General features: G+C 39.3%; 1 protein-coding gene across 3 annotated transcripts; it reads left to right on the plus strand.

The window, feature by feature from the left end:
* Positions 1 to 1,808: 1,808 nt before the first annotated feature.
* On the plus strand, positions 1,809 to 60,473 carry slc4a4a (solute carrier family 4 member 4a). 3 transcript variants are annotated; one of them, XM_069682841.1, is made up of 27 exons: positions 1,809 to 1,894; positions 2,639 to 2,736; positions 7,648 to 7,721; positions 12,881 to 13,054; positions 23,204 to 23,339; positions 25,168 to 25,328; positions 27,271 to 27,450; positions 30,916 to 30,992; positions 36,961 to 37,118; positions 38,363 to 38,450; positions 39,678 to 39,832; positions 41,086 to 41,196; positions 41,716 to 41,890; positions 41,978 to 42,111; positions 42,575 to 42,849; positions 43,465 to 43,535; positions 44,103 to 44,288; positions 44,387 to 44,500; positions 45,334 to 45,495; positions 46,199 to 46,377; positions 47,780 to 47,852; positions 48,843 to 48,911; positions 48,988 to 49,161; positions 50,615 to 50,776; positions 52,217 to 52,310; positions 53,264 to 53,343; positions 57,322 to 57,408. In XM_069682841.1, the coding sequence occupies exons 2-26, from the start codon at positions 2,720 to 2,722 to the stop codon at positions 53,305 to 53,307; spliced, it is 3,243 nt and encodes a 1,080-aa protein (XP_069538942.1). In that variant the 5' UTR covers positions 1,809 to 1,894; positions 2,639 to 2,719; the 3' UTR covers positions 53,308 to 53,343; positions 57,322 to 57,408. The 3 variants fall into 3 exon arrangements, with proteins under 3 accessions (XP_069538942.1, XP_069538943.1, XP_069538944.1); XM_069682842.1 differs by having other exon boundaries at positions 27,271 to 27,423; XM_069682843.1 differs by lacking the exon at positions 52,217 to 52,310 and having other exon boundaries at positions 57,322 to 60,473.
* Positions 60,474 to 72,089: the final 11,616 nt, after the last annotated feature.

Consider the following 72,089-nt stretch of genomic DNA (forward strand, 5'->3'; position numbering starts at 1 on the left):
CGTTATTTTATTCCTGTAGAGTTGGTCAATGCTGTCGGGAAAGCTGCTCAACTTATTAAAACGGAAGGTGCTAGCTTAAGTTAGTTGTAGCATTGCTAACTTGCTAACTCCAGCAGATGGTTAGCTATTTAACGGTCAATAAATGCATTGAAGAATGCTTGGCATCTTCAACAACATATAAACAGGGCTATGGTTATATTCGAAATTACATTAGCAACTCTTATATTGTGGAAGATAACAGGTACGTTTTAAAAATGATTTTGCTTTCATTATAAAAATGATTGCAGACTTATTCAAGTTTTTTCCCGCAGAAATGTATAGTGGGCCTGGCTTGAAGCATAAAACATTTACCTAGGTAAGTTACCGGTAAGTCATGTGGGTTCCACTAGCAAAGCTGAGAGGGCTGAATGGACTGTTAAACCCGTGATAATCTGAAAGGATCATTTAGAAAATATTTGGCTTTCTTACTTTTGCCCTGGCAGAATGTGCAGCTGAAGTGTAAAGTTCAAAATCAAAATGTGAACTTCATAACAAAAAGCAAATGTCCAAGGGTGCACCTTGACCCTTAGATGTCTCACACCAAAATAGCAAATAAACGTTTAGATGAATTATTAGAGTCACAGACGTTTTTTTTTTTTAAATTAAAACAAATCCTTATAATAGAGAGTCTTAAAGCTTTGGCAAGATTGAGGCTACAGCTAAGGAAATTCCTACACCCTTTGTGAACCTGTAAAGAAGAAATATTTTAGCTTTTCTTACAAGCATGTAAATATATTTGGGATAAGGTTATCTCAATTGAGCTGTGTGTTTTTTATATTAAAATCCCCTAGTTAATAATGAACGCTAGATGACAATGCACAAGACACAATGTGGGTGGGGAAAAAAACTTTGTCCTAGTTTTATTTTAATTATATCCACTTTTGCTTGTATACAAATTAAAGAATCATATACATATTTTATTGTCCTCTTTTTGCTCTTGCTTCTGACTGATATACAAAGCTGCTGTTGGGTACATAGTGTGTGGTATGAATGACAGCTTATCATGCCATATTGCATCCAACAGATGGCGCTGTAGATTCAGTCGGCATCATTCCAAGGTGAAATAAACAATCCCATCAAGTGTCTCTTATGATACTGTATTAAATTAAGTCTGCTAAACTTTGAAGAGAGATGCTGGTTAAAAGTATCCATGAGGAAACATATCTCTTAAGTAGCATTGCACGAGTGCTTAATGTGTATAATCTGGGATTTAAAAAAAACGGTAATATATCAATAAACACGCCAAATCTATACGCATAAAATATATGCAAATATTTTCGGGGGGTAAATAACATCAGAAATACAAAATCAAGAAGTTATTCAACATTAGTTAACTTCCACAAGTCATCCAAGACGCTTTTGTCTGCGCTACTTATTTAATTTAAAGCAATTTTATGTATATTTCATTTTTTAATATCAATCTACTATCTTCCACTAAAATATTTTAACTTAAAAATTAACACCCTTTTGTCTGCGTTTGTTAATCACGTATAAAGATTGCTGAGGTTTTGAGGTTTTGCTTGTTGAACTGTGCGTGTTCAAGCTTTGACCCTGCCTGCATACCTGTACATTGGTTTGTTTCAATTAGGTGGGTGTGGAGAGGGAGGGGGTTTGGGGGGCGACCCTATAGGGGCATGATGGCGCAGTAGTGGAGCAGTTTGACCTCCCACCGGAGGAGTGGCGTTGACAGAAGGATGGTCCAGCAGATAGAGGCGGCAGCATGCTGAGCGCAGTCGCTGCACAATGCCACATAGAAACTTCCCCGAGCAGTGGAAGTAGACTCCTTCACCTTCATGCCGTTGCAGGGGTGACAACACGAGCCAAACACACAGAGCCAAAGATCAAGAGTACAGCGGTGAGTACTTTATTCTTCAAGATGTTGTCAACTCATGTATTCAGGCCCTGTGTGCATGCGTGGAGACGCGTCTTGAGCAAAGATCATAATATTCCTGTCAATTTTCCTTGAGCGTGTCCCTGGTGCTTTGAAGACTTTAGCGACTTTATCTTTCTTTACGTTACTTTAAATGTATTTCCAGTCATGCTATCTGCACACTCCTTCGTTTTATTGAAACCCTTAATAATTTATCGCGCGAGTAAATGGTGGCTTGTGCGTAAAGTCACAGCTGGAGTTTGTTTTGTTTTGGTGAAGCGCTTCGATGGGCCAGTTAGCATGATTTATGATGCTGTGTCAAACTACTCTGCTGTTTACTTTCCCATTTTGAAGAGTTAGCAGCTGCACTGTAGCATAAAGCCTTGAGCTGTTTAGCAAAGTGTCCAGAAATTGATCACAGGATTACTAATTTCAAAGGCAGAGATCATATTTGGCGTATTTTTCAAGTGTGAAAAAGAATTCACTAAATATTTCTCCTGTCATCATATTTTGCAGAATTGTGTCTCTAAATCAAATCAGTCATTAATTTTTGGACCATAAACAAGCCAATAATAAGTCTTCTTGTGATCCTTGTGCTTAATAATAAGTTTTTTACGGTGTTGTTCTAGCTTCAGTGATCTCTCCAGGTAAAACACTTTGGTCATGCATGTGCATTAAGTGAGTCCACAGAGAGCAGAGAAATGACCATCCTATGTTTTACTTTGTCAGGTCAAACATCAGCAGCCGCTCTGGTGATCCGCTCTGCTCAGCACCTTCTGTAAGGAGATTTATCACACGCAATCTGAAGAGATGAGCAGCAACAAGAAGTAAGTGACTTCAACAAGCTTTGCAGGAGCACTTTTTATTCTACGCTGAGCTACTTGACCTTTTTATAGATTCAATAAGGCACAACTGATAGTGAAAAAGCCTTCTTAATGGTGCTAAATATAAATGACGAATGAATTCTTATTGATCAGCTGCACCAAAGAAACAAGTGTGTGAAGAATGATGCCGATAAGTTACAGCATTTATATTTATATTTAAGGGGACACTGCTGGCAGGCGACGTGGGCTAAAGCTGTATTCCAAATGCATATAAAAGTGAAATCATATCTGATGTTAATGTGGGCTACTGTATGTACTTGCCTCACAAACTCCCTCTGTATAGGAAAATTACATATAGCGTGGCGTTGACAACCTCCTTAAAAGTTGTTTAAAATTTGACAAGAGTTTAAGCGTCAAGACAGGATAGGTGATGTAGTTGCTTATACCGTGAATGCACCATCTTTGTTTCTCTAATGATGCACAATCAAGGCTGTAATTGAGACATTAGTATGTGTAACATTTGTTAAGGAAAACAGGCACTGTTTAATATCCAAACTCTCTCCAATTATTAATTTGAGGGGAATCAGGAGAACTGGTGACACTGCATCATCGTGACTTTTTTTGATTTATGCCAGAAAGAAATCCCTGAATTCTCCCCTGTGCTTAAGCTAAAGAAAAACATGAATGTTTTTGCACCAGAGTTTGAATCATCTGGATATTAGATTTCAGAGGAGATTATTCAAATTTCAGCCAGAAAAGCATCAAATGTGTGATTTAAAGAAAATGCAAGTTGTCATGATGAATCCCAGGATGTTAAATCCCAGTTGAATCCTGCTCTGTCTCCCATGTGACCCCCATTCATTTTGAGTAACAGTGGACACTTTTGGTGTGGTTTGTGTGACAATTACCAAGAAACAAAGCTTTGAATATCAACCTCATGCACAGTGAAAACTACTGTCAAAGGAAAGCCCAGTGTGGGTATCATGTGACAATAACTGTAGGAGCTCTTTTTGTGTGTGGAGAGATTCAGGGAAATCTGATATCTGATGACATTCTGCCTTCATTGCATGACGGATAAGACTTTACAAACATGGAGCACAGGATACTAGATACATGACCTGGACACATTATCCATATCTCCTGCGATGACTACAGCAGATACTGTATACAACAACATAGTCCAGATGCCTTCAGGCTGTTTAATGTTTCCATGGTTTGGACACAGTCAACAGTTGCATCAGCGCGGGTACAGAGAACACACTCTCCTCCAAACAGATAGTGACTGCAGTCTACATGCAGATTACAGTACAGCCTACAAGGACAGAGAGGCTGATACCTTATCTATGGAGTTTTAGACAGATAGCAGCTAATGTACAATCAAGAGAGCAAAGTAACAGCTTGTGAAGATTTGATTGCTTTGCACACCTTTTTGTAAGGTCGTTTGAAGGCTTAGCTATTGATCACCAATACATGCATCACTTAAATTACTGAAAAAAGGAAAAATCCTCCTTCAAATACTTTAGTGTGTTAAAAGATCAGATGTTGGAAGCTTTACTCACATTCCCCTTTTTTGTCCACTTTCCTCCTATGGAAAACGTCATGGCGTCATAAAATATAGGTTTCAGTAAAAATGTCAATTTTTCCTTCGCAGCGTTAAATGATTTTCATCGGTGGGACCAAAAGTGTTTCTGCAGCACATTTGCTAAATCATAAGCAACAAAATCAGTACAGAACTTTGATCAAGTCAAGGTCAGTTAAAAGTCCTGAACTTTGGCATGAAATCCTAAAAAAACAATATTGTGCTGTCGATGTTTGAGTCACATCGCTTATAAGAAAATGCGCAATTGCTGTGGAAGTACATTTTGTATTGATACCTTAATAAAGTATTTATATGTGATTTTAAACCCTCACTGTCTTTGTATTCCTGATGCTAAGCCTGCTGGTCTTCTGGTAATGCCAATGAGGGCATAGATTTATAAAACATGCTGTTTAATAATCAATGAATATATCTGTAAAGAACAGGAGCTAAATTTGAAAATGTTGCAAAAGAAATAAAATAACAATAAGGATCAGAGACACGAGATCTGGTTCCCTTAAAAGAGCTACAATTCCCATCTCTAGATTACAATATAATCCTTAAAGCCAAAGGTTATCAATTTGGTAGCATATCAAAACCACAAAAACCTGAAACTCTGCCAAGTCATTTAGATTAATCTTGTATGTCTGCTACCGTAAAGGCTCCCCAGACTTCCTCTGTCAGGTTTTATTTTGGCTGTTAGTTGATGGTTTTGCCTCAAACAATTCTGGGAATAATTCTGGGAAAAGCAGAGTTTAACTCTGCAAGTAAGAGCAATTTTAAAAAGATTTGTCAAATAGAAACTTTCTCAAATAGAAACAGACAACACAGGACATTTAGTCACAAAAGAATGAAGTGCTCAATCATTTTGATATGCAACAATTACAGTGGATTTATACGTTTGGTCTCACACCACATCAAAATCGAAACATTCTTTTCTTGCTCAATAATTTCAGTGAAGTATGGGTACGCAGACTTTTAGGGTAGAAATACAGACATAGTTGGGGTGCAGACATGTGTGGGTGTCTGCTCAGACTGAGGGGCGCTGGGCCTGTTATGTCCATGATTGTTCCATAGGTGGCAATGGAGGAAGTAAGAAGGCCGTATTAGCAGGACAGCTGACACCTCAGCTTTCCACTGATGCTGAATCGTAGTCTTGTTTTTACCACATTGATTCCAAAGCTTGAGAAGTTGGTCCCTTGTTAAGATGGTTTTGAGTATTTAATCAGTATATCTGTAGTGTAGGTTAAATTGTTTCACTCACCCAGATACTGAAAATATTAACATTTAAGAAAAAAAGAAAACTCCTTCTAGAAATAGTGTTGACTTGTTCTCAAAATTGCAAAAAACAAGATCAAAACCAGCTTCATGTTTCCTCTTAATCGCAGGAAGTGTTCCAGTGTAATTTTCTAAATCAAAAGTGTTGATTGGGGAGTTGTTTGTCCACAGCTGATATGATCACAGGGTGGTTGGTCAAAAGTATCCTTGTTAAAGCCACTCTTTACCAGTATTCCCATGCAAACAGTTATTTTAACACATGATTTTACAGTGGTAGGAATGCTGCAGATTCACTTTTCTTCCCGTTTGCATTTTTCAACACAAGAAACTGATGAACTTATTCTGTAAGTATATTGGTTTATAACTGAAACTATTAGCAGTGAGCAGACAATGTTTTCTGATGCTAATACATCCTGCAGTAGGACCCTGAATCCAACCAGCTGGTAGTGTATTCTTCCACAGCTGACCTTTGACCCCTGACACTGTTGTTTTTAGGGTACTTAGGGACTAAGTAGGTGGAGAACATTGCTCAAAGTATGAATTACATTAATCACAAATGTATCTTCTCAATACTGGACGCAGTTACAGCATAAGACGACTGATAATTCATTTGTTTATATGTGAATGGACAAACAACTCTACAATTAATACTTAAAGTAATCTCAGTACTCCTGCCAGTCATCCTCCTCCTCTCCTTCTAGTGTAACACAGTTATTATTAATTATTATTTTGCTAATATAATTCATGAATAAGCTGTGAATTTCTGAGGCCAAATCTGACTCTGAAACACTATTGCTTTGATTTGATTTAAAATTGAAGAGAATGACAAACTGTTGAACTTTAGTGTTAAAAACGTTAAAATTGTTGTTGCAATTGTTACTGAGAACAAACCACTTTGTCTGTGATCCCATTAGGATAAACCCAAGGCTTAAGTATTCCAGTATTACTTGCAACATGGCATGCGTGGGTTGTGTCATGTAAGTGGTAAAATGGGAGGGTGGGGGGGGGGGCATTTTCACTCTTTGGTTGGCGGTAGATAGCACTGCTGACACCTTTTATCCTGACAAAGTTTCTGATATAAAGATGTTTTAATGTAAATAATAACAATTGGTATTGATTTTTTTCATCTATTCTTGTGGCAGCCCCTCACTCAGCTTTAAAGTAGCTGACTCGAACAAACAAAACAAAAAACAAACATACAAAAGGTCTCAGCTTCTGACATGAAACATGTTTTGATCCTTTTTCTTGTGATGTTTGTCGGGAAACACCAAGGTGTTTTCGAGGTGAGGATGAACGGGAGCGGAGTTGTCTTGTAGAGCAGCGGAGGCTCCGATGAGCCGACCCGTCACGGGCCTGTGTGTGTCTTGTCACTTAAGTAAAGCCGGCGTAATCCTGTAAGGGCGGATGAGTAGACAGACATGTGATGCCCCACTTGTTTCTTCGGTGGAGGGTGGTGGAGAGGGGGGCTGGCAGGCATTACTGACCAGATGGAGAGGCTTTGTAGTGTGTGTGGGCGTGGGTGTGATTAGACACAACACTGACTGATACTATTTTAGATGGTTTTTTTTGTCCTGTTATAAAACACAACATCTTAATTCAGTATGTAATAGGTAAAGTGGACACTATGCCAGATAAGGATTCTGAAAGGTCTCAGTCAGTCAGTCAGTCAGGTGTTTTTCTTGCGCATGAGCAGCACTAGTCAATCCGGCCATCACACTCAATTAGCAGAGACTTCCTGTCCTCTTCCTCACCCCCCCTCCGCCAGATTAAATCCATTGCATCGTACCTAAGGACTGCGCTCTTGGCCCTCCTCAAGGACGACACACATTTTCACACTTGAGTGTAGTTTACTCACTAAAAAGCAGGTCTTGAGGTGCTGTCTCAGAGCTCAGAGGTAGTCTGTCAATGAGTCTTTAATGGGTGGAGATGAGCGCCACCAGCAGCACCAGACTGAGCCCCAGTCCGAACTTACTGCAGGTGAACGAGCCCAAGCGCTATGGCTCTACGTTGTCGCTGGAAGAGAAATGTGAGCAGTCTTTCTTCCTCTTTTACTACTACAGGATGGAGGACGAGGCGGTGCTGGACCGGGGGGCGTCCTTACTCAAGCACATGTGTGACGAGGAGGAGGTAGAAGGTAAGTTTACCTGTTCCTGAACATTTTAATTTCCCTGCATGTGGTCAAAAAAGTACAATGTACCTTTCCTCTGAAGCTCTCATTTTAATTGTAATTTGTAAAAAACTGTTACTTATAACCAAACAGTAATATATTTCTTTTAGATTTTGTTTTTTTTTACAATTTCTAAACAACCCACTTGTTCTTTATTGTTATTTAAGTTCAAATAAGGCCACTCATTGAGAGAAACAGGAAGGGCGTCATTAAGCCTTTTAGAGGCTGCCAAATTTCGCTCACTTCCTGCACGTACACTGTGACGGGTAACCTGTTTTCGCGAGCTGGCACGAGAAAGATGTAGAACACGGAGCATGTGATCTTGTGTTTACCTCACTAATCCGCACACAGACCTACAGGACAACAAAGAGAAAGGAAAACAACCCAACAATATGCTCACACGTCTTTAACAAGTGTCTTCTGATAAACTGTGAAGGGTGAAACTTTTATCGGAATTTTCTGATTTCGATTTTTCTTTTGATATTTTTCGTTGTTGCTTTTCTATTTTTCTATTTTCCACACTATTGTTGTAGAGAACCCAGCTTTTATTGCAAATGGTCCAATATATACTACATTAATCTCATTTCAGATCCAGCTAATGCAAATTGATTTAGTGCTTTATTTACATGTTTTCAGGCTGATACTCTGCACTACTTATAATACTTTCTGTTGCTGAGGAACGAGATTAGGTTTGGTGATGACATCAGCTCGCACTACACATCACAAGTTTCTCGGTTCAAGTCCAGCAGATTAAAGGGGCAGGCGTCCGGCCAGTTTTACCATCCAAGAACCTCATGTACTGTTTTGTTTTTTGGCAGATGTGCTCAAAGTGGATCCAGCATTAGCCTTTTTTTTTTATTGGTTATTACAGGTCTTCTTTTTTTTGGACTAGAAAAAACCCAGATTCATTCTCTGTAATTGACTTAACCTAGAAAGCTGAAATTGAACCGGGAAAAGTGTGTGTTCACAAATTCAATATTTAACGTTGCTTCATTAAAGGTCTGTTCTTCTCCTTTCACAAATTTGAACTGCTTTACTACAAATCATGTATTTAAGTAATATGTACAAACACAGGGTGTAAAGCTTCTTTTAGTTCAGTATTTTATTTGTAGTTTCTATACTCATCACAAGCAACCAATTCCATTCATTTCCTGATGGTAAGAATGAGAATGAGTTACTTAATCGCACATGTGTATTAGGTGTATTAAAAAAAAGTAAATGATCAAAAATGAAAAACGAATTAATTTAGTTGTATGCATGATTAGAGTAACGGAGCCAATACTGGAATTTGTACAGCAGTGTCCCTCATGCTGGAGAGGTCAACATTTTGTCAGGTGTCACCCCAGCTTGAACCCTGCTTCAATCTCTCTTAACTTCCTGTGCACAACCAGCGTCTCAGCTGTGTCTGCGTGTGTCCTCGTCTGCTCGCTAAATCTCTTTTTTTGAGTCCTCACTGAGGTCACGCTCCTCCCCGCTGCTCGCTCACCGCCGACAGCCTGATATAACGACACACTGACTGATAAAAAGAACAAAAAGAGATGAAGTGGCTTGACTTTTCTCTCAATGTACAAGATAAAAGTCTGTAAGAGGATCCGTAGTCCACTGGCTGATTTATCTTTATCTGACACTGATTTGTCTGTGGCTTTCTTACTCAAACGAAACATTTGGTATCTGAACTCTTTGTCACAGACCGTGTAATGCCAAGATAGACGATTCAGTGACATATGTAAGTTTGAATTCCTTTAAAGTTTAAGATATCGCCTCTTAGTGTGGAAACAGAGGAAAAGCAATTATTTCTTCTGACAAAAAGCCCAATTACCAAACCCCCTCGGTTTCTATTTAACTGTACATTTTATAGCAGTTTTCTATTAGCATGCTGTCAGTGCTCTGTGGCGTGTTGCCACCCTCCCCACTGCTCTGGGCAGGTCCCAGCGGCCGCAGTTACTGGGGAAACTGGCGGTGGCGTTGCCTCTCCTCAGAAATCTAGCGAACTAAACAAACCTCCCAGCAAACACAAGGATTGCATTTCATTCAGTGTGTGCTTGCGGGCAGCTCCAAAAGAAGTTCTTCTTCCACACAAAAAAAGAAGAGGAAGTCGTTGCACAATGCTGCTCTGGCAGTGTGCAAATCTTCTCTTCTAGCACCTTGACTTGACTATTTTTTATCCCGTCTCCTTCGTCACTCTCCTCTTATTCTCTTGCCTCCTTTCTTGTTGTTGTTCAGCCTGAGCAAACGTCTTCACGCTTAGCTTTATTGCTCATCTATCACCTCTAATAGCACCGTGCTCTTTATTTCTCTCTGTCTGTTCTCATTTGTTGTTGCTGTCCAGCCATCTGCTTCTGGGCCTTGTTATGCCCACATGCTGTACAGCAAACCTTATTGCTTCTTCTGTCGACTCATCTGATAAATGAACAAAGTTTAAGTTGGTTTGTTGCTCTTGCTGCTGTGTAGCCTAACTATTATTACCTAACAATTATTGAAATTGATCCAGTATTCAGGGAGGGAGCACCGGCCGGCAGCTGCCAAATGAGATACAATGTAACTAAACGGGGCACCGGGCATACGCCAATATACAGCCACTAAAAGCGCTTGTTTTTGCTCCTGACATGCTCAGATCGTTACAATAGGTGTCTGACAACACTGTGGCAGCCATGCTGCTTTACCTTATGCTCTCTGTTGTTGTCTGTAACCAAGTCTCGCTCATGGAGAAGTCTCGCGCGAGACCGTAGTTGTTGCAGGAAGAAGGAGAGAGGAGTGAGAGAAGACCAGGACGATGAGGGAGAAGTGCCGTTTGTTGTGTTGCAGTACAGAAAGCAAAAAAAAGGCTTCATTTTAAAAATCAGTGTCTCTCCCTCGCTTTTTAGCAAGTTGGCGTGACATAAATATGCTGTTCCTGCTCATCAAGCTAGTGCCGTACAAAAATCTACTAAGGAAACAAACATTTTATTTTTTAATTTAGATGCATATACACTTTCTTTTCCCCCACCACTATATTGATTTACACTGTTCTCACAAATTAAATGGTTTAGCTGCTTAGGCATAAATACTAAGGCTGTTGTGAATGTTGATGTAATACATTCGCTCCAGGAACAGCATGACTCCCAAGCCTCAATCTCAGCAGAAGTGTCATCAGTAAGAATTAGTGAGCAAGACTGTGTGTTTGTGCAGGGCCTTAAAAATTGTAGTGTTTCTATTAAGTATAGATGATGAGGGGAGTTCTGCCATAACAAGCTACAAAGAATTCCTTCAATGATATCTTCTTTTTCTAGTATATTTTGTGAGTTTAGGCTCAGGTGCTGTAGTAAATGTTTAAGAGGCTTTTTCTGTTGTTTAGTTTCTTCGAGTAGATAAATTCTGTTTTGTTTGTTTGGCTGGCGATGTAGGCAGGGTTTTAGTTGTGTCGATTGATCTTGTGTTTTTATGTTATACCATAAACATGGAACATGTACCTTCTTTGTTGAACCAAAAGCTTTATGGGCAGCAGTGCTGCTGTGGGTGATGTGGGTCTGTCTCCGACTGTCTGTCTGTTGTCTTCTGGAGAGTTTCTCCTCATATGAAAGTTCCTGTGTAATATGAGGGGGAGAGTTATCACAACAGACTAATGGACTAAAGGAATAAAGATAATAGCATTCCAAAATCTTACTTGATATAAAGATATTATGTTTCCATTTAAAACCATTGTTTTTCTGTTGTTTTAATATCCAGTATTGAACAGACTATAATGTAATGTAAGTTTAACTTCATTCTGTAACAAGGCATCTGAAAATGGAATGGAAAAATTGACAAAGGACAGAGGAGCCGAAACTGCAACCAAGTAGAATATGCTCTGATTTATAGCTTCCCTTCTGATGCTCAGCGTTAGCTTGGTATGCTGAACCGTCGGTGTCAGTGAATTTAGATGAACCCTTAAAAAACAAGGCATTGTGGTACAAGTGAATAATGAACGCTGTTGTGCTTCAAGAGAGATCATTGTTTGTTGTGTTGAGGGGTTCAGCCACTTCCTGGTTGGGTCATGTGCAGTGCTTGGCTCAGCGTTACCCGACGTCTTTCCAAAGGAGACGTTTGACACTGAGTGCATAGAGCCTTTTGTTTCTGGAGGACTTTTGATGTTTACTGTGAAAGGTTGCAGTTTTTGGTCTTCCTCTGCTCAGGAAGGAGAAAGTTGTGCTGCCAGAAAACGGGGCACATGGACATGTAATCTTAAAAGACAAGTAGGCAGGTGTAAGAGAAAAATGAATACAGTTTGATATTACTAACACTAAACCATGTAACTGAGGAGAAAACTTAAGCCAGCTTGAAAGGTTTTCATGATATTGACCACAGTGGCCATTAGCATTTAAAGTGACAAGCCCCCAAAGTCAGTCATTTGAATATCAAACACTTACTTATAGACTAGTTGCAAGTGTATTAGGTACACCACAAAAGTAGTGCAGATTAGTAGCCCATTTCAACTCTGGGAACTTTTCCCAGGCCCAGGAACCATTCATGAAACTTGGGAACACTAATTATGTCTCTAGGAACCAGGATCTCAATTTAGTGTCTTTCAACAGTGGTTCATGATGCTAAGGGAGTCCGTGCTGTAGGGTTGGTAGTTTCTGATGGTCCAGGAACAAATACAAGTTATTAGGGATGGGAATTTACAGTAATATTTTTATTGGCATGAAGTCCATCTCCATCTGAATGGCATGTTTTTAGCAAACAGTCTGGTCTGCTTGTCATTAATGACCCTAAACTGTCCAGCTACATGTAAAACTGCACGTCCTGTTGGTATCGTGCCAACATGCATAAAAGGGATATATAGTCATGCGAGCGGTCAAGGCTTCCTCTCTGCTATGTCCCACTTCTTTTTCTGACCACATATTTGTTTTGACAGTGTACTGCAACGTCTATAATTCTGCTCTGTTATGCTGTCTTGAGAAAGCAAGAACTTTCCATGTTATATTTGATTTACCAGGGCTCAAGGTTGGGTTATTATGAGGATAACTGTTAAGCTTTAATTTTGCACGGGGAGTTTGGTTCCATTTTGCCATTTTTTGGAAGTCTTCTGAATCATTTGCATTAAAACAATCTGAGCTTGTCAAGATGTTTGGTGTCAGATAGTTCATCTGCTGTTATTGCTTTCACAGGTCACCACACCATTTATATCGGTGTGCATGTTCCCAAGAGCTATCGACGTCGGAGGCGTCACCGTCGGAGAACCAGCCACAAGGACAGAAAGGAGAAGTTGACGGAGAACGCCTCTGACAAGTCGGACACGGAAAACAACGACGAGGCCAGCAACAGCATCCTGAAACCTCTCAGTAAGTTCTGATGGACTCCACGTCAAGGCTGATTAGCGCTCACGTCTGTCTTTGCTGATGGCTGCTCTCTTTTCCAGAAAAAAGCCCCTGTTACTCCCTGTGACCCCAAAGAATTGCTGAGTCCACTTAGTGGCCAGAAATAGCCGTGCATGTCCTGCTGAGTGACAAGTTTGTTTGGACAGAGTAGGATGAATTTTCATTGGAAGTAATGGCTGCTCAGATATTATTGTGCTGGTGCTCATGTAAGTCTCTTGGGTACAGTGTGTAAGTGCATGCCTCCTGTGCTTTTGTCCTTGGTTGTAGACATAAATGTATCTGTCTTTGTGTGCATGCAAGTGTGTTAGCGTAAATGTGTGTTCTGTTGTTTTTTGTTAGCTGGAGCTTTTTCTGGGCCATACAGTGTAAAGTACCATTTGCCCCCAGGCCCTGCCGCTGCGATCTGCGGAGCTCGGACAAAGAGCTCAGGCCATTTCAGGGGAAACTTAAGAGATGGAGGAAGGATAGGTTACATTGGGTGACTGATACTTTGGATGTGATTAAAGAAGAGGCCTCAAAATAAACCTCAAAGGCTTGCAAAATAATCAACAATTGAAAAAAGTTAAAGAAGAAGCATGTTGTTTGATAAATTACGGAGAGATTTACATTTCAAGGCTATAAAAACTATCAATATGAGATGGTAAACAGGGATGGGTGCTAATGTATTCAGGCCTCACGGGACACCCACTAATTTGGTGGCAAAATTACATTTATTGGGCCTCAAATGTGATCTGTAAAACAATACACAAACACATTAACAGAATTCAAATGGGTTTATTTTTGATTTTCTTTCTTCAGGACATAGATTCAATCAGAGAATAGATTACTGCCAGCCCATCTGCTTGTTGCTGCTGACTGTGATGACTGACTGTGATCGTGTTTTTACTCTCCACAGTCTGAAGAACTGAGCTTCTGTGTGGTTATACTAATCTGTAATAAGCTTCCCGGGTGGCTGATGAAGCGATGTTAGGCCAGTGTTTCTGATGTCATCTTCATGGCTGGAATGGGAAGAACAGTGCAATCTCTGTTACTATCTGTATTGAACCAACTACAGTCAGGTTTAGTCTTATCCTCCCATGACCCTTTGTCAGAGGCTGATCAGGTCCCTGAGCCGTCAGCTGTCTAACCAGAGTGATGTTCGATTCATACATTGTTTATGTTGGTTTTTAGAGGCCTGAAGGTAAAGCTAAATTAGTTTAAATTGTTTTATTAATCTTAAAACCTTTTCAGACCTATCTTGATTTTGTTGTGTTGGTTCTCTGCATCCAGTTGTTGTAGACTGGTTGTTGTCTTGAAGTAAAAGATAACCAAAGTGTCTGCTTATCGAGCATTTAGACTGACCTCTTGAAGGCTGTGTTTCAGGTGGGATAAATATTCCAACTTGTTTGTGTGTAAACAGCGTTGTAGTGAGTCTTTGGTCTCCCAGGTTAATTTGCTCGCACGTGCATCAGCAAGAATTGTATTTTTTGGAATCTGCTGCCTGTGGGCACCCTGTTAGGTCACCTGGTAAAGCATGTACCACTTAATGTATGGCTGAGTAAAAAAAAAAACCTAGGATCCCTGTTTTTTTTCCAGATTGATTAATATCAATATTAGTCCCAATACATTTAAGCAATATCACATGAGAGGGAGTGATGTACTGAATATCATCACGGCTGTGATTCGGCTGTAGGCACCAGGACACAGGCCTGTCTGTATTTGGAGATAAGAAGGGTCACAGCCTAGACAGCGTCTGGGTGTTGTTCTTTTTATTGTGCTTGTAAAGTCTGATCTTTCTGTTGGGGTCTTATTTCCAAACTGCATCTATTCAGGTTGATGTATGAAAGTGCATGATTTAAAATCATATTCACAATCAGCCAGTCTGTCTTGGCTACATTAAGTCTGTACAATGCCTTTTGAGGAAACATTACACAACTCAATTGTTTACAGCAACATTGCACATTCTCAATTCATGGAACATGCAACTGTGTTGGCTGGAGTATCCGAGCACTGACGTTTTGTTTACAGTCAACACTTTGGTACCCTGCCGGGTCATATGGGTGAGATAGCGTAAGTGTTGTTGATGTCTGTAAAATCTGTCATGGAATTGGCAATTGGCAATGTCATAACAAAGACATCACACAGTACAATTGGTATTGTTGTACAGTCATTCACTTTATTTTATGTCAACAGAGTCTGGTACATTTTATATGCCATTTGATGAGAGCCATTTAGTGCTGTTGTCACCAGTCCCATATTCAGGCTGATTACTTATGATTAGGTTATGAGTAAGTGTTTGTTCCTACTATTAGACTCGAGCTTTAGCTTATTGGGGGAACTATCAATAAAATCCCGCTAGCAGAGTTTCTCAAAGTAATCAAAAAATGTCAGCTTTTGGTATACACTGAACAAGATTCCTGGCACAGTTTAATTAGCAGAGAAAAGAGAATGATGCAAATACAATTCACATAAAAAACAATAAAATACAGTAAAATGTCTGAGCAGCACAACCTCAGCAGCAGGAATATTCTTTTATTCCTTTGAAGTGCTTGAAAATTAAAAACATACATTTTATATCAGCACCGTAAACCACCGCAACCATATCAGTGTTGTTAAACAATCAACAAGCTACTTTTAAAGATAAGTTAAAGAAAGTTAAAATAGTGGTTTAATTACATGTTGTTCACTTCTCCCCAATGGCCCAGTTGAGGGGGTATAACATGACCAAGCATTATAAATTCACTACACAAGGACAGCTTCAACTTCAGGTGTGTCCCCCGACCCCCCGTGCACGTTTGTTTTCTGTCTCCATCACTAGCAGCCATCATGGTTTCTCTTTGTTTGAGTAGAAAACACAAGGTACTTTAGAGAAGTTATGTTGCTGCATCTCGTTGGCTTGTTTTTGTCACTATTAACTTGGAGGAGATTTGTTCCTGTCATGATTTCAGTGTGTACGCAGCAACAGCCTCGAGTAGCAGACAGGAAGCAGTTGGGTTACTGGGAGTAAAGTAAAAAAAAGAAAAAGGAATATCATAGTTTTTAAAATGTTTTTCCATATGTTGTCATGTATACACTGCAAGTAGACCACTACATAACTATACGTTTAACATTTCTAAGATAAGAATAGAAATGATTTCCTCCCAAGCTTGTGATCAGATTTAGAATCAGAATCAGAAATACTTTATTAATCCCTGGGGGGAAATTCTGATCAATATAAGTGGTTGATCACTTTAACAGTGATCACTGTAAGCGGTTTCCGCTGCTGTGTCTTTTTAGAACAGCTCTGTCTTTGAGAGATGAAACTTAAATCTGCAGGCATCTGTCAGGCACGCAAAAACTGACAGGCATGCAGTATACCTAATGTCCTGCTGTTATTCACTGCCCTTCTCTGTGCTACTCTCTCTGGGAGACATGGCCGCCCCCAGGGGAAGGCCCATGTCTGTTGTCTGACTGAAATCCTCTTGTTTGGTCAGATGGACTCTGCAGGGATGGCGAGTCCATCCTCCTGGCTACATGTGTGTTTACTGCAGGGCCATTTGACCTCGGCTCATTTTGATGAGCGTGTTTTTTTTCCAAAGCAATCCCTGTCCACTTTTTAGTAGGATCAAATGTTCTCCTAAAGTGGATTACAAAGATTACTTAGAAACTTGGTTCACATACAAATGGGTTTAATTTCCCCAAATCAGAGAGGGTAAGCCAAGACTGCTGTCGTGTTTGTTTGTTTTTTTTGTATTAACATCTCCAATTTAATGTCCTTTCTTCACACAATGATAGAATTGAAAATACAATCCTGAGATGTAAGAAGACTTTCCACATCGATTAGATAATGCAAAGGTCAAGGTAGAAACCTGTTTGGTTCTGCTTCCTGAACATTTGACATGCTGCAGATATCCAGCTTTCACATGGAAACATTAATACATGTTAATCATTACAGCCAGTTCATTTTATTTATAAGAAAGAGCACATGCATCTGACACCCCTCACTGATACGTTAAGTATATTTGGCTGATTATACTTTTACTTCAGCAAGGCTTTGAAAACAGTGTTGTATGGACTCTTGTAGTAAAGTAAAGGCTCTGAATACCACTGCTGTACAGAGCAGTAGGCTGTGATATTCTTCAGTGTCATAGAAAATAAAAAAGCTATGTCAGTAGAAAAGGTCTCTATTGATTTGATAACCTACTTAAAGCCTGAAAAAATCATTTTTTAAAAGTGTGTCTTTCTGGACATGAGTTATACTTATGATGAATTCATTTACATTGACTGACACACATCCCTCAGTTTTTGTGCATGTGTTCAAGTCTTCAAGTTTTATTTTCTGCCACAAACAATTATTATTTAGAAACATTATATGGGCTTTACGACTGAGAGGATCAATTACATTTCTCATTCCATACATTGCATTAGATGAAATAGCTTTTTTAGGCGGCCCATTCTTTACCATAATGTTTTTCATACTTTCTGTGCACCTGCATCGTCTGATTTAGTTCAGTAAAGTATAACTTAAAGTCAGACCTTAGTCTGACTGTGGACATGAGTGGACATGAGTTTGCTGCCATCATCGCACCAGTGCACAACGTACAGCGTGTTTGAGACTGTGGCTATTCCCTTTACTCAGGGTCTCGTGACAACTTTTCATTCTGCACGTTAACTCTAATGTTTACAGAGAAAGTGAAGTATTTGCTGTCCTGTCATGGATTCTGGCCTTGTATGATTGTTGTCATTGGTGGAGAAAAGGGTTAAATCTTAAGCTATAAAACACTTTCAGGGTTTCTAGCCTTAACGAAGTACCTCGTCTTCTTATCAATATTTTTGCCCCCTTCAGATAGTATGCAATCAGACATAGTTGATACTGACCTTCTAGACTCACTTCACTTTGTTGATGGTTTGACGCCTTCTCTGTTTAGGCCCTGAAGATCTCTATTGATTCTGACAAACCTGAAGTACATCTTATTCATCCTCCAACCTGAAGTCTTTTATCCCCACTTGGCAGATTTTCAAATTTCTAATTTAAACGTGTGAATGCATTCTTATCTAATCTGTTTATCACTACATACACCTTTTTCTCTTTCCTGATGTAATTCATTCCATATTCCTGCAAATCAAATAATAGCCTCCCTGATTATAAGGTTGTTGTCCCCCTCAGTTCAGAACATGCTGTATTCGGTCTTTTCGGGTCTGATCTTCGGCTGGTCGTATACCTAGCATTCACTTGAAAAACTTTAGAAATATCTGTCACCCCCTCACATCTCAAGACAAAAAATTACAAACGTTGGGGTATGAATATGAGGAGGAAGAGTGCATGTATTCCTTTTAAAGACAAATTCACACTTAAACTTGTCCTGCTGTGATGGGGCCTGTGGCTGTATATCCAGTATACCTGCAGACTGCATAGCTTTACTTTCATTTCATGTTCGGTCCCCCCAGCTGGTATTTGTTAGATTCCCATCAGAACCTGCCCACCTCGGCCATCACAACAAAATACCAGAGCTAGATGCTCTGGGTATAAACACTGCACTTTCAATGAATCCCCCTCTGGGTGTTACTCTGCATTCAGCCCGATCCCTGCTCTCTGCCCGTGTGCTCGCTGCCCTGCATACTGAATGTCAGACTTAGTGGCATGGAAAACATTTCCTGTATTCCCAGTGATCCTGTCTTCAGTTTGAATGAGGTGACGGGGAGCTGCGTTATCACTGCATGTACAGTCAAACACAGTGAACGTGCTATTAGATCCCATGTAGCCTTTTACTGTGCTGGGTTCTTCAGAAAGGTCAGCAGAGAGGGAAGGTATTTGTGTAGGATGCATGTCAAGAGTGGGACTAAACAGGCCTTTAGTGGCAGCCACACTAAGCTTTCTGCCGGGCAGTGGGCATTCTTCCTCCATCCCCTATCCCATGAGCCTCTGCTGCTGGGACAAAGTCCTCTTTGTATGCCCATGGCTCTTGGCTAGAGCACACAGAGCTTTGAAATTGCGTTTGAACGATGGGATTTTCATTTCTATCCCTCCTTTTCGTGCTTGCTCTCACCCCTCTTTGCTTTCACTCTGCACTGAGCCTCACCCCTCCCCCCCCCAACCCTTCTCACCCCTCTCACCCTTCTCACCCTCAGCTTTCTCTTGGCAATACTCGAGTGGGACAGTAATGCATTGACACCAACACTCTGCTTGTTACCAGATTTAGTTTTTGCTGAATAGCATGGATAGGAAGCATTCATTTATCATGCAGAATTAGAAATTCCCCTTTTGATAAAATGTTGACAGTTTTAAATGCGTACTGTGTATTACAGGAAGCATTATATGAATAATTTATATAATATATTGTAATATATATATATTTTAACCCTCATTCCCTTCATGCTAAATCCTTTTATGATGATAAAGTAAAATAAATGCTAGATTGTTATAGTTAATAGCTGTTGTCATTAAGATTAAAATATAAAGGATGTCATTTGAACATGCAGATAAGGTACAGACTTTAAAATCTGGGTGTCAGGTAGCGTTTCCTATCTTTTTATTGAAATACTGGACTACTGACAACTGTAGGGGACGATAACCCATAACCGCCATGTTCTTGTTTTTTTTTTGGCCCTTCTTGTTTGACACTTCTATGTGAGTATATTGAATGTCAAATAAATTCAAGAAGAAGCCAAGAGCAAAGAGAATATTTTTACCCATCAGCTGTTCCTGTCCGGTGCTGTGAAAGGCAATAGGGAATACACATACGGATTAGATCTGCAAAATCTGCGTCAGAAAGCCGAAACTGGCAACAACATTGAATTTAAAGGCTCACCTAGCTACCTAACATCGAGCAGTCAAAGTGCTACTGCCCCTCACAGCACCCAGTTGCAGAGCTGCCTCTACAAGCTGCTGCCAGTCGTTGGTTTGGAGTGGCTGAAGCCTCTGGGCGAGGTGCCACTTGTGAAAGTAACAGGCAAAAATGTCCTGTAGCCACAGTTAATATATTTCTGGCTAAGGAGATTGTTTCATTTATCTTATTTATAAAGCACTAATTATTACTCATTTATATGCTTCCTTCAGGAAATCTTGATCTTGATCTTTTAGGAAAGAAAATGACGCTTTAGTATTTGTGGATTGTTATAATATTTGTATTTTTATGGCTAAATATTTCATGCTCTTGTGAAAGAAAACAAACTAACTTTTTCTTTACCCCTTTTTATTGACTGTACTCAGGTTTAAGGTATACAGCAGGAGCTGCTCTGTGTGTCTGAGGCTTTGACCATCCTTTTGCATTGTTTGCATGTGATTTTGGCAATATAGGCATTTAAAGCATGTTTTAACTGTTTACTGTAATCAGAGTGAATTGCAGTGCAGATGAGTGTCAGCTAAAAGTGTGAAACGCACTTGTAAATTATTCCCCCTGAGGTGCTATTAAACAGGTTGCAGTGACTTAAGCTAGTTGCAGCTTGTGTAAACCTGTCAGTGTGTATGTGTGTGTGTGCCAGCAGACAGTTTATCCCCCCACCCAGTAATCTTACAGCTGCTTGTCTGGCTCGTGCCTGCTGTTGTTGTAATTGTCCTGCAGAACATGCAAAGGAGAGAAACCTGCCTTCACCTCATTTACTGTTTAGTCACTTTCATTTGACTGCCTCAATGAATGAATGACTCAATGTGGTGAGTGGTATAATGTATGGTGTTGTGTGGATGTAGATGTCAAACTTTCATCTGCACAGAGAGCCCAGTTAAAGACTCAACTCAAAGGTTAACCATGATTATTTTGCCTCCTCAGTGATGCAGAGATCTTCTTCATTTAAGAACACAATAACACTTATAATTTCCCTTCTCACAAGTTTGGAGCCATGAGGTGGAGGGACGTTGTTGTTGCCCTGTGTGCCACTCTGTGAAACTGGACAAACTGAGTAACAAGCTGGGTGGTCACTCTGTCAGAGCTTGCAAACCATTTGGTTTTTTGCTGGCACGTTTTCGTGTCCATGACAGTTTTTGTAATGCTTTTTTGACTGACAAGATTAAGAGGAAACTCGGAGTATTTCCGGTAATAAAGTAGTAAAAAAAACTACATTCAATAAACACAGTCGTCACCTTCGTGCAGTAGAATTATTAAGCTGTTATGTAATCCCATCAGATCAGGCAGCTTTTTTATTATCACTCTCCCTTTGTCTCTCACACAAATGTGTTTGTACCCCTTTGATTGTGGGGGCCCTCTCTGACCTACTGCATTTCTTTACCATCAGAACTACATGCTAGTGTCCAGCTTCCCCTGTTTCCAACACTATCCACTGTCCTCTCTCTCTCAGTAAAGATCCATATGAGGAAATGAAGGCAGAGAACATGTCCCCACTTTGCAAAAAGTCTCAGAGCTCAAAGAGGTCCTTAAACTAATGAACTGCATATAAAGTCATGAAAATGTCTGATAAGTAAAACCAAAATGTGCTTAATTTCTCCCACTCTCTCTCCCAGACTCTGCTGCACCTATTGGGAGGAACAAAGGTGTGATTGGACAAAATCACACCTTTATAATTCAAATTTGTCCATTTAGTTTGGTGACTTTCATAGCTTGACTAAACTGTAGTCCTTAGCAGAGGTGTTTTCATTGAGATAACACCTGTATGTAACGTCGCCTAGTTCTCACTTAGTGTTTACTAAGTGGAGGTTTATGCATGACTCAATTTAAAAAGGTTGCACTGCACAAGCACGTTCTTAAGTAGTTTTGGGTTGTAACTGAATATTTAAACCCACTACCTGCCAGGTGTAAATGTACTGTAGCTAACTCAACCAACAGAAATAATGTAAGCTTGCCAGTATGTGTGCTAATGTTGCTAACATGAGATGATATGGTTTTGCTTCTCTGTAACTGTTACTTTTGCTAGATTGAGATACTGCAGTGACTTCCTGTTGACATTGTTTGTTGCGCTTGATGAGACAACACTATTGATACTCCCCATAAACTGATTTACACATTATTAAGGTTTTAACAAGCTTTCTTTAGTTTGAACTATTCAACCTAATTTAGCAAAGTCACCACTTGAAACTAGCTAGTAGTTGGGAAGGACTACGTTCAAACAAAGTAATGAATTCATGAATAGCTGGTGCAAACTCATCCACAGCCTTTAAATGTGGAGGCGCCTTCATCAAGTCTTTAATCATTTTCCTTGCAGCATGTTCAAGAGAGTCGAGCTACTTCTACTAAAAAAAACATTGCAGTCCTTAAGCAGAGATGTGCTCATTTCCTTTATGTGCACTTTCAAGAATCAAGCAGTAGCTCTATTGATGCACCATGCAACGGTCTTGTGTGGTCGTTTGCTGATGACATAATTATCTTTGTGTACAGTTTTCTACATGCATGGGCCTGCTCTCATGAGAGGGGGTTGTGATTGTTTGTGGGCTTTCATGCAGAGTTCAAATATTGTTTCCACTTGTTAGAACAAGCTCAGATGGTGTCATCCATTTACAGCATGTTTGAAAAGCACTGAAACGTTTATTTTATGTATCAGTCCTGTTGAAATTCTGTTTGTGTTGCTCTCTAAATATTCAAATGAGAAGACAAGGGGAAGGAAAGCCAAGCCTCGGCTGAAGAATAGGCCAGTTTGTGAACCATTTCCTAATTGTTAATGAGGGGCTCCAGGGCAGCTTGCCAAGGCTGGAGGGCCAATGGCAAAGGCCTGTTTGAACAGAGGGGGCAGAGAGGGAGAAGGGGGTTAGCTGTGGGGACACTGTCACTAAGGGGGACCCCCAAACCCCATCGGCCCCCTCCTACCTGGTTCTCAAAGTGCTGGAGCAGGCAGCTGAGAGCTACTGTCACTTCCACCCAAGACTTAAATGAGGGTCTAGCTGCAACTTTGGGACTCTGGTGAGCTTCTGTTGCTTACCGACTGCTATCAGAGGAGCAAGCCCTGGGTCAGCTGATTTGAAGAGGAAAGGGGGGGTCACTGAGTTGTTAAAGATGTCCAACAACAACAATAACCAAGAGGAGAAGGAGGAAAAGGAAGAAGAAACTGAGGAGAAAGATGAGGAGGTCATGGTAAAAATTCCACCACCTCCACCTCCTCCTGAAGTCAACGAGAAGGGTCCCGCTGAGGAGGGGACGCCGGTGCCCAAACCCTTGCCCAACGGTCACCATTGCCAGCCTATGAACCGCAGTATTTTTCCTCTCTCCGCAGTCTCGCCGGCAGCAGAGAGGATCCGCTTCATCCTCGGGGAGGAGGATGATGGCCCGGCGCCCCCACAACTCTTCACTGAGCTGGATGAGCTCCTGTCGGTGGATGGACAGGAGATGGAGTGGAAGGAGACGGCCAGGTAAGGACCTCAGTGTCAGACTATTGGTTCTCTCTCCCATATGTCCACCTTTTGATTTTACAGCTAGTGATTTTAAACACCTCATCCATTGACTTTCACTCAATCATTCAATAAAATGTTATACAGTTGACAGGGAAATGTCATCTACACTTCTTTTACTTTGAGGATAGAAAAAGCTTTTTAATCTTCAAATGACTGACAGCCATTTCGGAGCCAAATAATATCACTGCACAAACATTTGTAAGCTTCTTCTAACTTTCTGTGTGCATTGAATTTGGAGCAGCATAAAAGGCGAGAACACAGAGATCCACAGGTTTCTCCTGTGTGGCCCACTAGTGGGATAGGATGGGATAGAGATGGGATGATTGTTTATACATCATTAGCGTTGGATGAGTGAAGCTCTCTCAGGGGGAAACTGGATCCCTGGGCTGCTGTTTGAGGCTCCAAATGAGTGGATTTGTTGTCCTAACCTCTGACCAAATGTACTGCAGAAAGACATTACAGTTTGGTTCACTGTTGGTGGAATGAGTTGCAGAGGAACTGTGCTTAAGTACTCCATGTTGAAGTCTGCATTGGACTTTAACTGAGTCACTGTGATGATACACATAGATTGATAAATCTGCAGAAATCTAACCATTGAAAGAAGTGACTACACCTCAGTTTTACTTGACCCTGAACAAATACAAGTCCGTCAAACTGCAAATCAATTTAGAGTGGATTGTGCTGTTTCACACAGTGGATTGGGGAATTATGTATCTGATCTTGTCAGGTCAACAATCTGGGGAAAAAAGCACCTAAAATATAAAAGATACCAAAATGTAATCTACTTGGGATTGTTTTTCAAGGTAACAGTGTATGGTATTCAGCATACAGGGGACTGAAATGTTCTTTGTTCTTAGTGCAATGTGGACAAAAACAACAACAAATATAGCAAAAAGACATAAAGCAGGTACCAAGACAGTTTCTCACCTAAATAGGAAGTTGTGCCGTGGTGATATCTGTCCACAAGTAAACATTGTATTTTAACAGGGACAGATTTATTTGCAGTAAAGACTTCCAGCTGAAGTACCACTAACAGAACTGAACAAGTAAGAAATCTGTAAAAGAGGATCATCAGGTTAAAAAGGTTAAAAGAGAAGTTTCAGAGCCTTCATAGAAGTGTTTTAAATACTTATATGTTGCTTACAAAAGGGGGAATAAATCAATTCTGCATCTTTTATGTCACATTTATTATGCTGCAAATAGCTGCAGAGATTTAGACCCTGTCCAATGTCTCACCAAGTGCACTCAGGGACTCCAAATGAATAAAAGATCTGAGAAGTGCTGGGTAGTACTGGCTGTTCGCCAAGTGCAAGGTTGGCAGCCAAACTGGGCAAATAAAACCCTGCTATAGAATCAACTCAGTACCAGTTCAGTTTCTCATCTCCATGACTGTGAGGGAGGGGGGAGGGGGGCTGATTAAAAGAATACATGATGAAAACAGAAATGATAACTGTGCTTTTATACACCTGTGTGCTAGGTGTCCATTATACCATTGTTCCTCAAATGGGGTTACCAGCACCCCTCGGAGTACTCTGAAATACTGCAGGGGATACTGTACATTATTTTCTATACATTAATTTGATACTCAGTCTTAATAGTCTTAATATTCCTATTTGAAGTTTAATTATCAGCTGTTGTAAATTGTCAGTTGTCGCAAAAAAAGGTAATCATGTTCAAGTTTATGGAAAGAAACGGGGAGAAAGAAGTGAAAAATGTAGCCAAAGCAGAGCCCTAGAAAATATAAGCTCTGTTACTCCCTGTAACTGTCCCTTTCACATCCTTCCAGGTGGATCAAGTTTGAGGAGAAGGTAGAGAAAGGAGGTGAACGCTGGAGTAAACCCCACGTGGCCACGCTGTCCTTACATAGTCTTTTTGAACTGCGCACGTGCATAGAAAAAGGCACCATCATGCTGGACATGGAAGCTTCCTCTCTGCCTCAGGTTGTTGGTAAGTCGCAGGTCACTAACCAATTTAAATCCCTAACAGGATAAATTGCATTACGGGTACACCTAATTTGCATTGGCTTGTGTGTTATTTGTGGAAACTAATGCAACCCAGTTTATGCTCGAATTGTGTTACAGTGCAGGAAGTGCTTATAAATTGTAATATGGAATAAAAAGTCATAGTTTATGTTTTTTGTAGCGTGACGTGAAGTGACTTACTCTCTTAAGCTTTTTTTTTTTGCATTTTTAACAAAACATTTTTGAGAGCTCCACAAACTCCTGGAACCTACATCTCTTCACTTCAGTCATTTCAGTTTCCTGATATGTATGGAAAGATCACAAGATTTCAGACTGTTGCCATTATTCTTTGTTTTTTGGCAATTACATGCATATACAGCATCGGAAATATTCCTGAATGAAGTATTTCTGAACATTAATAAGGTATACAGTGATGAACTTTTTGACTGCGTTCACTATCGTTTCCAGTGAATAAACAAGGCTGCACAGAAGCCATAAAATAACTTAACCTTATTCAACTCATTTTCGTGTCTTACTTATAAAGACAATGAAATATATTGGAGAACAATAATATAATATTATTTATCCAATATGTTGAGATAAAAAATGTTAGTATAGGTAGCACAGGGTAGTTTATTCTTTTAAAGCCCAAGCTTAGATTATTGAAGTTTTCAACAGTTTACTCAGGCTTGGTTTCACCTCCCATCACTTTTAAATGTAAGGGCCGGATACTGACATGTAGGTGACGATCAAGGTAAAACATATGTGATTAAAAAACATAATTGAGTTAAAATTAAATGTCACTTTAATGCCATTTTCTATGGTAAGATCCTTCAGGTATTCCTTACACATCACCTTATAATTTGGTTTAATACAATGACAGTGATAGAGGTCAGCATCGTCCTGCATGTACACAAGCCCTTACGTCAGTTTGATTTCATGTGCTCTGTGATGTGCAGTGTATTCAGAGCTGGTCTGGGGTGTTGCGTGCAGGTTAATGGATTGATGCACATCACACACAGGGGTCAGAGGTTTTCTTCCTTCCTCCTCTTTGCTTTAAGAGTAACAAAAGGCCAGCGCTCTGTAAAGTTCAGCCTTAACTGTACTTTCCTGTGTTCCAGAAAGTGAGGGAAGCAAATTGTAGTTTGTAAATGGTCCCACAAAAACTTTGAGGACAGTGAACCCTCGTTCCTGTTTGCATGAGGGAGAAAGAGGAAGACGCACTGCTCAGAGTGATTAATGTGAAGTAATTGAGTGTGCTGCATGGACTGTACAGGCCGAACGGAGCTGGGCCTCTTGCTTTGGGGCCGGCTGACTTGACGGATGGACCATTAACAGCACTAACCCTCCACAAGAGGAGAAACACCCCGAGGCTGCTATCTGTCAGCTTTCAGGCGTCTGACCTTCTTTTTAATAATAGTCAGGACCTTTTTGATTGAGCTGTTTCATGATGCCACTTTCATGCAGGAGTGCTACAGTCTGGGAGGCACTTACGAGTATCGAGAGATATTACATGCTGATTTGATTATTCTGCCCTGAGTAATGTCTACTTGGCGAAATGCTGCATGATGGGAAAAATAGAACCAAAATGACAACAGGGTGTGAAAGAACAGCAGCACTTCGTTTGACACATTGAATTTTTTTAAATTGAACAACTTTCAGTTTAAAGTTTTTAAACATACAGAAAGTAAATAAAGGTTCTGATTAATTATTAAATTGATATAATGAATATAAATTCAAATACCAAGCATTTACTGATTGTAGCATGTTGACATTGAGGCTTTACTGGCTTTATTGTTTCACAAACAAAGTGACTTTAAAGTTAAAAGTCTTTGGATTCTGTTATGAATGATACTTTTGTTATGACTGAAATCATCTCTCCTCATCCTTTTCCTTCCCTTCTCTCCCCTCTCCCTCTGCATCATCAGAGCTGATCACTGACAACCAGATCGAGATCGGCCAGCTGAAACCAGAGCTGAAGGAGAAAGTGATGTACACGTTGCTACGGAAACATCGTCACCAGACCAAGAAGTCCAACCTGCGCTCTCTGGCTGACATCGGCAAGACGGTCTCCAGTGCAAGTAGGCTGTTTTCCAACCAGGAAAACGGTAATACTGATGCCAGTTTGGTGCAGTCTTTTATTTTTTTTTTAAACAATATAAAGAAAAAGCTTTTTTACTCAGTCAAACATTTAGCTGTACATACCTGACATACCTGGGTCAAATTTAGATTTTTTCAGTTTAGGAGCTGAGTGAACCTTTTTTTTTGAGGGCTGTTGAGGAAAGCCTCTGTGTGTGTGTGTGTAAAAAGAACACACTGCTGCTGCGCTCCTCTTCATGAACCCACTAATGTAGCAGTTAATACTTCTTCTGAATGTATCAGATTCTCCTTAATGGATACAGAAAAACATATGTGAATAGGACACCTGATCAGAAATCTTTTCCCTCACTCTGTATCTTGAAGGTGTTCAGAAAATCCCTTTTTATCAGTGCTCCTTGTTCTAGTGAAACTAAAGCAACTAGATTTCTTTTTTCTTAATTCATCACAAAAATTAACAGCATTTTTCATGTACTCACTGTACCTGACTAACTAAACTCACAGATGTATCTCAGACCTGGTCAGAAATGGGCTTAGTGTATGAACTTATGACAAGGGTGAGAAGTCCAGGGCCACTGGAACTCATAAGACTAACCAGTATCTTGATTTATGCTCATAGAGAGGTTGAGAAATTATCACTAATAGCACTCTCTTTAATGTATGTTCATATAATTCTTGGTTAATTCATTATTAATTCTGTAGACATTTAAAAAAATATGTGTTTATTTACAGTCAGATTTAACACCTCTTTATCACACAGGCCGGGCTGTCACTTTGCTTCACTGAAAGTTATCTCAGACATGTAGTACACACAACACATTTTCCATATGAAATGGATTTAGCGTTAGTCTTTTGCTTTTGCTTTAAACAGAAGCAGCATTGAGATTTAAAATAATTTCAAATATGAGCAAAGTGACAGTCGCAACACATTCTGATGTCTAACTGACTCTAACAACGTGTAATAATACATTGACGTTTCCCTGTGTTAATAGTGTTACTGATGTGTTAAGAGCCATGAGTCTTTGGAAAGTGAAGTTTTTTATTACCTGCTATTAGATGTATAAAACTGGTGTATGGCTCTATCAAAATAAAAGCTCCCTCTAGTCATCGTCTGCTTTGTTGCAGTGTTTAAATGAAAACTTGTCCCAAATAAAGCAAGAGCCTTTTATTGAGATCACAGTACTGAGTTAAAAGGCTTAATCATTAATATTAAGTACACCCTCCAGTTTATTAAAATGCAATGTGATTCCTGTTAAAGTATTCCTGTCCAGTGACTCATGGTCTCCTGATTAAATGACGCCACTCCTCCTACCTTACAGTTTCTCTGCATAACTTGTAAAAATGCAGATCATGTTTGAACATCTTTTAATAAGCACTTCATTTTGTTCTTTAACAAATCTCTTTCTTCCTCTTTCTCAGTGGGCTTTTCTATAAACTCTCCTGTCACCTCTCTTTTCTCCTCTTTCATTGCTTCCCTGGATTGGGCTTTGATAACCTGCTGCTGCTACTAAAAGCTCGCAGTCCTCTTGACAACTCAGTTACCTGCCTGTCGGGTCGCATGTCAATGGAGGACTTGCAATCCCAAAGGAGTTCCAGCATGGACTGGCTTAGTAAGTTCACTGGACCCAGTCTACGTGCAAACTGCAGACCCCTGACCAGTTCATAATCAATGCTCACTTTAGTAGAAAAAAACAGTGTTCATATTTGTGCCTTTGAGTTTTGACAAAACAAATCTTTATGTATTTGTTTATTCTCGGGGACAATGCAAATTAATCAACATCACTGTAAAAGTGCCAGTGTTAGCCAAAAGGCTAATTTTCAACTGCTGTCCCTCGGCCTGATGTAAATGTGATGATTAAAACAACAAATAAAACACAATTAGAACAGGAAAGGCAAAACATGACCAGCTGAACAGCCTAAAAAAGCTTGGGAGAATAAGGCAGCATCATGCAAAGTACGATATATAAGCAACAATAAAAGGCAAGTGCCAAGTAGCTTCTTTATTTGGCCTTTATTAATACTATCTTCTAATCTATTTTTAACCTAAGTTGAATATTACATTTCTTCCCAATGCTTCAGTATGATACCTTTTGGCACATATCCAATCCACGTGACTCAGAGGGGAATTGGTGGCTTTGGTTGTTTACCAAGATTGGAAAAACTTCCCAAAGTCAGAACTGGAAACTGCAGTTTGAACGTAGACACAGCAAACATATAGTGTTAATTGTAACCACATCTGTCAATCAGACTTAATGTATCAGGTAGAGTATAACTCATTTTTTGAGTAGTAGTAGTAGTAGTGGCATAGAATAGTTTTACGTCCCTGTCAGTTTAGTTTTTATTGAAATATTTTCCCCCCAAATCTTACCAGCTTTATTTGGCTAAGACTTAAAATGTTATCTCTTATATATTCCTTTAAATTCAGTGTTTTTTTTGCCCTCTTGTTTTTGTATCTAGAGTATAGAAGTTCTTCAGTTTCATAATTTTTTTACTGGCTGCATCATACTGACAAGCATGTTATTACCCAGAATTCTCAGGGGGCAGATGTATGAACCTGAACTACAGTGGCATCAGAATTTGCTCTCATTGAGCTTTGCGTCTCTGGACACCACCGTCTCTTATCTCTGACAGCTGCAGCACTAAAGTAAGGTCACGTTCTCTGTCAGATCTCTGCCGCTGGAGTTGACGAGCTGAAACCAAAAGTCAGCAAACTGTCAATCAGAGTGTGCCGTCCACCTGCTTCACATGAGGAAAGCACTTAGGGGAAGGCTCTGATGTGAAAGATGGACACTTGGATAATCAGAAATTCTTAACAGTTAAGGTTTTGATATGTTTATTTTAACAGACCTACGATGGCTGCCCAAAAAAGAACATAGGTTTTAGGGAGAAGTAAGTGCTGCGTTTGCCATCCTAGACCATCTTAAACAAGCAAAGAAAAATTTGCACTGTAGGCGTTAAATACTCAGAAACTCTTTGTGGGAATGTTTGAACATACACACTTGAAATTAAATTTCGTAATAAGAGTTGCTATGGTTGTATACCTGCAAGTTACCGACATGTTCCATGTTTTAAGAGAGGTTGTACTTGATGTTAATCTTAGAAAATATTGTGGACGCTTTACATTATTATAGTTTTCAGACTGGAAAAGACAGACGTAGATCCATTTGTTGTCCCTTTTCACAGTGAGGATCTGAGTGAAAGATATTTTCAGCTTGACTATAAATTTAGCTTGAAAAGTGATGGTAAAGTGGTAAGTGTTTGTCCTCTGGTGTGCTCTAGTGCTAATAGAATAAGAATTTATCTTTCGGTTTGCATGAAGATCGCTTGTTGATTCTTTTCGGCGCTGCATGCGGTGCAAACTATCTGGGCCACTGTCTTTTCTTGGGTCTTTGCCATCCCTGTTCTCCATTCAGTTAATAGACCAGGTTCACCTTCATACAAGGAATTAACTGCTCAGGGTTGATGTGTTTGAACAGACAGTCCCACCACAACTCACAAGAACCTGACCTCCAGCAGCCTGAACGACATCTCTGACAAACCGGAAAAAGACCAGGTGAGTCAACCTATTTTTATAGTTTTGGTGTGTTGATATTTCATCTAAAATATTTAGCTTTCTTGTGATCACCAACATGCTCTGCTTTATTCCTGCCCCTGTCTGTGTTCTGCTAATTGTAATTTAACAAGCTCAAGGTTGTTTTTTTAAACTTGTTTCTTGATGATACCTTACATTATATCTTGATGGTTCCCTGTAAACTAGCCCCTTGTCTAATTTTGGCATATTTACATAGTGTATTAGAATGCTCTCTGTATGAGATAAGTATAGTGGAAAATAAGGGTGTAACTAAATGTTTTCACTGCCATAGCCCTCAGTGCTTAAACTATTTTTAAAATAGAAAAATTTAAATTGAATTATGACCTTAAAATGAAAATCCAGTAGTCCTCGTCTAGTTGTCATAGACATAAAATTAGGCCTGATTCAGCCACTACATGGGGCATTATTCTGAAACTTGTTTTGGTAAATTCAGGAGAATTATGAAATTTCCAACATGTCAGGAATGTGTTCCAGGCTGAAAATGAAAACAAAAGAACTGTCAATCACTAATTTACAAGCCTATTTAAAATTACACTTGTCTCAAGCAAATGTATGTCAACTACAGTTGGACCACAGTGAAAGATTGACAGGCTGCAATTGCAAAGCTAGCACAGTTAGCCTGATGTGGCTGGAGAAACCAGTCAGAGCAGACTTTGGCAGCTGGTTCAGGGCAGAGATTACATCGTACGCTGTTCCATCAACTGTCGTCATCACCCGGCCTGCTGCAGCTGCTCTCAGCCCACCACAGCCAAGTCTGTCAAACTATATTCAACTTGCATATCTCAGCTGAGCAGTTTGTTGAGAGACTGTAGACTGTTTACTTTAATGGTCAGTGTGGAGATTATGTTGCTCCAGCTAAGAATGTTTGGTACGATGGATAACGGAAAAGAAAAAGAACGTTTAAGAGAGAAAAAAAGGATCATTGATAAAGTTACAATAGAAAGTACTCTCCAAAAACAAACTACTCCCCCAGTCCACTTTCAGTTGGATACACGGCGTCTCAGATTATCTGTCACACCCTGAGATGTTGTATTATTTTCTTCACTGTGTTTATCATCAAGTTTCAATCATTTGAAAGACATTTAACTTTGACCTCTGGTGTTTGTACAACTCACACTCATCTTATCCGTCCTGTTTATACAGTAGGTGAGGATGTCTCAGCATCGACTGCCTGCCTCGTTTAATGACAAGTGAAACAGATTAAATCCATCTTTTTTTTAGCTCCTGCTGTATTTCTCATTCCAGAGTGTCAAATAGTTGATGTTGAAGCACTTTTGTTGGATAACAAATATGTTCAGCTGTGCTTGTGAATAGACTTATTCATCATTTAATTCCTAAACTCTCGTTTCATTTGAAGGTTCTGAGTGGATTTGTGACTGCTGGAAATTGGATTAGCGGCAAAGCAAATTATATTTTTGGATCACGTTTTTCTGCAGAAATCTGCACTTGAAGTTGAAATTTCTGCACGTGACCATAAAAGAGTCTGTTTCACTTTGTTGATATTCAGACAGGTTACTGTATGGTAATCTAACTGTTCCACAATGAGAATCAATGAAGCTTATAGTATGACATAGTTTATAGTATGACATAGTTTACAGCAGCCATTTAATAATTTAGTCTCATCCCAGACTGGGCCTTTGGGAGAAGAGAATTAGGTCAGACCGACCCAGTAAGTCTTCCTGTGGGACAGATCGAGTAAAGAGGCAACTGGACAGGAAGCAAATCTCCTAAACTAACGCTCTTTCACACCCACTCAGCCTATAAATACCTTTAATAAGTTCCCTCCGTGGGCCAACATGCAGTGATCATTACCAGACTGGCCATATGTCTGGAGTAGTACAAATACAATTTACATTTTACAACATTACAGCCATCGTTGAGATTTCTGCCACCGTCCCCTAATTATTGAAGTTAATAACATTTTATTTTTTTGTGCTAAAAGCTTTTAAAATGTACTTTAAAACATTCAACAGCAACATATTTCCAGAAATGGTGTCTAATAATCAACAGAACAAACTACAACAGCTTTGTAGTGGAACTACCTTTTACCTGCAAGCTCTCTTTTGATGTGATAACATGTTTGGAAGGTTACTAAATCTTAGATGTACTCGCACGTCTTTAAGCTGCTATGAGGAACTTTTATTTTGTGTTGATTTTGGCGCCCTCTGTGGACAAAGCGGTAGGTCTTATATTCCTCCTGCTTTGTTTTAACTTTCAAACGTATAACTTGCTTTGAATCTTTGTCATGGACGATGTTAATAGAGGCTCTTCCAGTTTACATGCAGTAACTCGCTTTGTCTATCAGAGACCCGGTGGCAGCTTTAACAGGCATTAAAAATAACTGAAGAGAAATAATCCATCTTCTCGCTGATGGTCTGCTTTTCTTTTGTATGTCATTTTTTTTTTTTTTTAAGATGTTTTTTTTGGCTTTTCGCCTTTATTAGATAGGACAGCTGAGGAGAGACAGGGAATGTGGGGAGTGGAGAGTGGGGGCTGACATGCACCAAATGGATCGGCAGATCGGGAGTCGAACATGCGATCAGTGCGACGAGGACTGTAGCCTCTGTATGTCATATTAAGGCACTTCTTTTATTTTCAGTTAGAATAAAACTGGCTAAAAACTGGAGCAAGGACTACCACAATTTGTTTTACTATCTTACAAATTTTTACTTTACACCTCAGTTGTGCAATGTCAAAACCAATACACGTAGAATAGATGTCATGTCTAAGAGAACTGATTTTGGGCCTCATGCTAGCTCAGAATCAAACTGGACAGGAAGTTTGTAAGGTGGTGTTTAGTTTATGAGGGCAGTTTGGTGCGGATTAGCAGTGAGCCGACTCTGGACAGGGTGTGCAGTTTTAACAAAGGTTTAACCTCACCACTTAATCATTTACAGACAAACCGAATGCCAACCTGGCTAAACAGCCTCTGATCGGATCTGTATGGATCTCAGTAGCTGAAGGTCAACAGTTTATAGGATTTCAGTCTGCAAAGGTAGATGGCACAGATCCTGCCAGTGCATGATCTGGGTATGGCGGGCATGTTGACAAGTGATCCACAGACAGCTTGTCTCCATTTTCTTTATTTCATTTCCTTCACTTACTCTTTGGGACCAACTGGTGGACCCAAACAAATAGGTCAATTCTCTTTTTTAACTATTAAAGTCTTTAGCTGAATTTATTCCAGATTTATCTCAAACTGATGAACTGCTTTGAGATTATTTTATTATATAATTTAAAGTTGTAATCTAGACCAGGGGTTCCTTACCTTTCTAACTACACGGACCAGACAGTAGCAATAGTATTTTTGACGGACTGGGGGGGTTCGACACGCATTCGCATAAATCACAGTCACACGCACGGAAATACAGACAGGTCGTATCTGTATTTATTCAATGAGGAGACTGCATCTAAGTTTTTTTTAATACGGGACGAGATGACGAGAGGGACAGCGAGATCCATATGATCCATAGTGTGATATGTCTTCACACACTGTGACTGAGATGAGCCGGAGGTGATCCACGTGGAGTTTATCAGAGTTATCATGCCGCGCGGGGAGCAGACAGCCGTTAGGAGAGGAGCAGATATGACGCAGACCTGTGTCTGTTTTGATGCTCATACCTGAATCAATAACGCTGCGATCCGTCCGTATTTCTGCGCACAGTTAAAGTATAAACTTCGTCTCCACAGGCTGTCATATGCCCATATGCTGTGTAGTTCATATATTTCAATGATAAACACAGAGCTTTAGAGGGGCATCAGGCTTCTTGATCAAAGTTTCATGGGATGCGAAGCCAGGGTTGCCAGGTCCGCGGTTTTTCCAGCTGAATTGGGCGACTTTTGAAGTGTCTTTAGAGGCGCGAGCCCCTGTGCTGTTGCACACTTTATACAGCCCATTCGACGGTTCTGACTCCGCGTATGTTTGGAATGTCACGAATTTCCAGCCTGGTGCTGAACAACCTACGGGTTGGGAACCCCTGATCTTGACAATCTCAGTTTCGTTCTCTTTGGCACCACCTATGGCGATAAATGGTAATTGTGAGAGCACGCTTCCCAGATATCTAGACAGTGTTGCATGTGTGACGTCCATGGTTGGCTCCGGTTGTAACTCTTGATTTTCCAGGCTGACGGTCGCTTTCCTTTTCAGACTGTTTGCTTCCTCTGAGCGTCAAGTTTGTTTCTTTTTCTTTGGATTTTCACTTATTTTTGAAGTTGTATCTGTAGTCATCCATCTTTTCTTTGTTTGTTCAGCCATAGTAGATTACTGTTTACTCGCAACACTTGCAGAGAGCGGAAAAGCAGCCACTTAGCTCCGCCTACCCTCACTGGCAGACCAACCCCTGCTGGCTGATGGAAATGGCTTTCATCAGTGGGCCATAAGCTCAATCACCATTGTGTTACCTCAGTCGGCGATAGATAGTGACTTAACAGACATTTATTTACATGAAAATCTTTGAGATTATCACTTGAAATCTTACACAGAATCTGTTGTTTTCTCGACACCTCAATCTGACTGGCGAAAATGTAAGCGTGTCTATGATCTTCTCATATTTACATCCTGATTTGAAAGCCACATCAAACATCATTAGATCAAAGTACTCTTTACACAATCCTCACAACACAGAAGAAACATAACCAAACAAAACAACATAAATATCTATTGCCCGGCCCGCAAGAGCCATCGCCAGAGGCTTTGTGTGTTTGTGTTGCCTGTTGGTCTGTCCGTCTGTTCCATTTTTGTTTATACAAAACCTCAGGAGGCTTTGTAGGGGAAATCTTGAAATTTGGCACCAGTGTCGGCTTCGACTCAAAGATTAACTAATTACATTTTGATGGTCAAAAGTCACTGTGACCTCATGTAAGTCCCATTATTGTGACAGTGATTTGTGTTGGATTTTAACTCGAGTTTGCGCAGACAAATACTGTAGTTGGGGAAGATTTTAAATGTTTTTTAATATTTCATTTATAAATTCATAACAGCAAACAGTTGATAGTTGCTGGTTTGAAGTTTATGTGTGTGTCTAAATTGACCGGAGGTTAAAACTGTGTTGTAATATGTTTCAAAAACTGAACTGAAAATTCAACTTGTGTTTTGTGGTGTCAAACATACTTTTTTGTGTCTGAACACAGAGGTCCTGTGTGTTCCCATCTGTGTCCAAGTCAATGTTTCCTGCATGTTCTCTGCGGGTTTAAAGTTAATATATTACACATTAGCTTTCCATGACAATATTATCGAGATGTTTATGATCTAGTCTCTTTGACATTTTATTTATTTATGATCTCAATTTGCTTATAAAAATGGCACTTATTTATCATAGGTAGCATCTTATGAAGCATCTGACATTGGGATTTAGGGGATTGTTCATTAGGTCAGGTTTAGTGGTCTTTGTTGCTCATTTTGGCAATTAAATTAATCATGCACAGCTGCCTCCTCAGTGTGATTCTTCAGTTTTTTAACCACTTTATTTAGAAAATGCATGCATCACAAACAGCGTGCATATTAACTTCTTTATTTAGCTAGATCTCCTTACATGGCACTGTAATTTAATAATACATTTGCTCACCCTTGTGCACACAGAGAAGTCATAGTATAACAATATTTTCTGGAGGTGTGATGAACTCACTAGAGGCAGTTTCTCAGTCTGTCCATGAAGATAAACGTAAGAGGGACACAGTTACAAGACTTTATTGTGCTTTAGCAGCTCAGCAGGAACCTGAACTCCATCTTCATGCATCTCACCGTCGCCATGACAGAAAGAAATACAGCCTAATTTAGCTGCCACAGGAGCTTCTGGTTTGGTATTTAAGTTCAATAGGATTGTCCTGTTTGATATAGGTTGTCTAATTCAGTGGTCACTGTATTTTGTAGCTTGCTGGTGTGAAAATATCATTAAATGTCTCCGCCTATTCTCCTCTTTTGTGTTGTTAGCTGAGGAACAAGTTCATGAAGAAGTTGCCGAGAGACGCAGAGGCCTCCAACGTGCTGGTGGGGGAGGTGGACTTCCTGGACACGCCATTTGTGGCGTTTGTTCGCCTGCAGCAAGCTGTGATGCTGGGAGCCCTAACAGAGGTTCCTGTTCCCACAAGGTGACATTCATTCCAGGAATTCATAAACAGGAGCTAAAGTTCAACGTAGGGGGATCCAGCAGTCCAGGGTTTCCATGGAGACAATTGTAGGCTAAAGTCAGACTGCCTTACACGTATAATCTTAGGCTTCTGGGAAGACACCTTATATATTTTCAACAAAGGCAAAAAATATGAAAAGAGTGCAGGGAATAATATGCAACAAAGTGTATTGTGTGATATAGTCAGGTGTTTATAATGTTTTTCCTTGTTCAGCCTAATTCTAATAAAATCCATAACAGCACTTACACTAAGTGTTTGATCATAATCTTAAATAAGGGATTATTTTCAGCCTCATAAATCAAAGCTGATGTGAAAAATTGGACAAGTTTGTAAAGATGTTTTTTTTAATATTGTGTCCCCCTACTGTTAAGTCTCTGGCTGTTGATGAGTGTCATAAAGCTGCGGGAGTTTTGTTTCCTGTAGTTGTTCCAGGAAACTTTCCAAGAACTTCTGATGAACTAGACGGTGTTGTTTATAACAACTTCCTTTAGGAATTTCTCTGGCATGGTGACGTAATTAATGCATCACCATTATGGCCATAGTAAAAGTAAACATACTTCAAGGTTTCATTGTTACAACATGTCTTTGTGCTAGGAGTATCTACGTCCTTAGCTTAGAAACCTGTGAATAACACAGGAGCTTTCTTATGAGAGGGACCACTTGTACAGCTTTAATAAGATAAGTATAGATGCTAAATGATAAACCTAAAGGTGGGTCTTAATATTTAATTGTTATCTGAATATCTCCCCATGATCTGCTATCTGTGGCTCTGTAAAATTGGAGCAAACAAAGTGGCTCACAGCTGGCAACACAACACACTTAAAGCCAGCACCAGGTAGTGTTTGTGTCTGCTGACTTCTGCTTCTTTCACTTCCTCTCCAAAAGAGGAACGATGCTACAACATGATAGCTATAAAATTGCTTCAACTACACTTGTGCAACAGAAACACAGGATTCCACAATATTTCTTGTTATTCGTTAGTTGTGAGTCACTTCCCCGACATTGCATAACCATGATATTGGGGAGCAGAGCTTCTGAAGGGATGAAGACATTTGTTTGGCTGTTAAGTTTAAATATGAAACAACTGTCTCCTAAATCACATACCCCAAATTTCACCCCTTTATGTTATTTTGTTTCATTGTAGATTCTTCGATTCTGTCATGTATCCTTTGATATTTATAGAAATGATTTTGCCCTGCTTGCAGATTTTTATTCATCCTGCTCGGACCAAAAGGCAAAGCCAAGTCGTACCATGAGATCGGCAGAGCGATTGCCACGCTGATGTCAGATGAGGTTAGTGTGCTATTACCATTCACCTTTTTTTTTGACACTTTAAACCTCATTTAGCTTGTTTCTTAACCCTCCTGTCGTGTTCGTTTCTCCCCTTACTTTGGTGTTCCCTGTCAAATTTGACCGGTCTGTTTTAACTGCTCTTACATGAACACAAAAACCATTAGTCATCACCAAATTTTATTTAATATCTTTTAGAGCTGTAAACAATGTATCAGACCACTAGGGTTAACATGAATAACTGCAGTGAATATACAAAGAATAGAGACTGAAATTGTACTCCAAAGTCCATCGATGTTGTCTTCCATGTCTGAGACATCCTCCTCTATCTCTGGTTCAACTTCAATCTCCTCTTCATCTGGTTAAAAAAATGTTGAGTCTGAAACGTGTTGTCCTCGTGGGGGAATGTGTGGGTGTGAATGCCTTATATCTGATGGATGAACATAATCTAGTGTTACCCATTAATTTCCTTTGGCGGTCATTTTTAACCGGGAGCACCACAGGTTTTACAAAGTTGACTAAACCACTCGAATATCAATGAAAGTAATGATCAGCAATTTTATGTGTTCAAATGCCTCATGTGAAGGATATCAGAAGACCTTGAGGCAAGCAAATGTAAAGCACAATATTTATGATTGATGAAAGTTGTAAATCAGGGCTAATATTCAGCACAGAGAGATGACAAAATAAGAGGAACACCCTGCAACATGATGCAGTCTAGCACTATCCCTATTCAAGGCATAGTGAATGGTCCTGTTGTATTTAATTTGATTAAGTAAGGTGTTCATGTAAAAGTGTCTTAAAAGTTTGTTTTTAGCCACCTACCTCCTGTTTGACTAGCACTGTGTTCCAATTTGGATACGTGCAGGTTTACCTCATAACTTTGTTAAATTGGTAATATCTCTTCAAAGAAAGTAATCATCATTATTCAATTTAAAAATAAGATACTAAATAGAAAATAGCCATTTTTAGTGCCATTATAGACAATAAGGGGATTGGGAACTTTGGATATTTTAGCAAGTTGGAAGTTAGAATTAACTCAAAGACATGTAGGCTATTAAGTTTTAAAGCCCCAACCCCTGTTGCAGTTTGTGTAGATCTCACTCTTTTCCTCACTTTATTAATTGTCATATCTGATATTACAGTCCGCTGCCTGGTGACACCACATGCTTTGACAGGTCTCTTTCACACCTGAATAGCTCGTCCCTCCCTCTCTCTGTCTGTGTGCAGGTCTTCCATGACATTGCGTATAAAGCCAAGGACAGACAAGACCTGCTCGCCGGTATCGATGAGTTCCTGGATGAAGTGATTGTGCTTCCGCCTGGAGAGTGGGACCCGGCCATCAGGATAGAGCCTCCAAAGTCACTCCCCTCCTCTGACAAAAGGTCTGCAAACAACTCAGACTTTCCAGTCTGTGACTACTGAGGCGTCAAACCAACTTGTTTGTTTTACATTGCACACATTTTTTGAGCAAGCTGCCATATCACTACCATACAGACATAGAGAGAGTACTAGTAGTAGACCAGTATAGTGCACATATAACACTTAATTTGTTTTATTCTAAATTGCATAAAACATAAACAATATTGCAACATGATGCAATCATTTCTAATCCGTTATAACAAATATTTAACTTATAACAGACAAGATATTTAATGTTCCAACTAATACGCTCTGAATATACAAGCATTTAGAATTTTCTCCCCACAAGTTTTATTTACATTTTACACAGCGTTCCAACTTGTTTGTAATCAGAGTTGTACCAGGTTTCCTAGATGTAATTTCACTTTCTGTGGACAGTGTTTTTATGGCTGTCAAATCAGTCTTAAAGCCTTTAACAGGATTGTAAAAGTGACAGTAGCCCAGAAGTGTACCCCATGAGAGATTACTGTGTTGTGATCTTATCATGACCCACAAGTGTTCACTGATTCTACAAGGCCCTCAGGATGTATATGAGTCTGCCGGTCATTTATTAAATCCAGTTCAACATGCACACAGAGGAAGGAATGCAGTTAAGACACGCATGCTATAGCTGACACAAGTACTGGAAACTCCATGTATGTATAACACGAGTTATAATATAAACAGTGTTATGTATACATACGTACACGAAGCAAAATAAATGAAACTGTGGTAACTGCAGCAGGATTCAACAAACATGTTTGATACGATCAGTACAAGAGTACATTTAAGAGCAATATTATGGTGAAAAGAAATGTAAACTGAGTAAATGAGAGTGAATCCTGTCTGTCATTAAACATTTAAGATCCCACCTGTTCTCAGTGCTGCGTGTGCAGTAACTACATAATGTCATATAAGAGTGGCACTTGCAAAATGCACTGAACTGTGTCCAGTGTTGAATTATGAAAGAGCAGCGGTGGTTTTATTTAAAGACAGTTATACTCAGCAAAGCAGGAACATTTTACTTATTCATGTGAGCGCTGATCAATCAGTTATTTAATTACATAACACACATCCACATTGTCTGATTGACAGCACAAAAATAGAAGCCATTGCAATGCTAGAAACCTGCATGCTGTGTCAACAATAGGATATATTTGAGGTGTTCAAATGTGTAAAATATTGTTGACCAGAGGCGAGGAACCGGTCAGACTGAAGAAAATTGTGTTTATTTTAGGAAAAACATGTATGCAGGAGGCGACTCTCAGATGAACGGAGACATGCCTCATGATGGGGGTCATGGAGGAGGGGGGCACGCTGTAGGGGACGAGCTGAAGAAGAGTGGAAGGTATGAAAGCATGAACAAAACCAAATATTATTATATTGATTTATTATTATTATTTTAATATCACTGTTTACTGTATGTGACATCCAACATTAAACTAGACTTGAAGCATTGCATAATCTATGTATATTGGAGTTATAATGGAACCTTATTCAAACATTGTATTTCTCTCAAGCACATCCTGTAATGCAAATACAGGTATCTGAAACACTCAATTCTCAAATGACTTTAAAAGTATTGTACAAACCAAAGTGCAGCATGATTCCAGGCTTGACTGCAGCCTTACAGATATCAAGAGAAAGATGTAAAACATGCCAAAACAATAATTACTGCTGTCTGATATCTGAACATATCTATAAATATTTGCCAACATCCTGCTGGTAACTTGATGTTACAGTGCTGTCACCTTTTGTAAACTTAAGGCAGTCTCTAATACTGTAAATACATACTCAAGATGTTGTTAGTGTCGTGTTTAGTATTCCAAATTGTGGAAAACAAAACATGTTGTGTTTCTGTTTCCAGGTTCTGTGGGGGTCTCCTACTTGACATAAAAAGAAAAGCGCCTTTCTTTGTCAGTGACTTCACCGATGCATTTCACATTCAGGCCTTGTCGGCCATTTTGTTTATTTACCTGGGAACTGTGACAAATGCCATCACCTTTGGGGGTCTGCTGGGGGACGCAACAGAAAACATGCAGGTCAGACTGAGATTGGATCCTTTTAGCAGTTTGTAAAAGTGTTTATGTTCAGAATTCTTCCCTAACTTCTCCCCTCCATGTGTGCAGGGTGTGTTGGAGAGTTTTCTGGGTACAGCGATCACAGGTGGGGTTTTCTGTCTGCTGGCTGGCCAGCCTCTCACCATCCTCAGCAGCACTGGTCCTGTTTTAGTGTTTGAACGGCTGCTCTTCAATTTCAGCAGGCACGTACTCCATTATATAATATATATAAATAATCACAGAATAATCCCTTTTTCAAAAAGCAACAAACATGCTTGAATTATATCTTTCCAAAGTATGAATAATATTTACATAAAAAAAGATTAACAGGCCCATTGTTGAGGCAAATGTTAAAATTGACATTTAAAATCTTTTTGCATCTTTAAACTTCACATATTTTGAGAAAACAACGATTTATAATTTCAAGATTTAATACTTAAGCACAATAAGCAGCTGAGATGTGACTGTCATCTTTGTAAGCATTCTTAAAACACTGACTTTTCTCCCCAAAATTGCAGCTTTATTCTCATAACTAAATATTACAGATTCATTCTCAAAATGTGTTGTTTATTCCTAACAGTGTTCCCAATTTTGTGTCATTTAAAACATCAAATAGATTTTAGGATGTTTTGAATATTTGTTATAGGTTTTTCTTTTTCCAAACAGAGATAATGACTTTGACTACCTGGAGTTCCGGCTGTGGATCGGCCTGTGGTCGGCGTTCTTCTGCCTGGTGCTTGTGGCCACTGACGCCAGCTTCCTGGTTCAGTACTTCACACGGTTCACTGAGGAGGGCTTCTCCTGTCTCATCAGCTTCATCTTCATCTATGATGCCTTTAAGAAAATGCTCAAACTAGCTCACCACTATCCCATCAACTCCGACTTTAGGATGGAGTACGTCACGCAGTATGACTGCCTCTGTATGGCCCCCACTGTCCTAGGTGAGAAGTTGTTTGAATTTGAGGTGGTGAGCAAAGTGTGTTTATTCATGGACGTCAATAAGGCACGTCACTATTGATTAACTTATTGGCTTTTGCTGGTTTTGACATTATTTTCATTAGATTGGCGAGAAAGAAACTATTCAAGTTTAATATTTTCAGATATTTCTATTTGTAGAAGTTGAAGGTATCGGTAAGGGTACCAATGAAACATCATCCTACTTCTCTAATTCAATACAACCTTTAGACATGGCATTTTTGCAGGCCCAGTTTAATTAGAGTAGAGAAGTAGCAAGACAACAGGAAATGAGGGAGAACTAGTTGGATTGTCATGAAACTTGGGCTAGGATTTGCTAACATGCAAAATGTGAGCATGTTGCCAGAACAGCTATAATTATGATGGGATAGCAATATGCTGTTAATATACTGAGTAAGCATTCCTGCTAGATGCATTAGCACATTAGCATTAAACTCAAAGCATGACAAAGCCTGAATGCAAATAAGCCCAAAAACAGTACAACTTAGGTTACTGAGCGTTCAGCCAAATGTGTCAACTTAGATTTGAGTTCAGATGTGATAAAATGCCTGAGAGGAAGTCTTGTTTTGTTGTCTTTGCAGAGAACAGTTCAGAAATAGTGGGGGATCCTTTAGAAGGTACTTCAGTCTGGTACTGGAACAACACTGATCTGGTGAGTGTTTCCTTCTTCTTATGGCTGTCCCGAATGAAAAATAGTTCTTACAGATGTTTTACGATGTGTTAGCTCCTCTATGATACTATATGCTGTCTCAGCCACAGCTCTGTTATACTGAGGCAGGCTGTATATACATTACAGATTTACTTTAAGCAGTGTTCAAACTGAAGGTCTTTGGTCCGTCAATCTTTAAAAGACCTTTTGGAGTAGTGCCACAAATCACATACCAGCCACGAGCGGAGAGATAAAGGGAGCAATGAGACAGACAGTTGTGTTTTGTTTGTCAGCTCAACAGTGTGACAGAGACAGAAGAGCCATCTGATGAGGACATTGTTTTTAGTTTGAGGTTACTGTGACACTCTTTACTCCAAAACACTCAAACCCTGATACAGATATATGTCAGCTCTTCTCAGCCTGTTAGGTAAAACATTTGTTACATAAGAATACTTTATCTGAAGGCTCTCTGTTGTATTTGTCTCATCTTTGTGGGACACTCATTTTCACAAATTAATTGTTTCTTTATAGTCATTCTTTATAGTCATGATTCTCATGTTTTCTGTGCAGCCCATGAACGCCACATGGTCGTCCCTCACAAAGACAGAGTGCGTAAAGTACAAAGGAGAGCTGGTGGGGAAGTCCTGCGAGTTTGTCCCAGACATCACCCTCATGTCCTTCATCTTGTTCTTTGGCACGTACACCTGCTCCATGTGTCTGAAGAAGTTCAAGACCAGCCCGTTCTTTCCCACCACTGTGAGTTATCTTCAGCCCAGCTAAACTTATTCAACCTGACACTTCATCTGTAAAAAAAAAAAATGTTTGAAGAAGCGCTTGTGATAACTTTCCCCCAGGTGAGGAAACTCATCAGTGACTTTGCCATCATCCTGGCCATCCTCATCTTCTGTGGAGTTGATATGCTCGTAGGAGTCGATACTCCTAAACTCATCGTGCCAACTGAATTTAAGGTGAGGCTCTCCCTGCTTCATGTGTTCTTATGCCGAATGCACAATTCACTTGTATTTTCTTTTGGTTTGTTTCATCATAAAACACAGTAAGTTTCTAATAAGCAAACTTTATATTACTACAGTGTAACCTGATTTCCAACTCTTGTGCCATTAATCAAAAGCAAGGGCTGTTTTAAAGGCACAAAGCCGCACACAACTGTAAAATGATATATAGTTTCTGAGCTGGACATAGCAGAAGACTATACTGTATATGAGAACATGTGACATCACTCGTTGGTTTGTGGACTACTGTTTTAAATCCTCAAGTTCATCATGAGGCTAAACTAGAGCACGCCTCTATCCTGATTAACAGGTCACTGACGTAGCCACTTGTAAATCACAGGTAGCCCTGCGCTGGAGCATACGCAGCTTTATCTTCTTGCTCTAAATTGGAACATAATTTACAAAATGACCATCATGCTGTGTTGAAGAAGACTGGAAACTAGAGAGTCAGACCATAAAGTAATCAGGAAAATCTTTCCTGAAGTAGTAAATCAAATACAGAGGAGGCTCATTTTCCCATCTGGTATCATGCAATCTGACGCATCGAGTCGCCCCCTGCTGGCTTTAAGAAATATAAAAGGTTAAGGCAGTTAAACTTTGCCTTCAATTTTAAAACCAAGAGGCTATGTCCACTACTTATATACATTCTGTGTAAAGACACAAGCAATTGCTTTGTTTTTATCAGCAAACATATTTCTGGAGCCCCTAAAATGATTTCTTTTCTTGTGAGTGCTTATATCACTCTGTTTAGTTCACTGACATGTTGAAGCTTCTGTCTACCTCCATCATAGCCAACAAGTCCTCACAGAGGCTGGTTCGTGCCCCCATTTGGAGGAAACCCCTGGTGGGTGTACATTGCCTCAGCTCTTCCTGCCCTGCTGGTCACCATACTGGTCTTCATGGACCAACAAATTACTGCTGTGATCGTCAACAGGAAGGAGCACAAGCTAAAGGTAAATAAGAAACTATATAATCTGAACCAGGAGGTAAAAGTTGTGAAATGCTACACATCACTAATGCTTAATAATGTATGTGAGGCAGGAGATGGTTGAGTTCTTGTTGTACAAATTACAGAACGCAGGATTAGTCTTACAACCACTGGCAGTTCTCAGAAAATCAACAGAATCTAGTGCAGGATTTTGCAACAGAACACTGACAAAGAGACAAACAAAATAAGTTTTACTTGAAGAGTGAGGCTTCATCTTTCCCTCCTGATTTATGTGAAGTCAGAATTTTCCTGCGTTTCCTCACAACAAACTGCAGCTTGTACAGGACACTGGCTACCTTCACACTGTAGTTAAATATTGTTGTCATTCTTCTCATGCGAGTGAGAGATGTTTCATGGCAGTGAGTGAACACAGTTCAGTTCAAAGAGCAACTACACGAGATGTTCAGAGAGCCACAGCTGAAGTTGAGCGATCATTTATTTGATTTCAGCAGTGCAACAAAGATAACCGACAAATCATTTCGAAGAACTTTGTAGCAGCCCAAAAGCTCCTCTGCTGCTCTGTTAATCAGGAAATAACATGATGAAACAATGTAAGAGCTGTTTTCTGTGTGTTCAACTTCCCTGTGTCTGCAGCCATGCTCTTCATAATGTTTATATCTAAGCATGCACATACTGACCTTTGACCCCATGTCTATTGTCTGTACCAGAAAGGGGCAGGTTACCATCTGGATCTGTTCTGGGTGGCCGTCCTGCTGATCATTTGCTCCTTCATGGGTCTGCCGTGGTACGTGGCCGCCACTGTCATTTCTATCGCTCACATCGACAGTCTGAAGATGGAAACGGAAACCTCGGCTCCCGGAGAGCAGCCAAAGTTCCTGGGTGTGAGGTGAGACTGGGACAATATGTTTGAGAGTGCATATATTCAATAGAAATGTCTTTAATGCTTTATATGCAAATTGATCCACATCAATATACACAATATACAGTAAAAGCTGACATTAGCATGATGGTCTTTCATTAAGTTCTACAGAATACACCTAAATCCTGCCAGGAAATATGTAGGAGCTAGGAGTGTATGAAGATCACTGATGGGAGACCCTCATTTACACTGACATCAAGTTAATAATAAGAGTAAATATAAGGAAAACAAGGCAATAAGTTTCAAAAATGTACAAAACCAAAACAAAATAAATGTAGTTATGTACTATGATGTAAAATTGGGGATGTAGGAGATTTCTGTAGACTGATTCCTAGTAAATAAAATGAACCCTGTTGTTTTAGCACCACCTGTAGGTGAGATGCCAACAAATTCACAGACTGGCTCAGCGATGTTCTGTGTACCACCTGTTCTCTAAAGTATGTTTGCAGTTATAATTTGGCAACTTATGCTACTAGAAAGCAGAAAACACCAATGTACCCCTTTGTGACTTTTTCAAAATATTATATGGACTGATTTTGATGAAGAATGACAAAGTTGTAGTGTAATTTGTTTGTGTGGTTTTAAGATGCATTAAGAACTAATTCACAAACATACACGCTGGACCACAAACCCTGCAGAGCTCTCTTGTTACAGGTAAATGACCTGAACTGTTCTAAGCTGATTTGGATTGTGAGTTAAGCCAAATTCGAAAAACATTTAAACAGTAGATTACAGTTGGATTGATAATCCGGATTTGTTGAATACTGTTATTTTTGTCTCAAATGTTCACAATGGCAGGTTAACTTCGCAGGGCATGTGAGGTGTTTACAACACCTCCATGCAATCAAAGTATTATTTTCATCTCTGGAGCAATACTTAAAAAAATATCAGATAATCTCGTCTTTCTATCCTCTTGAGCTTTTAAGCAAACATTCTCTCCGCTGCTATGAGCAGCTCCATGTCATAACTAGCAGTATCATAATATGTTTTTGTACATTATGTTCCATGTTTTGTCTTTTGTGTTAATTAGCAGACAGTAAAGACACTGGTCCTGTTTTTAGAGCTTTTTCTGCTTGTTTTGGGGTCTGTTTGGTGATGTCCTCCAGAGCCTCCTGATGTGTCAGCTGTAAGCTGAACTAACAAACTCTTGTCTTGCATGTGACTGGAACATCTGCACTGACTGTGAACTTCTAAAAATGTTGTATACAAATGCCTGGCTTGTCTTTGCTTTGACTTGATACACTTGATATCCAAATAATCAACATCATTATTCAGACTTTCTTGGGGTTTACTTATTGTAGGTAATACATGCTTAAAATGTCAGTTGCGATAATTGTTTTTTCCTCTCCCTGTTATTATTTTTTTGCAGGGAGCAGAGGGTCACTGGTGTGGCTGTGTTCATCCTGACAGGACTGTCTGTATTTATGTCTCCCATTTTAAAGGTAATTAAGCAGAGATTTTCCTGTGATTTGTATCTGTTTGTTTTTTAGTCTCTAGTTTAATCTTTACAAAATTACTTGTATGTTGCCAGACTCTGTGATATACCAACCTACAGATTTTCTCTGACACTGACTTAAGTGCTTTATAATACAGAGTGAAAGCTGTCATGTTAATATAAATAGAGTTAAATCAAAAACAATCCTCAAATTGAAATGAAAATGCAATTGCTGAAATAACTATTTATAACGATTAAATGTTGTTGCACTGCATTGAGGAGGAAAAATGTTTTATTGTGAAAAAAACATAAAAGAAAAAATGAGTCGAGATTTCCTCTTACTGTCACTAATGGTTTATGCTTTGGATTCTCTTATAGTAATGGTCTTACGATGAGATAAATAAGCTGTTATTGTTGTGTCAATCAACAAACCTGTAAACTTTATTATCCAGTGCTGCTATCCTGCAGTCCATTTGTGCGGACGTCATAGGTTGGTCATGCAGGAAACCTGAGTACAGATTAACTTCTATAGTGGCAGGGATTATCTGAGACTGTCACAGCCTCACTGACCTTCATCTGTAGCTACTTAAATTTCATTCACAGATTTGAAGATTTTATCAAGAAAAGTTTTGAGTGATTGTATTCGTCCTTGATGGGTAACTGCCTTGACAGAACGTTGATATTATCAAAACAGTTATTGAGGAACCTTTTATCTGACGTACTCTGACTTTATTGTTGTCCAACAATAAAAGCCTTTTCGGATTTTCCAGGTTTTGTTATGAGGTTAAATTAAAATGACAACAGAGCATCATATGAGCTATGAATAAATAAGTTTGAAGCAGCTTTTACTTAAGCACAGCTGGAATGGCTGCTTTTTGTATTTTCAGAAAGAACTTGATATAATAAGTGAATGCTAAATGTTACATAATACAGACATGTTTAAAATGTTACTTTACATTAATGTGGACTTGTTTATTTTTCTCTGTGTGTTACCCAGTTTATCCCCATGCCCGTGCTGTATGGAGTCTTCCTCTATATGGGAGTCGCCTCTCTCAATGGAGTGCAGGTAAATGTTCTTATTCTTAGAGACTGACCTCCAACATTGAAGTGCATCCTGTAATTATATGTCTTTGTGTGTGTAGTTTATGGATCGTCTCAAGCTGCTCCTGATGCCAGCAAAGCACCAGCCGGACTTGATTTACCTGCGACATGTCCCGCTCAGGAAGGTCCACCTCTTCACCTTCATCCAGATCCTTTGCTTGGCTCTGCTCTGGATCCTCAAGTCCACTGTTGCTGCTATTATTTTCCCTGTCATGGTAAGAGACATTTTGTTCTGGCTGTAAATTGCTGATGTTATGTGCTTCTGTTTATCTTTTGAGAATGTAGATTTGATGCTGCTGAAAAGTTAACAGCATTCAGTCACTATTTACATCGTTGTATTTGTTTGAACAGTTTAGTCCTTAAAATTAAAATAATATAAACTAAATCAACTTAAAGTATAATAATTTCATAATGATATGACAATAGAACAGATCATTCATGTGTGCATGTATAACATTCAATCCAACTTCAATAGATAAGCAGTTTTCTGTCAGTCAACCAAAACAAGAACTTCTCTAAGGAAGAGAGGAAAAAGTGCACAGATAAAACTGCAGTCAGGTTGACATGTTCAGACTTAATTATGGCAACAACAAACCACTGTGACATATAAATGAGGCTTATCATTCGTACTCAGAGTATTGTTTAAATGAGTGATAAACCAGTGACGACTGTGGCGCTGTTTTACATAACTGCGGTTCAGGGTCACTTATCCAGCACTTAAAGGGGCCGTATCTTTTAAATGGATGTTCTCATATTTTGCATGTGTTTCACATGTTTGGGTGTTTCTTGTTCACAGTGGAAAAGTGAAAACTGCATAATTCTGTGTTTTTCCAGAATTACATTTTTAAAAATGTAGAACCTTCACCGTCATTCACCTCAGGCTGCTTTCTTGCACGAGCTTGGAGTCAAGTCGTTGTCAAGATTTCAACTTGCCATTCTGGCTCTTACATATAAGGCCGAATAACCGATCCTAGGGCAGCCATGGTTTCTACAACTTGGGAGTGACAGTGCAGTGCGGCTGTGTGGCCGCAAAACAGCTTGTTCGTTTCAGGAGGAAGGAGAGGCTCTGATAAATAATTAAATTAAAATATGTTTACAATTTTGAAAATGATACAAACTTTGTGATTCAAAGACACATTAAAATAACAGTTATTTTACTTGTAACTGTACTTAATTATGCTTAATTTTAAGTATATTATTATTCATTGAAGTACTTTATTCTTTACCAGAATCTTGCTATCATAAAACAATAATTACACAAACTCTACCTCACATTGCTCTATGAATTTAAAAGGTTACCAGTGTATAAAGATTATGGATCGAATAGGTCAAGATGTGTTTCATTTGTTTTAAGCTGCCTTTCGATAAATCAACCAAAAGGTTTGATTGTTTTCTAAGTATCAAGTTTATTAAGTGGATATGTTATTTGCCATACAAGTTTTTTCCTTTTTTGTCACTTTTGCAATATTGAAGATTTAAAATAAAGTATTTATAGTTGTGTATCAAAGTCTTGTTTCCTATATGATATTTTATTACAACATGAGCCCATATTTTTAATGTTTACAGTATTTAATGTGAGGGGCTTCACATAGCAGACTGAATTTTAATTACACCTGTCAAAAATTCTCTCACACACCACTCTTACTACTCTTGCTCTTCTGCTTTTAGATCCTGGCTCTGGTAGCTGTCAGAAAAGCGATGGACTACATGTTCTCACAGCACGACCTCAGCTTCCTGGACGACGTCATCCCAGAGAAGGACAAGAAGAAGAAAGAGGACGAGAAGAAGAAGAAGAAAAAACGAGGGAGCATAGACAGCGACGCTGAAGATGTAAGTATCTTTACCTCTTTCTTTGCAAAAACAAATGCCTTTTTTTTAATTTAGTTTCTTATCATTTATTTTACATCACAGCCCAGCCCCAAGTCAGTCAACCTCACCACTGACCACCAGCACTGCTACCACCTCCCTGTTTGCTTTCTTGTTGCAGCATGTACCTTAGTTTTAATTTCCGATGTCATCTCTTTTAATGCATCCTTCATTTTCATTGATTATTTTGAATTGTGTTTGGGTGACTGAAAGTCAGAAAGAGGCTCAGTCACATGAGACACAAGAATGTTTCTGTATGAGTGTTTATATCCTTCCTCTCCAGCACTTTCGGTTCAGATGTCTTTAGAATCCAGTCAGGTTGTAGTAACTAGTTCTCGCCTGCTGATCGAGTGGATCCAGGCTGTGTTCTCATTAGTGTTGGTGCTTTCCCTGCATTTTAAGATCAGGTCTATTTATCCTCAAGTTTTTTCAGATCAGATCTAGTTTTTGAAAATCATTTCTGATCATTGCATTTTTTTTTTTGGGTGGATTTGGTAGGTTTGGACACATTTTCGGAAACATTCTTAGAATTAGCCACTTGTTAGCAACATTCACATCGTAAACCATGTGCTCACATGTTCAAAACGTTAAAGGTATAATAAGTAGGATTTTCCTTGCATATTGTCAACAACACATTCAAACTGGGCCCCTCCTCCTGGTCTCTTCGTCACCAGAAGCTCACTCTCACTCACGTGCGAGAACAGGCCCACCCCGCCGAGCCAACACCAACAGCATCACGTTTACCATTGCACTAGCATGCTAACCGTCGGTTACCTTCAAGATAGCACGCTAACCACCGGTTAGCTTGTCCTAACCGGTTTTAGGCAGCTACCTGTCCAACAGAAAGAAGGCCAACTCTGCATCGCTCTTTCGCCATGTTCGCCGGTCTGAATGGGGCCCAGTTGCTAATTTGAACCACTCCCACACTCACCTGTACGCTGTGATTGGCTCGGGGAACCACAACAGCACCCCTCCTGAAAACGTCCCGAGCAAAGCAAAACAACAAAATAGATGCAGAGGGAAGGGTCTCACAAGGGTCTGCACACACACTCAACAACACACACGTATAGAGGCCAATCATTTTTTATTTTTTTTCTAGGAAAATCCTACTTATTATACCTTTAACCATACTTAAACACTGTTAACGCCATCTTTGAAGCCTTTACTTTACCATGGGTTAAAAACTGCCAAAACAGTATCCATGTTAGAAACGGTCTCTACGTAGACCAAGTAAAATAAGCCTTTCACAATCTGAAATCAATAGTTTGTATTTTTCAGTGGATTCTTGAAGGACAGAGTAAAGGTAATCCCAGGTTTAGTAATATGAATGCAGGTGTGTGTGCGCTGATGCTAACTCCACCCCTGGAGGTCACGTCTCAGGATGTGTTTCCTATCTTTCAACAGTCTGACTATCCTTACAATGAGAATGTTCCCAGCATTAAAATCCCAATGGACATGATGGAGCAGGAGCCCTTCTTAGGTGATAAGGCCTCTGACAGTGAGTAGACCCCTGAAGCACCGGAGGAACAATGCTTCTTCTTCTTGATCTTGCCTGACTCCTGCTCGACTCCTGCTCTGCTCCCTCATCCAGTGTCTGATGACTTCTTCTGTTACTAACAGTCGAAGTTGTTTTCTGTTTTTCTTTCACTCGTTGCATGAAGTTAACTTTTCTTTTTCTTCTTTGCCTTTCTGTTTCTTGTGTTACAAAATCTGCATGAAATTAACTCACTTTTTCTCCTTTTGTCTTGGATTATGGTGTGCTCCTGTTAGTTTACATGTTGCGTCTTTTTGCCTCTGAATTGTCGCTTGCTTGACCTTCTAAAATGTACATTTCCAGACTTACCAACTAAACATTTATAGTTGAGATTGTGGATTTAGTTTACTTTTTTTTTTTTAATTTTGACTGAAAGAGCCTGTATCATTAACATAATTAGTACACCTATATCTGATCTTTACCTAAATATGTTTTTATGTAGATTAGGTTACGGTCATATTATACAAATACTCTAAACTTTGTAGCTGTTGGACTCTATAAATTGTTTAATGATAAAATAAAGTGTTCCCGCCAAAACCTGGTTTCCTTTCATCCCTTGCATGGGATGCTGCGCCTTTTGTTGCATAAAAGACAAACATAAATCAATAACTGCACTGGTTATAATGCCTTTTTTTATTTGGTTTAGAAACTACTTCTTTGTTTTTACCTTTTGTGCTAAATTTAAGAGGTTAAGTGACATAAAATCGATGATTTAATAGATGCTGCACATGAGGTATGAAGGTTGTCAATCCATCCAAACACTTGTAGCAGCTCATCTTACTAACTTTCTTCTTCTCTCTGGTTGAAAGTCTTTGTCCTTGAAATCAGATGCTACTCTGATTGCATTTTAAATGATTATCTAACATATTAGCTTAGACACAGGCAAGCTAATGGCTGTTTGTATTTTTCTTCCAAAGGAGAGAAGTCCCAATCATTCCTTGAACGACACACATCGTGCTGAGCAGCTCCGCTACTACCAGGCTAACTGCTTGTCCAGGTGAGATTTTATTTATTTTTATTGAGGACCGTGGAGGGGAAAACGTGTGCAGTCAGAGCCAGAGACTCTTGAATGCAACTTGACTGTAAATAGGGAACAAAACTAAATATAGCTAGCGCTGGTTTCCTTTTTGAATTTATCCATGACTGTTGCATCAAAGGTCGCAAAAGGTCAGAAGGCGAGCTAACAAGCTAAAATTTGATGCTAGTCTGAACTTTAAAGGTCATCTGGGCTAATTAACTTATCTACTGTAAGGTTAAACTGCATTTCTCATTTGCTATCAGAGGCACCATTTATCAGCTCAGATGACTCCTCTTAGGTCTTGTGTCATTTGTGGACATTAAATAAAAAATAAAATAATATGTTTGGCCACTTGGGAGAAACAGAATTAAACACGACATTTACGTATTGTTTAAGTCATTATAAGCTTTTATTGGAGACGTTTTTTCTGGCCTCCTGATGAATGATCCAATAATCACTCTTTTATTCTCTAGTTTTGGTCTCTACCAAATCCTGACAAAAATACGTGGCTCTTTAGCTGCTAAATGCTCCACTATAGTCTCAAACTAATCGCTCATTGTTTTGTTTTGAGCAGGTGATGAACAGTAATTTTTTGGAGCTTTTGTCCCTAAACGGTATCATGAGAACAGCGAGAGCGAACAGAAACAGCTGATTGCTTACTGTAGGGCCATCACGAACCTTTCATATTATATCACTGATATCATATAAATATGTATTAAAGCTACTTTATGTTACTTAGTCACAAAAACTGTTGTGCTTTTGCTTTGTTCAATATTTGTCCATGACAGCTCTGCCTAAATTTGACAATCTGTTACGCTTGTGTATTTGGGCTTATCTATATGAAATAGTGGAAGCTGAGAGGAAAGCAGGGGGGTTGACATGCAAGGCTGCAACAAAGGTCCCTGTTACGGGTTGGGGTCGAGACAACTATCTTAGAACACAGGCCACTAAAAGACCCCTACATTTCTATTTTATGATGAATGTAATCTTGTTTACAAACCTTCAGATGAGAAGCGCGTAGCATCAATCAGTTTTTATTTATATAGCGCCAAATCTTAACCAAAGTTATCTTACAGGGCCACTTCACAGATTGTCAACCTCAGTCCTATCGTGCTATTACGGGGAGCTAACGCCATTATGGTATAAAAAAAATTCTGTTTCCCTCTGTGCCTTTGGAGGACAATATCTGCTTCTCCAATGAGCCCTGGAAAACCTCTGCCAGACTAAGTATAATGCATCATCTGACGGAGGCCAGGGAGCTCGCTAAACTACACTTCCTCAATCTAGGACGCCCGCCTCCGATGTCATGTCTCGTTCAAAATCGTCAGGTTTGAAATGCAGACTGCAGACCTGAAGATTTTATAGACGATCCAACGGTATATTCTCGTCGTATAATATAGTCGTAGAGTTCTGTACCGCTCTGAGCCGTTGCCTGCAGCAAAACGGTCGTATTCTCACTGGGCCGTTCCTTTCAGAGGGAGGGGTGCAATGCACGCTGGGTGTTGTAGGAATGTAGAATGGGCGAAACCACAAGCTTTTTGTACAACTTTCTCCACAGCAATGGCGCCAATTTCAAATATTATTGCTTCTATTGATTACAGAGAACACCAGCTTTGACTGACGGTGGCTTTTTCCAGAAATATCTAGAAAAACAGCAGGTCTAGACCGTACTCTTTGTTATTTAGAGACAGGGACCCATCATGAATCCACCATGAGCAGGACTTAGCAACATTTGGCAACAGTGGCAGTAAAAACTTCCTTTTGCAGCCTTGAGCAGAACCAGGCTCATGTTGAACAGCCATCTGGATGTTGAATTACCAAATGAAGTGCTGACTAGATCAAGGCGAGCTGGTGTTGCGTAATAAATACGCACAGTGCTTCAATGATTTGAGCTTTAGAGGAAACAATCAGTCTTTAAGAGGAAGAACAGGCCGTGTTTATTTGGGCAGATATTTAGAGCAATGATTATGATGCCCAGGAAGAGATTAGGTTTAACAAATCATGCCCACGCCCCACAGCATCGACGGGTGGTATGCATAGGGTCACAATTCCTTACTGCCTCAGCCAGCCTGATCTACGACTCTCATGACAGCGCCAACGGAAGAGGATTAGTGTTTGGGTCAAAGTGTGAAGAGTAGCTGTGATCTGGGCACATCTGTGATGCCAAATAACAAACTAAAGGATTTCCTTTTCCTAATTGGTTTCCAACTGTTCAGATCAGACAGCAGGGTTGGCATTTGGTCAAATTACTGGTGACAAACTGAAAACATTTCAGCTGTCAATGTGAAAATGCATCCTCTACTGTTCAAAAGAAAATGAACGCTTACTTTAACTCAATTATTTCTTCAAACAACAACCGACTTTATCTCCTCCCATGACTGGAAATGAAACGACAGGAAAAACTTCTCATGATATCAGACTGAAGCCATTTGATCTCGTGTTGCTTTAAGGACCTCGGGCATTTCAGTTGTCTGGTCACGTGTCCATTAGTCACTAACATCTGACAGCGCATGAATCGCAGTGATGCTCCGGCAGTGATGACATTACAAACTAATCCTGTCTCCACTAAGACTGAAGCCAAATTGCTTTGAACTGAGATGACCTCACGAGCCATCGAACAAAACGGTGCCTCGATAGTCCAAAACAGAAATGTTGTAGAGAACAGAGTAATGTTTTTAACTCTTTCATACGGCAAGCCACAAAATTAGTATTTTGATATCAAAACAACTCAATCTATGAGACTAAATCTTCTAAAGAAATGTCTCTGAGGGATCAGCTCAGCTTTAAGACTGTAAACACCTCATTATTCTTCATTACTTTATTTACCAACAGCCAATTCAAAAAGGCTTTTCTCTTAAAAACCTCCTTATTACTGCCTTGTTGTATGATTTAAATGATGCGCAGTATTATGGTGCTATGTTTAACATTCATGTATGAAATTGTCCTCATTGTAGTTCAGCATTTTCAGCACTCAGCGTCCTCAGCGCAAAAACGCCCTCTGTGTCAGCTGTTCTGTGTCACTGGCTCTCAGTTGAAAATGGTTAAACTTTTGGAACACCGCTGCGCGCAATGTCGCTTCTCCCTCACCGACCAATCAAAATCAAGAAGGGGCGGGACATACGATATCAACTTTGTCAACAACAATGGCGGAGGAGAAGATAATCCTTTCAGTTTTTTGAGGGTACAATTTCCAGGTGTAGAGCTGCTGCTAACGCCAGGACACGATTCCTTTCCATTTCACCATTCCATGTTTTCTTTGTCCTTGAATAAAAGCAAATAATAAGCATGCAGAGCGATTTAAAACAGGTCACTACCAAGGGAAGTGGAAGTGCCAGACAACGTCTGTAACCTAACAAGAGTAAGCGCCGGTGAGAAGCGCTCTGAAGTTGAGGTCGTGGGCACTGCTAGAGTCAAAAACGGCGTTAGTGGACACAGGCCCTGAAGGCATGAATAAGTGCTTTATATTGACTAATAAAGAGCCAACATGCTGTTTCTTAGCACCTAGTTATTGATGATTATGTGTATCTTTATATTAATCTAATCCAAACAAAAAATATAAACATTCTGTGGTTTTTCGGGGAGTAATGCAACAATTTCCTGTAGGACGATTAGAGGTTTCCTTTTGCTTTGGATTTGCAAACGTCCCGGTCCCGGTCAAAAAAATAGTCTGGCGCTTAAATACTGTAAAGCCGGGAGCTTTTAGAGTTAAAACGAGCAAGATAGTATGAGATACGAACATTACCTAGAGGTGAATTACACCTTCTGTTTCTGAACTCCATTTATAATCTTTATGCTATGCTAAGCTAACCAGCTGCTGGCTCCAGCTACGTTTTCATTACATTTGCAACATCTGCACAAAGGCATTAAGTATTGTCTCATGAATAAGTGTATTTCCTGAAATGTTGATGTATTTCTTTAGTTTAAGATTCTCTAACAATGCCTCTCTTTGCGTTTCAGCCCTGAGATGAGTCCGCTGAAGTCTGTGCCTCAGATTAGAATAGACATGGACCCTGACGACGATAACTCCTTCTACTGGAAGAGCCGAGGATCAGAAACGTCTCTGTAGAGCACCGAACCACCTGCAAGACAACTCTCTCTCTTTTTTTACTTTCCTTTATTGACCATTTTCTTCTTCACTCTAAAATACTTTCCATGATTTCAAAACTTTGCTCTGAAAAGGTTGAACAGGAAAAAAGGGAAGAAAACGTATAACACAACATTTTAGAAAAAAAATTTTTTTTGATAATGAAGCTATTTTAAATCCATTTTCTTCCTCACAACATCCTCTTGGTATTTTTTCTCACACACCAGATAAATGTAACTCCTTTCTACTCTTCTATGCAACTCCTCTCACGCATCACTCATCTACAGATCACGCATGAAATCCCCTCCTGCTTTTTTATATAAATATATATAAATATCACCTGTCTGAATTTTTATATACATGGAATTACTCTAATAACATTTTCCTGTAGCAGGAAAATTATGTTTTTTTATAGCTCTACCTCTTTGTTTTAGATTAAAGGCTCATTATGAACAAATGCAACATGTTGATTTTTGACGCAGCATGGGGTTTTGATATTTTCTGTCATCTAGTAGAGTTCAAATGATTCAAGAGATTCACTGTATTATAGCTCGTGAAGGAAACGTGTGCAAATAGATACTTTGAGTTAATTAACAGTTAATTAACAAGGCATATTTGTATGTGCAGATGAGGTAAATATTTTGATCACTTTTTGAAGCAGTTTTGATTGCTTCACCTTCTCTTTCTAATTTTCTGAACTTTTCTTTCATGCGTTCACTTCAAAACTTTTGTTACTTGTTTAAATTAAATCAAATGTTTCTTTATCTTTTTTTAATGATTACTTTGTGTATGTGTATGTTGATCATTTGTTCTCATGTCCTTCATTTGTTGTTTCCTTGTGGGTAGAAAATAGTAAAGATATAAATAATCATCTGATATTTCTCAGCCAAACTTTAACTCTAACTAGGAATGCATATCATATGATTGCTTGTGCTGCACAAACTACTTTACCTAAGTGGCTTATAAGAGATCGACCCAGACTGAAACTCTTATGGTAACGAAATAATAAAGGGAATCAAACCCACGTGAACGCCATGCAGTGGGACACCTTCCGTACACAGCAGGGTCGTTTCTCTTTGTCTCAACTGCTGCTGGAATAACCCTGTTTTATCACATTATGACAGGCCTGACAGAATTAAAATCTATCTTAATATAACGCTCACATACCGTACTGTTGGTACACTGAGTTATATGTCACTGTTAGCACTCTTCCTGTCCTTACAGGCCAAGACACAGTCCTTTTGTAGAGAACTAAACTGGAAGAGGGACAAAGTTTGCTTTCATTTTTCTGCGCGAAATAATACAAGTTTAATTACACCTAGAGAAAACAGAGGCTCAAGTGTCGCATACTGTTAAATACAAGTACTGTACAATTGTCATATAATTGTATTTTACTTGAGTATCTTTATTTTATGCTGCTTTATATTTCTGTTGTTCCAATACAATTCAGAGGGAAGTCTTGTATTTTTTCTCCAATACATGTACTCTGCTTTTTACATATTAAAGGAGGCAGTACTAAACTACCTGCAAATAGTATATCAAGTGTTTAAATTGTGCTCCTTGTCAAACTACAACATTAAAATGCTGTTACATATATTTGGTGATAAAACTGATGAGTGAATATTCAATAGTCACATAACAGCCATTCTGCATTATAAGTACTGTTACTTTTGACACTGTTTGTGCTGCTTCTAACACTTCTAAGGACGTTTGCCACTGGTCATGACCCATTTTTCCTCATGCCTCATTCTTCCTCTTTAAAGCCCTTATGGCTCGTTAAATTACAACAAAGAATCGGTAACATGCTGTCAGTGTTTCGTGGAAAAGAAAACAGTTTGCTTCAGTTTCACGAAACACCATGTCAGAGGATATTTGAGCAAACAGATACATACCCTTTAACGAGTAAAATCCCTGCGTCAAACTTGTACTGTAGTAAAAGTTTAAAAGTTTAGACACATGACCTATTTTAGAATGACGTGTATGAATTATTACTTGATGATAAAAAGCCATCATTGGGTAAATGTGGGGTGTAAATATTTTGCATACTTTTGCCAAGCTTAATCTATAAGAGTATAATAATAGAGTTTGTATTTATAATCAAAACCTGCAAAGTAACTAACAACTTACATGGAGTTCAAAGTGCAACATTCCCGTCTAAAATATAGTTAACAACAGTAAAGTACAACAAGTAAATGTAAAGAAATGTCCTGAGAAAAGAAATCAAAGAGGGAGTTTCCTGTGAAAGAGATCCTCGTTTCAGAGGATACCAACTTGATTTACTGCTGAAACATTTAAAATACATTTTTAGGCAAAATTACCGTTAAGTTGCTTCTTGTACAGTTTCAGTGACCAATGACTCAGTGTACATACTGCAGGAGAGTGTTATGTTTAGAAGGACTTCAGGCTGCTACAAAATGAGACAAAAAATATTGTACAAACTTAATATTCACTTCCTGTTTGTCAAGACAAGTCTAAAGGCACACTTTCTCACTTTCTCACTTGTCTTTTTTAAGTGTAAATGTGTCACAGATTTAATATAAAGCTGGAGGTCCTGTCTGTTCATCACCACTGTAGAAATAAAACAAACTGTTTGATAATGAGCCGCCTTCCTCCTCTGAAAAACGTGTACATACATGATAAAATATATATGAAGGCACGTCGGCTCGAACCAAAATGCAACAAGATATTTTGTACCATCACGCTGTTTGTTTTTGTTTCAGATTATCACCTGAAGCGTAGGTGTGATTTAAACTCCACATCAGTGTTTGTAGCCGTCAGCAGCAGAGAGCGAGACAGGTGTGACTGAGACATTATACATGTGAAGTGTCGTACTGTGTCAGCATGTCGGACAAAAATCTACATTAAATGAAAAACGTGTTAATTTTAGCGTTCAGAATACTGATTTTATTATGTTTGTTTTTGATTAACTTTCTGTGACTTTTTAGAACAGGTGAGATGGTTTATTTTAGAATTTATATTTTTCAAATGAAATGTATATTGAAAATAAACAGAATGATCAAACAGATGATGTGTGCCCTGCTTTTTAATCCCAGTGGATAATCATGTTGTAAGAGCTGAGAAAAGATGAACAGCTTTGTATTTTAATTAGTCAGTATTATTATCTTATGCTGTTGGATATGGATAGATTTTTATTATCACAATGTCAGTAATATAAACTGCTTGATTATTTGTCGCACTATAATAAATTGTCATATAGAGCAATTATTTTGAAAATCAATGTATCTGTAGTGTCTTATTTTGATCAAAAACACCAAACATGTCATTCTGACCTCTTAAATGGCCTTTTTCACAGCGGACACTTTTACATCTCACAGGAGGAAAAGCACAGGTGTTTATAGTGGCGTTAATGATGTATTCTATTTAGCTGCTTCAATTTCACGGCCCTGGTTGTGTCTGAGGCTGACTGCCTGTCGTGGCTTTCTCAGACACCTGAATAAAACTACATTGTTAAACTTACTATTAAGACCTGTGCTTTTCCTCCTGTTGGATGTAAAAATGTCCGCTGTGAAATAAACCCATTCTGAGAGTTTGCTTTGTTTCTTTGGGATTTTAAATCAATTTTTGGACTGTTGGTGAGACAAAATAAGCTGTTTCTGGTCTTAAAGACCTCCTCCAGTCTTGTGTTAACAGGACTGACTCCTTAGGTTTGTGACGTCTCAAACCTGCCAATCTGAAAACGTGTTGTTCAGCCTGTCCTTGGTACACTGCAGTTTAAAAGCAGACAGGCCCAGCCATAAGGATGACTGCTCATGTTGTCCCTGATATGTCTTGTAGCACATGAAGAACACCACATGGACACGTTTACAAGGTTAAACACTTTAAGGAAATTGTAAAAGGTGTTTCTCTCAATTTTCTGATGATTAAGATACTAACCTTGTAGTAAAGATTCCCTTCCCTTCCTCACCTACCTCACTTCCTTTAGTACACTTCCTTGTTTGTCCTTTCCTCATCATCTGATTGGTTGTTTGCGCTCTTTGTCACAACTCATTAACCAGATGGAATTTACCTGATCCCTCCTTACTTAAAGACTGCTCCACCTTGCTCTCACTCTTTCACCTTCACACGGGGCGGCAGTTCAGATTGAATCCATCCCGTGTTTTGTCCCCTTTTATTGAACTCCATTACTCATTTTTTAAACCTTTGTTAAAAGTCACTGAAGTTTCCTGGCTGATGCATATCGACCCGATGCCCAGGGTGACATCTCCTTAACAAAACTTTTCATAGAAAACTAAACAAATAACTTGCAGCCCTAATTTAATTTACAATTTACAGTAACCCAACAATACAGTGCATGCATATGAACAAATAGTACTTTAAAATGTTGCTGCAGTAGTAATACAAAGAAATAAAGAATGCAAATATAAACTAAATGGGAGAGTAAATATCATCAGTAAGGGTAATAACTTATAAATTATTCAATATTCAATACGAACAGTCCATCATTGATTATTACAATAAGTCATCCATTAATCAAAAGAATATTCACTATTTGGTATCTAAAGTAATTTCTTATTATCAAAGCAAAAATGTTTGATATGTGAGTATTTTTATATCAACATTAACTGTTAACTGAAGTGTTTTGTGTTTATATTTTTTAAGTGTTGGACAGACAAAAATGATGTGAAAAAAATGTGGTGGCCATTTTTCTCAATGATTAAAAAAACTACACTGATAGTAAAAAAAAAACATGATTAACCTAAATAGTCATTAGTTGCAGCATAACATTAAAACATTAAGAAAAATAAAAAATAAAAACATTTAGACATTAAAGCTTCACATTTTCTTCTCTTTTCCTCTTTCTGTCTTTAACATTAAAATTGTCACTACTCCTAGATTTGTCTTGCAACAACCATTCATCACTGTGACTGTAATTGTTTATATCTGCTTCACTATTAAGCTTGTTTTGTTTTTTTTAAAAGGACAATAATTCTTTCTTAATTGCAGTGGTGGTGGAGTAGAAGAAGTACCTCAAAATGAGATCCTTTAGTAAAATAAATTAAAAGACAAACAGAGAGTTTAGTTTCTGCTAAAGTCAGTCAGAACATATTTCTATATTTAATTCTGCACATTAAAATATCTAACATTATTTGTTTCTTATACTTTGTTACTAACAAGTCCTCTGATTACATACATCTATAACTATTACTGATTCAGCAGCTCCCTCTAGTGGCTGCGTGGCTGCATTACAACCTGCAGAAAGAGGAGCCATGAAACAAACCCCTCTGTGTGTGTATTTTGTAGGTGGTATTGTTGTAAACTTTGTTAACACTGTCACTAAAAGCCTGGTTGTCTAATTTTACGAACCTTTAATCTCCCTTGTACTGCATAAAATAAAATAAAAAGCACTGAAATGAGAACATTTTGTAATCACACAGAGAAGGTAAGATCACTTTTCAAAAGGTTTAAGAGGTCGTTTTTACTCAGTAAATAATCGTAATCTCCCACAAGAAGGAGTGAACCTGATGAAACCAAACAGACAAATCACTAAGTGATGGTTGATTTGTTCACATGATTTCACCCTCAGCTCTGTCTGATCTGCACTTAACTAGCAGATAAACACGGATCAGCTAATTACTAAATCACTTCAAAAGCTTCATTTCATGCCGAAATAATTAGCGAATAAAAAACACATTCACACACTTGTGACTTCCACTCGAGGACTCATACGAGCTGTGCAAGAGTGATACTGTTAGTGTGTGTGCCGTTTGATGTTTTAGACTGTGGCTGCTGGGGCTAGTTTAGGTTAAAAAAGATAAAGCTATATGGTAATTCTAGGTAACCCAGTTTTTGTTTTAACTCTGGAGAAGAGATCACCTCATAGAATTGTTCCGTCTTAAGCCTATGGCACTGTATTTCCTGTTTCGATAAAGGATGCTTTTATATTGAAAGGATGCTAAAATGACTTCCTGGGGATCGTAAAGGTAACAGCACAAGTGAACTTAAGAGTCATAATCAGTGAAGGTCCTTTAAAGTAGAAGAACTAAAAACATGAGAGGAGATCTAACAGAAGAGGAATCGGAGGACAGTCAGCTGCTAAAAAATAAAATTAAATAATGAATGTAAACGTTAAGAATAGAGGATGAGAAGGTGCAACAGAAAAGCTCCCCTGTGAGTCTGACAGGATAAATATTAACTCTTTATATGAATATGTAATTAAGCTGTTGTGTCTCTGCTCAGAGGACACAACACAGGTCATGTGACATCACGGCTGCAGGAGCACAGTCACACTCTGACAGGCTGCAGGGGGGCATGTTACAGATCACTCTCACATGCTATTAGTGTGACGCAAGCTAGTGTTGAATTAATATTGTGTTGTTACTGCAGTAAAGTAATTTATTGTGTTTAAATACAGTTAACTTTACTTACACCACCGCTGCCTCAGGTACAGAGTTAAAACAAAAGTGATGAGAAAGAAACAAGAGTCACCAAATCAGCAGCAGGGCAGAGACTGACGCCTGATCCCCGCTGTTGTTGGAGAATGGACTGAAGTGGACATGCATACATACATTTTATTTTCTCCGTTTTCCTGTGATAGCATTTCATTTCCGGTTGTTTTCCTCAAGCTCTTGACTTATTTATCCCGTTATAATAGCTGAGGGCTTCCGCAGTAGTGTAATAGTTTTTTCAGGCGAGTCTTTTCAAACTTGCCATTTTTCAGCTTTTGAGTTTCTGGCACTTTTGTGAGCAAGATAAAGAAGAACAAGAAGTCTGAACAACAATATAAAGATCTGTGTATAGCTCCAGAGACACATTTTTCACTAAAGAAAGAAAAAGTATAAATGCCAAAGGAAAATAAAAAAGGCACGTTTGACAATTCTCACAGCAGGACACGAGCAGAAGTTTGTTCTGACATTCTGCTCACAAACATCACAGGTGAGGAGACAGGTTGTTTCCATCTTGTTCTTACAAACAGGTGAGTTGTCACAGCAGTGACCTGAAACACAAACATCCTGAGCATGCTGTGATGACACGACTGTGCAGGCTCACAGTCGAACACAGACGAGCTGCTTATGTCCTTTACTACACCTGAAAATAAATGTTTTTAATTTAACACAAGTTGATTTTGTTACTTCACCGAGCCGCCTGTTTTTTTATACTTTCCAAGCAAAAAAAAGTGAACGAAACATTTATTCCACACTTTCCTGGAAAGAGCAAAATAAAACACTAACAAAATAAATCATTTTCCTGAATAATTTAATTACTGAATACTGTGTGGTCTATTTTTTTAATTAAAAAGATGAACAGCGATGAGATTGTTATCTGTTAATTACATTTCAGAAGCTGCTTGATTAATGACTTGATTAACATGTTGAAAGTGTTGATAAAAGTGTTGTAGATTGATTAATTGATTGATCTTATAATGTAATTGTTTCAGTGATTGAACTAACACGTTTTGTGAACATGTTTTTGTGAAGTTTGATAAAAAAAATAGATAAATTCCAGGATGTCGGAGGAATTTTGCTGGAAAAACATGGATGCTTCATTAGCGCCAACACAACAGACGTGCTGGAGAACGTGTGGAGAGAAAAACGGTTTGCAACGTCGACACCAGTGATGATGTATGAGTAGAGTTGAAAGCAATATTGGTGTATGAATTACCAGACACTGGTGGTGATGTATCAAGGCAACCTGACAGGGGAGCGATATCTGATCAGATGTTTGATTAGGAAAGATTTAGCTGCTAAAATTTCACAGAGACACCACTGGAACCCCGAATGACTTATGTCTTCCACCATCCATCCATCATCTATACTGTTTATCCTGTTCAAGTTTTTAGAGTCATCAATTAACGTAACAAGCACTTTGCACTGTTGGAGGAAGCCATAGTACCCGGAGGGAACAACGCATGCCCGGGGAGAACATGTAAACTCCTCACAGAAAGGCCCACTACGTCTGAACCGGGGTTCAAACTAGGAACCTTCTGGCTGTGAGGCGACAGCGCTAACCACTGCACCGATTTTATTGTTTTTAATTTATCAACATAAGTTAAAACAAATATAAGATTTGGCATTTGGATAGAAAAATATTGCTAACTAGTGTGACTTAAACTGACAATCTCGAAGATTTCAGTTTCCTTCTCTTGGGCGCCCCCTAAAGGCAATATGCGGTAATTGCGGGAGGACACTTCCCAATTTAACCAGACGTCTACAGTTGCCTCCCTTTGTTACGGCTATAAGGCTGCGTGTCCACTAATGCTGGCAGCACCTTTGTACCAGTTGGTGATATTCTCCGAACCTTTTCCTCGCAAGGTTTATCTCATGCACCCAGACCCCAGACTCGTTTTTTCAAGGGTACAATTTCCAGGTCTAGAGCTGCTGCTAATGCCAGAACACGATTCCTTTCCATTTTTTTATGATGTCTTGGTTTTAAATTACTCTGTGTGCTAATAATTGCTTTTATTAAAGGAAATTTTCCCGAACTACCCAGGAAAGCGGAAGTGCCGTCAGACAACTTTCGTAACCTAGCAACAGTAAGCGCCGGCAAGAAGCACTCTGAAATTGAGGTCGTGGGCGCTTCAAGCGCAAAAAGCGGCGTTAGTGGACACGCAGCCTAACTCTTGATTTTCCTGGCTGACGGTCGCTTTCCTTTTCAGACTGTTTGCTTCATCTGAACGTCGAGTTTGTTTCTTTTTCTTTAGATTTTCACTTATTTTTGAAGTTGTATCTGTAGTCATCCATCTTTTCTTTGTTTGTTCAGCCATAGTAGATTACTGTTTACTCACAACACTTGCAGAGAGCGGAAAAGCAGCCGCTTAGCTCCTCCTACCCTCTCTGGCAGACCAACCACTGCTGGCTGATGGAAAACGTGTCACTAACTGGGCGCCTCTTGTGATTTCTTCCACGAATGTCACCACAGACACCCAGTCTGTGATAATACTATATACAGCAAATGCAAAGGCTTTCATCAGTGGGCCATAGGCTCAATCACCATTGTGTTACCTCATGCAGCGATAGATAGTGACAGACACTCATTTACAGGAAAATCTTCAAGATTATATCTTAATTTTTTTCCCCATGAAGCTCTAATATTTTCAAAGTTTGTTTTACTTCCTTCACAAGATGTCCCTCGGACCTCTGTTAACTTTAAAGAAGAAGTTAGAAACTACTTACTTAATTTTCTGTAGTAGTGCTAAAGCAACGCCCAAGATTGTTAAAGTAAATACAAACTCAGAGAGCAAGAAGCTCAGCACAGAGCCGATGTGAAAGTACTTTATTGTGTTTACAGGTTTGTTTTTGAAAGATCGAGACCTTTAGGGTAATTTGTCTCGATGTAAAAACTATAAACACTGAAGAAATCCAACCTAAAAAAGCAGAGCACCTACCAACAAGCTAGCTGTAGCTTAGCTAACAGTCCCTCCTGACATTCTCTTCCAAAAAAAAAACAGCAGAGAAAAGCTGGAACTTCTTTACACAGTTTTTATTTGTTGTAATCACCAGCTCCCTTTGTTTTGGAGACGAGGAGACCTCTGTGGATAATTTAACTACAGGTAAAAACCTTGTGACGGCTCATCTTGAGACAGGAATTTTAAAGCTCACAGCCTGCCATGCTTCTGCTCCTGCACTGCTCTGTGTTCGATGAAAACGAAACTGCAGAGATGGCAAACAAAATGGGGTCAACTCGAGGTCTTCCTAAACTTTGTTAAAAGACAGCCTTGAGAAACACTTATAAAGTCGGCTAAATAAGACGAAGCTTAGTTAGCTCTGACTTTACCTACTTGAGATAAAGTGTGTGAGAACAGTTTTGCGGGTGGTTCAGTCATAATGATTCAGCTGCTGTCTTGAAAGCAGCATTGTTTCCTTTATCTCCCTCCTCAGCTGTGTCTGCAGAGCCTCTGTAAACAACCTGCAACACACAATATGCAACACCGTTTATATAACTGCATCAGCCTCAGCTAACTGAGAGAAATGTTCTTATTGTCAGAGGACAAAGAGCACGAGGCGTCTAATGAACCTTCATTAAGGTAGTTTGTATGTTACAGACATCACAACTTGTGTGTTATCTTTCTGTTTTGTCCAGCATGTTGACCCTCGAAGACGCTTTTGCTCATTTACATCACATTACTTAATCTAATTATAAAAAATGTTTTGTCGAAATTTGTTTAACAGATTTACCTGCTGCACTGATAATTAACATTATTAACAAGAGGTTAATAATTGTTCATTTTGAGTCTCTAATGTTTGATAACTGCAATTTGTAGGACCTGAATAAAAGAGTGAAAAAAGCAAAATGAAAAAAAACTTTCTGTATTGTATTTATTCTTCATAATAACCAATAAGAGTGTTTCCACCTGGTGCCCAATCTGCAGGAACACATTATTTCTAAGTTCCTTTTTAAAATGCTTAAGACCAACGCTTCAACTAATGATACTTTTATTTATTTATTCAAGAAAACCAACAAAGATAATCTCGCACCCGAGAAAATACTGTTTCATCTTCAACAACTGTTGAGAGACGGCCTGTAACAGAAGACTTTGGAGACTGAAAGCACAGTGCAAAAAGAAAAGGACCTCCACCTTGATATGGAGGCAAAATGCACTGCTGAAGAAAGGATATCATAACTGCTCCCGCACCTATAAGTACTTTTGCAACACACAACTGCCAAAACTGTGACACAGCCTGAGGACCCAGTTTAAAGTTGTCTGAAGACTAACAAATATTCATTTTACAAGCAGGAGGACAAAAAAAATCGTGGACAACAGCGATCGCATATAATGTGCTTCAATAACCCAACAATATGTCAGTAATAATATTAATATATAATAATATATTAGCGAGCAAAGACCACACCATCAATGAGATACATTTGAACATTTTATAATTACGATGAAATGTGAAACGATTTGGATATGGGGATATTAATGATGAATAGGGATGGCTGCAGTGTGGGGAAGGCTTCATTGGGGGATCAGCAGCAGCTCCCGGGCGGACCCCTAAGGAAAGAGGAAAAGATATAACAGAAGGGAAAGGGGGCGGGGGCACGAGAAACGAGAACAGACGGGTGAGAAGGGCGGTGCAGCTCATATAGGCACATGACAGGAAATTAGTGTTTGAGGTGTGGTCCTGCTCCTGAACTTCAGCTAAACTTTATCTCCATTAAAAATATAGTTTGGAATAACATAATTGAGAAATGATTTTTAAACTGGGTATAAAACAGACTCAGTTTCATACTAATGTCTCTACTTGACCTTTGAAAGCAAACAAAGAATATGAGGAAGAAGGTTGATTACTTTTATGTTTATTTAATGCCTGTTAACGCTTCCACCAGGGGTCTGTTTCAGAAAGGAGGTTCAACAAACCCCCAGTCTAACCCCGGACTGTGGTTTGACTTACTCTACTTTAAATTTGCTGGCTTTTTGGTTTCAGGACAGCTGATCAGAGTTAGTTTAATCAACTCTGAGTAGGTTCAGCCGGAGTTAAAAAGCCAGCATTAATGGAGCCCAGATACCAGCTCGAAATCCTCATGCAGACGTTCAGCGAATACGAGCATGTTTTTAGAAAAATAAAGTAACACGGCTGCAGCTGCAAAAGAGAGAGAAGCAGCGTGGGAAGAAAGTGGGAAGTGTTAGTTTAAAAAGAAAATTTCCAATAACTTACGGCGTCTTATTTGAGTCGGCAGTGGTGGTGGAAAATCTAAAAATGATGACTTTGACACAGATTTGTCTTTTGATTATTTTTATCATAATTATAAAAGACTTTTGCAAAGGGGTCAGAGCAGCACAGAGACGTAACGTTTTTTATTTTTAATTTGTAACCGCTCAAACACACGTGAGACGGGCTGAATGAATGAGGAAGTCGAATGAGGGTTTTATATTCTAGAGGGAGGAGACAGAGCAAAACTCAGAGTTTCCTGAAGAAAACCTGCTCATGACCAGGTTAGGTTCACAGACACAGTTACCATAGAAACCAACTCAGAGTTAAAGTTACCTCTCTTTCTGAAACGGCAAACCTGAGGTTTCCCTCATTTCAGGGTTAACAAACTCAGGGTTTTCACTAAACCCAGGTCGGATTCCCATTAAGTGATTAACAGCACGCAGACAGGGAGAGACGCTGTTTACATCGGCTACTGAAAAGTTTCACTGTGAGTTAGCAAGTTAAATGAAGCCACTTCAGAGGATACTACAGACTCATGCAGGAAATGTTCTGCAAAGAGTTTAGACTCGCTCTGTCGACGTGGAGAGCAGAAATTGACAGAAAAAGGAAGTTACTAATGCATAAATATTGTCACAAAACTTTAAATTATCATCAGAAAAGCTGGAGATGAATTGACTGATAAATAAATAGACAAATTGTTTTTTTTCCGAAGTTTCATTAAGATTAGACACAAAAAATACTTATAGGTAAACGTGACAGAATTGGTGGTTGGGGTTGAAACAAACAGCAGTAAAAGGAGTGAACAACTGTGGTCAATGTTAAAAAGAAACAACAACAAAGTCTACTGTGGAGGGGCGATGAGATGTGAACATTGATCTCCAGTCTTTGTGCACCAACCAAGCCGATAGAACAAGTTTTCTTCCCAGAGACAGCAGTCATAATTCACAGGTCTCTGTTGTTTTCCTTTTAAGAATCGTTTCTTTATTGCTGCTGGGTTGCTCACTGCTGTGTCCCTGAGCTCTTCTATGTTAATGATCAAAAGTTGCTTTTTCTCCCCAGCATTAAATCATTAAACAGGTACACAAGGGGTTCCAGGCTAATGAGCTATAAGCTACAACATTAACAACAAACACCAAACAGAAACCATTAAGTTCACACTCAGAGTTACAATTTTCCCACTTGTTCCACTAATGCAGCCTCAAATCCCAAACAAATAAGGGCTCCAAGTCAAGTAATCTACATGAGGTGTCTGAGTCACAGGTACCAGGACAAAAACAGTCATAAAACCTCGGCTTCAGGCAAATATGCTACGTAAATCTGCACAACTGCAAAGTAAAGATGAAGAATAATAAGTCCATACCGTAGACTGTATATAACAACCTTTATTTAATCAGGTAAGTCCCATTGAGATCAAGGTCTCATTTTCAAGAGAGACCTATAAATAGGACGACATGACAGCTCCCTAAAAGTGAAGCCAAACCCTCTCTATCGCCCCCTGCTGACTGGCTGCAGTATAGGTCATCAAGCCCGCCTCCTCCATGTTAACAGATTGCACATGGGTCAGACTATTCTGTCATTATATTTAGTTCTTATCTTGCTGTGTTCATTTTTCTGACAAGTTTGCTTTTAATTAGTTATTTGATGCTATAAAAAGGGGGGTTTGACCTCATGATTGACAGCTCTGTTGACAAATCGGGCTCCTGCAGCTTTCTGTTCCCGAGAAGCAGAGTAGAGGAGGAACGGCTAGAGGAGACGTAACTAACACTAACACTACAGTCACTGAACTTTCCACAAGCGTGAATATCTGCTTCAGACCGACAGATGAAGCTGTTCTGCTGTTAAATACACTGACATGCGGGATATTCGTCCTTGTTTCGGCAAATTAAATGTGTTTTTTTGGGTAGCTGAAGGGGCTCCACCCTCCGATCTCTACTGCCCAGACTCTGGCTCCAAACGTGCAAGATGGCACCGCCCGCTTTCTTTCTCCAAATGAGTCGTATCAACGATTAAATCAGATAAATGTCAGCTCAAACACAAATCCTCTCACCTCTGCTTCAGAGGAGCTCAGACCGACAAAGCGCCTCGTGGCCTTCAGCTGTTAATTATCCAAAAGCTGGATGTCGAAAGGACTCAGATTACAGCAGCTCTGCCCCTGAGAAATGTGACACAACTTTACCTCTGATGTGTTCAGGTGGCTGTCATATTTCAGTCTGATGAAGCAGGTCTGTGTGAACGGATAAAGAGAGAGGAGGTTTTCACTGTTTCTGTGCTCACCTGTCAAGAATTCACTCTCTGCTCCAGATCTCTCAGCCGCTGCTTTGTCTGCGACTGTGTGGGAGCACATTGTCATAAACCGGAGCCTGGCTGGATGAACAGATAAAACCATTCAGCTTATACAGTGAACCCAGATGGGTCCCGAGAGGCGATGAGATGCTGTCTGCTGCGATGAGGCCTTTGTCAAAACAGCGAAACTATCTGAAGAACTGCTCGCTTCTTGTGCGCCTTCAGATACGTCTTCATCCTCCTCTTCAGTTCACAGAAAATGCAGAGAGAGAAAAAGATGCTTATTGCTGGTAGAGGTCAAAAGGTCGATATGTATAAAGATGTTTACTGCTTTAAGATGTTTCTTCAAGGATCTGTGGACCTTGTTGTTCAACAGAAGTGAAGGAATTGTTTGATTCCACGCCGCCATGCGCGGAGTATTCATTTATAACATGACAGTTTGGGCTTTTTTCAGACCGTATGGAAGAAGTTAGAAAAAGTAAGTGGGATGAAACCTTGTGGGAACATAAACATCTCAACAACCTGCTGCTAATTTTCTTCCAGTATTTATTTGGTTAAGGAAATATTTAAAGGAACCTTCACAATATTCTGAGTAAGTCCCCTAACACAGCTGTTAAAATACTCGGTATGGTGAAACCAGGATAAATCTTTAACAAAGATAGGGTCATGACTATGAAAGAAAAACCTGCCACAACCTTTGAGTCACGAGTCTCTGTCATCCCGTTTTTGTTGTAGTTTGACTGTTG

Source organism: Semicossyphus pulcher, unplaced genomic scaffold (assembly GCF_022749685.1).
Source record: "Semicossyphus pulcher isolate SPU_LCO1_2020_fin unplaced genomic scaffold, fSemPul1.0.p SCAF_6, whole genome shotgun sequence".
NCBI classification, from domain to species: Eukaryota; Metazoa; Chordata; class Actinopteri; order Labriformes; family Labridae; genus Semicossyphus; species Semicossyphus pulcher.

What these genes read in the sequence shown, in the direction of transcription:
- slc4a4a (XM_069682843.1), top strand. An exon ending in CAGCATCCTGAAACCTCTCA is followed by an intron (nt 13,055 to 23,203) that starts GTAAGTTCTGAT and finishes CTCTCTCCGCAG; the next exon opens with TCTCGCCGGCAGCAGAGAGG. An exon ending in TATGGCCCCCACTGTCCTAG is followed by an intron (nt 42,850 to 43,464) that starts GTGAGAAGTTGT and finishes TTGTCTTTGCAG; the next exon opens with AGAACAGTTCAGAAATAGTG.